This window comes from Leptonychotes weddellii, chromosome 14 (assembly GCF_054177405.1).
Source record: "Leptonychotes weddellii isolate Sample4059 chromosome 14, ASM5417740v2, whole genome shotgun sequence".
Classification (NCBI taxonomy): Eukaryota; Metazoa; Chordata; class Mammalia; order Carnivora; family Phocidae; genus Leptonychotes; species Leptonychotes weddellii.
The window spans coordinates 47438325-47503569 of NC_138382.1; the positions used below are offsets into that span (position 1 = coordinate 47438325).

At 52.1% G+C, this 65245-nt stretch overlaps 8 protein-coding genes across 23 annotated transcripts; 2 read left to right on the forward strand and 6 right to left on the reverse strand.

Annotated features, from left to right (window-relative positions):
* Positions 1 to 4616: 4616 nt before the first annotated feature.
* RPP25L (ribonuclease P/MRP subunit p25 like) lies at positions 4617 to 8120 on the reverse strand. Of its 4 annotated transcripts, none has more exons than XM_081803107.1 (2): positions 7098 to 8120; positions 4617 to 5523 (listed from the first exon to the last, which is right to left on the reverse strand). In XM_081803107.1, the coding sequence occupies exon 2, from the start codon at positions 5487 to 5489 to the stop codon at positions 4998 to 5000; it is 492 nt and encodes a 163-aa protein (XP_081659233.1). In that variant the 5' UTR covers positions 5490 to 5523; positions 7098 to 8120; the 3' UTR covers positions 4617 to 4997. The 4 variants fall into 4 exon arrangements, with proteins under 4 accessions (XP_081659233.1, XP_030879251.1, XP_006752233.1 ...); XM_031023391.2 differs by lacking the exon at positions 7098 to 8120 and adding an exon at positions 6867 to 7048; XM_006752170.3 differs by lacking the exon at positions 7098 to 8120 and adding an exon at positions 6896 to 7038.
* A 141-nt stretch (positions 8121 to 8261) lies between these two features.
* Positions 8262 to 15271, reverse strand: DCTN3 (dynactin subunit 3). 3 transcript variants are annotated; one of them, XM_081803104.1, is made up of 7 exons: positions 15119 to 15271; positions 13763 to 13847; positions 12980 to 13066; positions 10878 to 10961; positions 9861 to 9919; positions 8776 to 8835; positions 8262 to 8579 (listed from the first exon to the last, which is right to left on the reverse strand). In XM_081803104.1, the coding sequence occupies exons 1-7, from the start codon at positions 15212 to 15214 to the stop codon at positions 8490 to 8492; spliced, it is 561 nt and encodes a 186-aa protein (XP_081659230.1). In that variant the 5' UTR covers positions 15215 to 15271; the 3' UTR covers positions 8262 to 8489. The 3 variants fall into 3 exon arrangements, with proteins under 3 accessions (XP_081659230.1, XP_081659231.1, XP_081659232.1); XM_081803105.1 differs by lacking the exon at positions 8776 to 8835 and having other exon boundaries at positions 8262 to 8609; XM_081803106.1 differs by lacking the exon at positions 8776 to 8835 and having other exon boundaries at positions 8502 to 8638.
* Positions 15272 to 15866: 595 nt separating this feature from the next.
* Positions 15867 to 22910, reverse strand: ARID3C (AT-rich interaction domain 3C). Of its 2 annotated transcripts, XM_006739134.3 has the most exons (7): positions 22255 to 22910; positions 20336 to 20408; positions 18338 to 18521; positions 17898 to 18193; positions 17140 to 17322; positions 16834 to 16923; positions 15867 to 16373 (listed from the first exon to the last, which is right to left on the reverse strand). In XM_006739134.3, the coding sequence occupies exons 1-7, from the start codon at positions 22567 to 22569 to the stop codon at positions 16273 to 16275; spliced, it is 1242 nt and encodes a 413-aa protein (XP_006739197.1). In that variant the 5' UTR covers positions 22570 to 22910; the 3' UTR covers positions 15867 to 16272. The 2 variants fall into 2 exon arrangements, with proteins under 2 accessions (XP_006739197.1, XP_030890221.1); XM_031034361.2 differs by lacking the exon at positions 16834 to 16923.
* Positions 22911 to 26111: 3201 nt separating this feature from the next.
* Positions 26112 to 34062, reverse strand: SIGMAR1 (sigma non-opioid intracellular receptor 1). 4 transcript variants are annotated; one of them, XM_081803108.1, is made up of 5 exons: positions 33791 to 34062; positions 33446 to 33646; positions 33220 to 33312; positions 30958 to 31077; positions 26112 to 27042 (listed from the first exon to the last, which is right to left on the reverse strand). In XM_081803108.1, the coding sequence occupies exons 1-4, from the start codon at positions 33939 to 33941 to the stop codon at positions 30959 to 30961; spliced, it is 564 nt and encodes a 187-aa protein (XP_081659234.1). In that variant the 5' UTR covers positions 33942 to 34062; the 3' UTR covers positions 26112 to 27042; position 30958. The 4 variants fall into 4 exon arrangements, with proteins under 4 accessions (XP_081659234.1, XP_030885337.2, XP_006734649.2 ...); XM_031029477.2 differs by lacking the exons at positions 26112 to 27042; positions 30958 to 31077 and adding an exon at positions 31288 to 32362 and having other exon boundaries at positions 33238 to 33312; positions 33791 to 34060; XM_006734586.3 differs by lacking the exons at positions 26112 to 27042; positions 30958 to 31077 and adding an exon at positions 31288 to 32362 and having other exon boundaries at positions 33791 to 34058.
* Positions 34063 to 39230: 5168 nt separating this feature from the next.
* Positions 39231 to 42555, forward strand: GALT (galactose-1-phosphate uridylyltransferase). Of its 3 annotated transcripts, XM_006734584.3 has the most exons (11): positions 39231 to 39390; positions 39677 to 39846; positions 40074 to 40149; positions 40240 to 40288; positions 40405 to 40534; positions 40689 to 40745; positions 40888 to 41010; positions 41295 to 41427; positions 41528 to 41611; positions 41929 to 42083; positions 42378 to 42555. In XM_006734584.3, the coding sequence occupies exons 1-11, from the start codon at positions 39309 to 39311 to the stop codon at positions 42456 to 42458; spliced, it is 1140 nt and encodes a 379-aa protein (XP_006734647.1). In that variant the 5' UTR covers positions 39231 to 39308; the 3' UTR covers positions 42459 to 42555. The 3 variants fall into 3 exon arrangements, with proteins under 3 accessions (XP_006734647.1, XP_081659235.1, XP_006734648.1); XM_081803109.1 differs by lacking the exon at positions 41929 to 42083; XM_006734585.3 differs by lacking the exons at positions 40074 to 40149; positions 40240 to 40288 and having other exon boundaries at positions 39249 to 39390.
* A 1817-nt stretch (positions 42556 to 44372) lies between these two features.
* Positions 44373 to 60461, forward strand: IL11RA (interleukin 11 receptor subunit alpha). 5 transcript variants are annotated; one of them, XR_014140033.1, is made up of 15 exons: positions 44373 to 44455; positions 47415 to 47514; positions 47802 to 47862; positions 48629 to 48798; positions 48933 to 49047; positions 49200 to 49232; positions 49318 to 49484; positions 50255 to 50418; positions 51227 to 51368; positions 51703 to 51822; positions 51932 to 52028; positions 52282 to 52364; positions 54653 to 54748; positions 55271 to 57644; positions 60110 to 60461. XR_014140033.1 is itself a non-coding variant. In XM_031034337.2 (13 exons), exons 2-13 carry the CDS (start codon positions 47415 to 47417, stop codon positions 60133 to 60135), a joined length of 1278 nt encoding a protein of 425 aa, XP_030890197.1. In that variant the 5' UTR covers positions 44373 to 44455; the 3' UTR covers positions 60136 to 60461. The 5 variants fall into 5 exon arrangements, 2 of the variants coding, with proteins under 2 accessions (XP_030890197.1, XP_006739200.1); XR_014140031.1 differs by lacking the exon at positions 55271 to 57644 and having other exon boundaries at positions 54653 to 54790; XR_014140032.1 differs by lacking the exon at positions 55271 to 57644.
* CCL27 (C-C motif chemokine ligand 27) lies at positions 53380 to 54653 on the reverse strand. The gene is made up of 3 exons (XM_031034341.2): positions 54027 to 54653; positions 53751 to 53883; positions 53380 to 53556 (listed from the first exon to the last, which is right to left on the reverse strand). Exons 1-3 carry the CDS (start codon positions 54094 to 54096, stop codon positions 53409 to 53411), a joined length of 351 nt encoding a protein of 116 aa, XP_030890201.1. The 5' UTR covers positions 54097 to 54653; the 3' UTR covers positions 53380 to 53408.
* LOC115942904 (uncharacterized) lies at positions 56915 to 57904 on the reverse strand. Its single transcript, XM_031034342.2, has 4 exons — positions 57854 to 57904; positions 57490 to 57557; positions 57199 to 57258; positions 56915 to 57077 (listed from the first exon to the last, which is right to left on the reverse strand). Exons 2-4 carry the CDS (start codon positions 57534 to 57536, stop codon positions 56921 to 56923), a joined length of 264 nt encoding a protein of 87 aa, XP_030890202.1. The 5' UTR covers positions 57537 to 57557; positions 57854 to 57904; the 3' UTR covers positions 56915 to 56920.
* Positions 60462 to 65245: the final 4784 nt, after the last annotated feature.

The following is a 65245-nucleotide window of genomic DNA, read 5'->3' on the forward strand; positions in this document are numbered from 1 at the left end:
GCGAGAAAGGGAACACAAGCAGGGGGAGTGGGAGAGGGAGAGACAGGCTTCCCGCCGAGCAGAGAGCCCGATGTGGGTGGGGCTCGATCCCAGGACCCTGGGATCATGACCTGAGCCAAAGGCAGAGGCTTAACGACTGAGCCACCCAGGTGCCCCCATATTGTGTTCTTAAGTCCCCATTTCAAGGCTAACAAAATCACCCTACATGCCACCTCTAAAACAGGCAGTAAGAATGCTCAGCACATTCCATCCTGGATGACTCCATTACCCACCTTGATGCCCAACTCCTGCCCCCAACACACACACTGTCACCCTCCCCAGCCTCTTAATTCTTCAACCTCGTCTTCAGTGACTTTCCCTCCAGGCCACCCAGCTATCCACTCTCATGCCCATAACCAAGTCCAGTCAGCTCCTAAAACTCTCAAACCCACCCTCCTCCATCTCATCCTTTAGCTACTGTTGAATTATGTCCCTCCATAAAGGATATGTTTAAGTCCTAACCCCAGTCCTGGAAAAAGTGACTTTATTTGTAAATAAGATCTTTACAGAGGTAATCAAGATTAAAATGAGGCTATTAGGGTGGGCCTTAATCCAATATGACCGGTTTCCTTATAAAAAGGAGAAAATTGGACATAGAAACAGACACAAGGGAAGAAAATGTGAAGATGAATGACTGGAGTGATACATCTAAAAGCCAAGAAGGCCAAAGACTGATGGCAAAACAGCCATTAGGATGAGTCTGGGGCGCCTGGGTGGCTCAGTTGGTTAAGCATCTGTCTTCAGCTCAGGTCGTGATCCCAGGGTCCTAGGATTGAGCCCCGAGTCATCGGGCTCCTTGCTCAGGGAGACTGCTTCTCCCTTTGCCTGCCGCTCCCCCTGCCTGTGCTCTCTGTCAAATAAAATCTTAAAAAAAAAATTAGGACGAGTCAAGGAAGGACTCTCCTATAGGTTTCAGAGGGAAAATGGCCCTGCTGACACCTTGACTTCGGACTTCTAGTCTCCAACACTGTCAGGCAGCAAATTTCTGTTGTTCTAGGCCACTCAGTCTGTGATACTTTGGTATGACAGCCCTAGATATTGGTATAGTGACAGTGCCCTGTTCTAGTTCTCTCAACTACTCCATTTCATCCCACCCCACCCCAGACATCTTCATGTGGATCTCCAGGACACTGACCTCTACGCCTTTCTATTTTCACTTGTCTCCTGGCCCACTTTGGATTCCTTGACCCTTCACTACATCTTGCTAATCTCCTCACTATTCTTCCATCATTTCTACCTGTCTGGAAGAATGCAACAGTGATTTCTCTGAGTCCTCACCTATCCTATGGATGCTGCTGAAGCTCACACTCTCTGACTGATAACATTACAAGTTCATGGTCACCAGCCTCAGCTGGGCTTTTAGCCCTGCCTGGTCATCCTCCTGTACTTCTCGGGTTCTCTCTCCTGCATCTATCTCATACTTCCTTCCCGCCAGCCTCCTCATTCCACTCTCAGCAGCAGAGCTGGATTCCAGCTTCAAGAGGAGATAGAAACCTTCTGAACTCCCTCATGTCCCACCTTCACCTCCACACCCATCCTCATGAACACCACCTACAACTCCTTCCCTGGAAACTTACAGGGAGTCCTCTCTCCTGTCCCCTTTGGGAGGCCCATACCTCCATGCCTCTGGATCCCATTCCCTTTTACCCCTTACAGAGTCTCATTCTGAGTTATCCACAGTCTCTTGCATCTTTAATCTCTTTCTCTACTAGCTTCTTCCATTAACCTATAAATATGCTCAAATTTCTAAATCATTAAAATAAAAATTGAAAAACTCTCTGTATCCCACATTCCTCTACATTTATCACCTCTCTCCTCCCATTCACAATCCCACTTTTTTTTTTTTTAAGATTTTATTTATTTATTTGACAGAGAGAGACACAGCGAGAGAGGGAACACAAGCAGGGGTAGTGGGAGAGAGAGAAGCAGGCTTCCCGCCGAGCAGGGAGCCCGACGCGGGGCTCCATCCCAGGTCCCTGAGATCATGACCCGAGCCGAAGGCAGACGCCCAACGACTGAGCCACCCAGGCACCCCAACCCAATCCCACTTCTTGAAAGAGCTGTCTCCACTTCCTTACCTTTCATACCAAGGCATAACCTTTTCTAAGAAATTATGGAGGCAGAAGCCACACTGGAGTGGATTAAGAAGAAAGTGGGAAGAAACTGAATCAACAATTATACACAACTCTTATGCTCCCTCCTAAATTGGGTCAAGCTTTCTGGCTCTAAAGGCCTATCTTCTGTCTCCCTCCCTAAAATTCTTCCTCTAGGGGCACCTGGGTGGCTCAGTTGTTAAGCGTCTGCCTTCGGCTCAGGTCATGATCCCAGGGTCCTGGAATGGAGCCAGCATCGGGCTCCCTGCTCCTCAGGAAGCCTGTCTCTCCCTCTCCCACTCTCCCTGCTTGTGTTCCCTCTCTCACTGTGTCTCTCTCTCTGTCAAATAAATAAATAAAATCTTAAAAAAAAAAAAAATTCTTCCTCTAGGTTCCAACTAGGCCCTGTAGAGACCCAGGAGGGAAAAGGCCCCAGAATCACTAGTCATCCCTCTCTTAGCTTCTGGCCTATTTCCTGATTCTCTGAACTGCAGATCTTGTTCCTCCCAAAAGATTTTGACCCCAGCTCAGTTTCCCTCACACAAACCCCTGCCATCATCCCGGAGTTCCCAGGTGGTGCCTCAATGAGCTGCCCAAATGGAAGCCCCTCCTAGACTCCCAGAGCTTATGATACCACCTTACTGAATCATTCGTTCAGTACCGGTCACCATGCTTATTCCATGTGATCATTCCACCATGGCTAGAGCAGGCTGGATCAGGATAGGATGCTGAGCCACATACCAATAGTCTGCAAGGAGCCTGGCCCCAAAGCTCTGGGGACTAGTGACACTCGGAGAGCTGTTCATGGTAGAAGACACACAAGTGGAGATGCTTAGAGAAAAGGCAATATGCAGAAACTGGGAGGGAGCAAAAACCTGAGTTAGCCACAAAGAGAATGGGGAGAAGTCAGGCAGTTGCTACTAACAAGACACCAGAGTGCCTGCCACAGCCTCTAAGAGTGTGTTAGATGCTCCTTGACCCTATATTTAAGAGGCCTGGCTGGGCAGCTGCTCAGAGGGTTTCCTGTCTCTAATATTCCCCGAATCTGCATCACTTGCCCCTCCCTCAGAGTCTTCCCTATCACTCTGGGCAACCTACCTTGGAAAGTACAGAATGCAGCAAAGCTTGACCACAGCCTTCTGGCCTTATGGTCAATCTCCTAATCCCTGCCCTAAGCCCTTATTGAGGCCTCCAGTCCCCCATTTCTCCCTACATCCTAACCCCTCCCACCTAGACTCAGCCAAACATCATTTCACAACTCTCAAATTGCTGGGCTCCCTGCCACAATGTGAGCCCAGAAGAGCCCCAAGTTTGTGCTTTCCTGGTGACTGGACACTCAGTCTACTGTATACATTCGAGAAGACCTCAAAATCCAGTGGGAGATCCAACTGACTCAACTCTTCACTGAATCTACCACTGCCCACAATCCTGCTCTGGTCCCAGCAGACTCCTGGCTATCACTGCAATCTTCACCTCTCTCCTCATGCCCCTGGCCTTACCATGGTGAATCTGAGAGTCTATGGCCAATTTGAGACAGAAAAGGATAAGCAAAGGGTAAAAAGGAAGGATGAGACCTGGAGAGGAGATACGAGATTGAGCTATGTTTTTTGTTTTTTTTTTAAGATTTTATTTATTTATTTGACAGATAGATAGTGAGAGCAGGAACACAAGCAGGGGGAGTGGGAGAGAGAGAAGCAGGCTTCCCGCCGAGCAGGGAGCCTGATGTGGGGCTCGAGCCCAGGACCCTGGGATCATGACCTGAGACAAAGGCAGACGCTTAATGACTGAGCCACCCAGGAGCCTGGGGTTTTTTTTGTTTTTTTTTAAGTTTATTTATTTAAGTAATCTGTACACCCAACATGGGCCCTGAACTCATGATCCTGAGATCACGAGCCACATGATATTCCAACTGAGCCAGCCAGATGCCCCATGAGCTATGTTTTTAAGATAGGAAAAAATGTTTGTAAATAGTCATTAATAATGATAGCAATTAACATTTATATAGCAATGCCCAGGTGGTATCTAAAAGTCATATGTGTATATTTCTACATTTACTCCTCATTAACAACCCTATGAGGTAAGCACCGCATATATCCTGTTTTATGGATGGAAACACTAAGGCTCAGAGCACTACTTGCCCAGGGTCACAAAGCAGTAACTTACTAGCACATGGCAGAACCAGGATTCAAATCCAGGCAGTAGGTACCTGAGACCATGACCTTAATCACTATACTATAATAAATCCTGCAGAGAAAATGTCCCTAAACCAGGGGTGGGGTGGAGGGGTACAGGGACTCCCCCTCCTTTAATCCCACCTCCACACAGCAGGTCAAGCAGAGGTTCATCAGACAAATGGGCAGAACCTTTATTTCCTAACCCACTCCCTGGATCTGTCAGAAGAAAGGACAGAGGCACAGTAGGTAGAATGCCAAATAAACCCTTCTTAAGCAATCCAGAACCCAGCTGAGACCACACAACTGTAACTTTTTTTTTTTTAAGATTTTATTTATTTATTTATTAGAGAGCGAGCGAGAGAGAAACAGCATGAGAGAGGAGAGGGTCAGAGGGAGAAGCAGGCTCCCCGCTGAGCCGGGAGCCCGATGTGGGACTCGATCCCAGGACCCTGGGATCATGACCTGAGCCAAAGGCAGTCGCTTAACCAACTGAGCCACCCAGGCGCCCCACCTGTAACTCTTCATAGCTGTCCCTTTTCACACACCAGAGAGAAGAGGAAGCAGGACAGGGAGGCCCACTTCTGTGGATTCAAGTCTTGGTGGGGATGTTGAACAGTTACAAGAGGCTTTTCAGAGAAGGCAAAGCCATCCCAGACATTCATGCCTGGAAAATAGCTTGCTTGGCAGATCTTCAAGACCAGGTGTCTCGAACCCTTCTTCGAGGTCGTGGGCCACAGCTGGAGCTTGATGTGGGGCCCAGGCCAGGGGGTGCTCCTGGAGGCTGGTAGCCACACTCATTGGGGTCCAGGGGGTCCCGGCTGAGCAGTACCCACACTGCAGGTACATGGCGGCGCACTGTGAGGGGATCCAGGCCAGTGTCAGGTGAGACTGGCACCCAGCTGTCCTCGGTCTGCAGGAAGCGCAGCTTGGTAAGCTGGTGCAGGCCTGGAACACGCCGCTTGACAATCTCAGCACAGCTGACCGCCTTCCCTGCAGCGCGGCCAGAACCTGCGAACACCACATGCCGTGCACTACCACCCTCCAGTCGACCCAGTGCCAGCCCCAGTAGGTTGCGGATTTTGCTGCCATCTCGGACCCGCATCTCCAGGGTATCAGGAGGTAGCTGGGGCATCGGAGAAGGTGCTGGGAGTTCCACAGAGCCAGCTTTCTGGTAGTGCTCCATTCCACTTGCTGTTGTGTCTGAATTTCACGGTCCACTGCAGGGAAGTGTCAGATGAATGCTGGGCAATACGCCCCAAACCATCCCCCAACCCCAGCTCTCCAGGAAATGGTCCTGCTCTTCATCCCAGACTTCCCAGGAACAGGACTATATCCCCTCACCCTTGGCTTCTCAGCACAGGTGCCATGCCTACTTTACCCTGGGAAAGGGCAGTATCCCAAACACCCCATTCTTCTGGACATGGCCATAACCCTCCCTCCACCCTGGAGTCCCTGACACAGGACCAAATTCATCAAACACTGGGCTCTTTAGGATAGGCCAAGCCCCCTCATCTTGAGCTCCTTGGGACAGGGCTGCGCCCTTGAACGAGAACTTCAAGTACCTCCATTTTTACCTCAACTGTACTTTCTAATAAAGTTCTTTTCAGTTTATCTTTTTTCCAGCCTATCTTTTTTTTTTTTAAAGTAAGCTTTACACCCAACATGGGGCTTGAACTCACAAGCCCTAAGATCAAGAGTTGCATGCTCTACTGACTGAACCAGCTAGGCACCCCTTTAGCTTATCTTTTAATACAGGCAAAAGACCCTGCAGGCAAAGCATCTCTTGATGGGAACCAAAACTACCCCTCAAGCAATAACGACTACCCTAAGGCCAGCAAGACCCCCTCTGATTGGCCCCAAGACAATGATGGACCTGCCCTTTACTGCCCATTGCACCTACAGACCGACCTTTGTCCCACATTCTCCTTATATAAACCTAGAAGCACTGTCAACCCTTTGAAGACAGTCTTTGAGCCTAGTGTGCTGTCTTAGTGTTGGCCCCACTGAAATAAATTCCTTTCTTGTTTCACCACCAGTCTCTGCCTTTGGATTTTGTCAGCCGGGAGTGGCAGAACCTGGTCTGTTTGGGACCCCCAAAGCCAGGTGCTTCTGCATCCCTGTACCCTGGTTACACCCTTGCCCCAGCCTTTTGAAAACAAGACTGAGCGCCCCTCACCCACAGCTCTCTAAGACAGGGACAAGGCCCCCTCACTCCGCTCGCAGAGGTTCCTACACTCCAAGCTCCCTGGCAAGAGCCAAGAGCCCTCCTCCAAATGCTCCTCAAACAGAACTGAACCCCTCCCCTACTCCGGGATCCTAAGAATAGGGCCGAGCACCCCTCACCCTGAGATTCCCAGTGTCGATGCCCCCAACCCAGGTCACTCAGAAACACGGAAGCAGAGGCTTGACGCGGAGGGCTGCGTGGGCTACTCCTGGTGTGGAGTCCACAGCCCGGCCCCCTTCACCGCCACAGGCGGACTCCAAAGCCCAGCAGGCCGCAGAGGTCAAGAAGCCAGCCTCCCCTCTCCTCCCTCTACCTCCAGACAACCGCACCACCGACCCCCAACGCCGCTACGCTCTAGCTCTCACCGCCCCGGCCGCTCACGCCTCTAGTTCGATCTGGAGCCAAGATGGCGCGCACGCCGGGAGCGCGCCGAAGCCGCGGGGCCGCGCACGCCGGCTAGGGGCGGGACCTGCGGGCCGTGGCCCGCGGGGCCTCCGCGGGAAAACTGAGTACAGCCTGGTCGTCTAGGAGTGAGCTGAGCCAGGACACCCTGAGACATGAACATACAGGCAGTCTCCGCTGTTACGCCCTGGGGCACCCCTGCCGGGGCGCAGAAGAGCACTGCGGAGAGGAGCCACCAGAGACTCGCGTCCCAAAGATGGGGAGGATCCGGTCCTGAGACGATGGCAGGGCTGGAGTCACCAGTAGACCGCACTGCAATAGCAAAGGCGACGCAGTGGGTTTCACTTGACGGGGCAAGAGGTTCCGTTTGAAGTGGTTGCTGCTGCGCGGGGGAGAGCCTTGGTCACCGAGTTCTGCGCTTCGACCTCATTCTGTGGGCATGGTGAGCCACCGGAGGCTTTTCATTAGGGGCCAGTCAAACCAGTTTGTGTGCACAGCTCACTCTGGCTGCCGACAAAGGGGGTGGGAGTGGGGAAACTGGGCAGCAACCGCCGGTGAACAGGCCGCGGGGTGCTGGGGGCGTATCCACGGAGACTCGTACGGTGCCTAGCGTGTAATAGGCGCTCAAATATTTGTTAAATGATTTGAGAATGAAACAGAAATAGCAGTCGGAATAGAGAAAAGTAGATTAAGTTGGGAGATATTAGGAGGTAGGTTTGGTGAGTTGGTGACTGTCTGGACTGAGAAGAAGTAAAGAGTCTAGGATGAGTCCCAGGTTTCAGTCTTAGGACGTGCTGAATCTGAGACGCTAGTGAAACCGTGCAGGTTGAGTGGCGGGCTGGCAGGCCGTTGTAAAAGGGGTTTGGGGCAACAGCACTCCCTGAGACCACAAGGGGGCAGCAAACACTTGGTGGAGTGAGGCACCAATCCCTGTCTCAGCTCTATCACCAGGCTCCCTCCTTCTCCAGCGCAGCAACCCTTCCTCTTCTGTGCTCCAAAGGACCCAGTTGGTGGGTGGGCTCTTTTCTTTGACCATCTCCCTAGCTAGTCTGTGCAAGGCAGGGATCACATCCTCCCCACCTAGCATGGTATCTGAAATATAGAGGATACTTGATAAATGTGGGATAAATGGGTGCACAAACAAATGTTCCACCCATATAGATCAAATGAGAGCATTTGTCCTGAGAGCTCTACATCCCCCAGAAAGCCAGACCAGGATAAGTATAGCTCCTGGTCCAACCACTAGAAAGGCTGACAATTCTGCCCTCTACCACCCCCATCCTCACCATCATTCCCATCATAGACCAGGAAGTTGGCACATTCCTCCAGTGATTTCTATAGTTTATTGTCACTGGAATAGGACACTGATGTGGGGAGGGGGTGCAAATAGCAAACCTCAAGTAGCCAGACCTCTGACCTCAGAGCCCCACCTGAACGCAGAGAGGTAGGCTGCGAATCCAATAAATACAGAGCTGCCTCTGCCCTGTTACAAAGGCAGTTTAGCACAGGGCCCTGGAGCCTGGCTGTCCTGGGCCACCCAGGAATGGGAAGCAGCCATCACTCCTCTGCTGGCTTCACTTGCTTGGCGGCCTCTAGCTGGCAAAGTAGCTCATCCCACTGCACAAATTGCTTGGAGAGAAGCATTGTCTGGTGGCAGGTCAAGGTGAGAACAAGAGCCTGAATGAGGTAGTGGAGAGATTTTCCATCTGCCAAAGGGTTGGGGAGGAGGGGAATAGAAAGGTTCATTGGGATGGGATGAAACAGACAGAGCTGCTGGAGATTGAACAAAAGGACAGGGCCTTGGACAGCATTCCTTAGGGGCCTGGCTGAGCAGAAAGGATACAGTCTTGTTGTATTCCTCCAGGAGAGCCTTGGACTCCTCAGTGATCTCCACACACTGGTCCTATGGGGCCAACGTATGGCAGAGAAAGGAGTTGGATAAAGCCCCCACTTCCCACTAACTTTCCTGCCTTATCAGGGACCCTCACTCCCCATAAAGCCTAGAAAAAGTAGTGTTTAACCCCAGAGCTAAAAGGAACAAATTTCGGGCGCCTGGGTGGCTCAGTCGTTAAGCGTCTGCCTTCGGCTCAGGTCATGATCCCAGGGTCCTGGGATCGAGTCCCACATCGGGCTCCCTGCTCGGCAGGGAGCTTCTCCCTGCTTCTCCCTCTCCCACTCCCCCTGCTTGTGTTCCTGCTCTCCCTGTCTCTCTCTCTGTCAAATAAATAAATAAAATCTTTAAAAAAAAAAAAAAAAAAAGGAACAAATTTCTAACGGGACACTTTCAAGCTCCAGAATGGGTACCCTAACAGCAGCCCTAAGGGGAAGTGACCACTCATTTAAGGAAACATTCCTGCTAGTATATGTCTCCTCCTTCCCTGTCCCCTATATCTGAATCCTCTTTTTTTTTTTTTTTTTTAAGATTTTATTTATTTATTTGAGACAGAGAATGAGATAGAGCATGAGAGGGTCAGAGGGAGAAGCAGACTCCCTGCCGAGCAGGGAGCCCGATGTGGGACTCGATCCCGGGACTCCAGGATCATGACCCGAGCCAAAGGCAGTCGCTTAACCAACTGAGCCACCCAGGCGCCCTATCTGAATCCTCTTTGAACTTTAATCTAAGGCCTGGGAATGGTAAAACAAAACAAAACAAACAAACAAAAAAAAACAGCTCCTCCACGCAATGTCAAGGACACACAATCCCCAGAAATTCTTGGGCACCTCCCATCATCAACCTTCTGGTGTCTCAGAACAGTCCTACTCAGAGAGGCAAGAGACCTAAGGCAGATGGAAGATAAAGAATAAACCTTCAAGTTTCCCCTGGAGCTAACATGAGGGTAGCCTGATGCTGCTTCCTCAGGTGGCAGGGGTGGGGACTAGGAGCCTCACCACTTCTACTTTCCCTTCCAGTCCTCACCCCTCCCATACCTGCTGCTGGATGTGGATCTGGGCCAAGCGCTGCAGGCGGGCAGCATGCTCAGGAACAGCTGTAAAACACAACACGCACTGCCCGATGATGCTTGTGCTTTCCCCCGGGACTGCTCAATAGTCTATTAGGTCTTCAGCAGGATTAGAGTATTGAGTGGAGAAGCTAAGCAAACGCCAGGCTGCATCGACCACTGCAGCTAAAGGTGGTGGGGTTCCCTGCCCACCCCAGTCTTACTCTAGGACCCAGAGGCGGCGAAGATACAGGCTCCTAGGAGAAAACAAAACCTTGGGGTCCCCAGAGTTGCCCCATGCCCCCACCCCAGTGTTGTAAGCAGGGTGAAGTAAAGAAAGCTTTGCCTATCATGGGATCTGTCCCTTTGCTCTCAGCCCAGTGGGACCAGGTCTGCCTCGAAGAGAGAGCCTGCAGGTGGGCTGAGGATGAATGCCAAGTTCCTAAGCTAGACACCTGGAATCCAACACCCAGAGCCTTGGCCACCATGCTGGGCCCACAGCTTAAGGCTGTCAGACCCTCAGCAAGGGAGGGGAGGGGGAACTAGGAAAAAATACCTCCAGAGACAGACAAGATGGATATCTGGATTCAATTAAAGTCACTGTCTGCTTGTCAAAAGAGGCCCAGGGACTGCACTGGGAAGTGTGGTGGGAAGAATTTACACACATTCACATGCCTGGCAGAAACTCTTACAGTAATATCTGGGCTACGCAGCACCGTGCAGAACATATGCTGAGGGGGTGAGGAAGAAGGTAGAAGGAATACCCAGAGTTGGGGGCTGCTGGACTTAGACTAGTGTCCTTAGGTCCAAACTGCCTGAGGTTCTGAAACTGAACTCTCTGCTCTGGCCATTTTAATCCCAGTGCAGGTAGCAGGTACCCCCAGAGTGAGGGTAAAGACAAGGAGCAGACTAAGCTTGAACCCAGGGAACCTGAGGCACAGGGAAGTCCTGGCCATCCACCCACCTCCCCAAGCAGAAGAGTAGAGCTACAGCCCCAAAGAGGTACCTTTGATGTGAGCGCTGTCCAGCATGGGCACCAAAGCCTCCACCTGCTCCAGGAGTGCAATCTGGGATAAGATAAACTGCTCCTCTGAGGCAAAAACAGACAAGACAGTGGCAGTGAGGTAAGCCTGGGCACTGCTACTCCTATGCAAGGGGCTGAGGCCCTGGCAGGGGAGATGGCTGAGTCCTGGAGCATGGGCCAGCTACTCTGCCCATTGCCCCCTTCTCTAGGTGCACATTCACCCATTCTGCCCCCACCTCTCCTAGGTGCCTCTGGTATGAGCCATTTGAGCCCAAGGAGCCTCTAAATTTCTTCAAATCCCACCTTTCTTAAAGTTTTAACTCTAAGGCCTCTTCCTCTAGCCTCCTATCAACAAACTCAGTGATGCCACAGGAGACAAAGTACTTCAGACTTGGGTCTCCATGCCCAAGGACTCCTGGGAAGGTATGAAAGAAGAGACATTTGGCAGAATATCAGGCAGGTTCTGCTCAGTGGTCCTGACAGGCAAGCTTCTGGAGAGCTGGGGCAGTAACAGCAGAGCCCAGTGAGAAGAGCCGGATCTGGACTGGACCTGGCATAGGTGATTTCAATGGTTGCAGTGAGTAGGAAGCACATTCAAGAAGGGATGACTGTTGGGGCGCCTGAGTGGCTTAGTCATTAAGTGTCTGCCTTCGGCTCAGGTCATGATCTCAGGGTCCTGGGATCGAGCCCTGCATCGGGCTCCCTGCTCAGCGAGAAGCCTGCTTCTCCCTCTCCCACTCTCCCTGCTTGTGTTCCCTCTCTTGCTGTGTCTCTCTCTGTCAAATAAGTAAATAAAATCTTCAGAAAAAAAAAAAAGAAGAAGGGATGACTGTTATGTCAAATATTTGGAGGCAAGGATGCTTATCAAATAATAGAGAAAAAAGAATTCAATTGGCTGAACTGGTGCAAAGAGAGCACAGGAAACAGAGCTGCATGGGAACGTAGATCCATAGGCTATCGAAGGCTCTGAATGGCAGGCTAAGGAATTAGGATTTTATTCTAGCAAGGAGAGAGACGGAGATGCTGAGGTTCCAAAGTAGACAAAGTAGCATGTTGGAGATGTGTTTGGGGAAGAGGATACTGGATCACATGCAAGAAGGGAAAGACTAGGGTCAGGAAGAGGACTTAGAAGACTGCAACTATTCATGTATGAGGGGACAGACACTGAGGCAGTGGCCAGGGAGGGATGGAGAGGCTGGACTCCATAGTCGGTGTAGGAGAAGATCTCCTGAACGTGGTACCTGAGCCATGGCAATGGTTTAGGGATGTTCTGGTTCACCACCATATATACCTCACACCAAGGATGGTCTGGATCACAGTAGATGATCGATCATTAAACATCTTTTGAATGAATGAACAAACACAGGTACTTTGCAAACCTTACCTGATGGAGTGGCTGACTAAACTGAGTAGCAGACATTGCCAAGTCAATAGTCCCTGCCTAGAACTCCGAAATCCCAGTGCTTTCTCACATGAAAGAAAAATGTTGAAACTCATACCAATATTCTAACCTCTCCCAAATGCAATGCTCTGCTCCCACCCTTTCCTAGAAGCTCCCCCGTCTAGTGAGCAGAAGTGAGGAAGGTTCTACAGGAAAATCCTAGAGACAGACCACTGATAGAACACTGGAGTAGTGGGGCGCCTGGGTGGCTCAGTTGGTTAAGCAACTGCCTTCAGCTCAGGTCATGATCCTGGAGTCCCAGGATCGAGTCCCGCATCGGACTCCCTGCTCAGCGGGGAGTCTGCTTCTCCCTCTGATCCTCCCCCTCTCATGCTCTCTGTCTCCCATTCTCTCTCTCAGATAAATAAATAAAAAATCTTTAAAAAAAAAAAAAAGAACACTGGAGTAGTTCCCACTGTTGTTGGCACCATGGCCTGCAGCTACTCAGAATGATACCACACCCAAGGCCTACTAGAGGACTACAGGATGACCTCAGGTCTCAGCCCAGAGCCAGGCCAGAATTCCAGACAGCAGCTTCCAGAGCTGTATCCATGAGAGGACTGGCAGAGAGGCCATCTCTGTGCCCAACTTCCCCCACAATCCATAATCCCCAGATTCATGTGCACACACTGTCCAGCACTACCTGCTAATATGAATTGCAGCTTAGAGGCATCAGGTATGGAGATGCGGTCAATGTACTCAGGATCCAGATATTTGATCAGGTCTTCAACTAGAAAAGAAGCAAGATGGAAAATGGAATGGGGCTGGGGAGTGGGGAATCTGACTTATGAAGGATATTAGGGGATATTAGAAGGATATTAGTGGTCAACCTTGGGGAGAGTCTTGAGTGAGGAGATGACATCCACAGTGCCCATCAGCAGGCCTCCATCAGGCCCCACCTCCCTGTCTCTCCCCTCTGACCACCTCCTGGCTAACCTCAGCCTTTACAGCTGGGAACACAATTGCCTCCACTATCCTGGGGCCTTTAGCATTCCCACTGACCTATCTTCACCAAAGGTGGAAGGTCCCTTGCCCCTCAGTGCCACCAAGACAAGTCAGAGCTTTTTCAAATTTTTAGGTTGCTTGCTTTGACATAATCAAAAAGGTATGGCTAAAAAAGCCTGGGGTTCTCAGGCCCAATTTCTTTCCTGCCTTTGAACCTTGCCTATGGAAATCCCATACCTCTCCTCCTTACTTTACCAAGAGGGCCTTTGAGGCAGAACTCTTATCCCATAACTTAGGACACTGTCATGGGCTTGGAGTTTAAGCACAACACCCCACTTCACCATTTCAGCAGGGAAAAATCTTCACATTCTATCCCCATAGGGCAATTCCAGTGACCTACTGGGCTGGAGGGCAAGGGCCAGGTCCCAGGAAGCACAGGCATGGGAAGGAGGTCAGGCAGGCACCCTATGGAATCACTTACTCTTTTTGTACAGAATCTTCACCCTCTCCCTCTTGCTGGCAATGTTCCCCAAAGCCACCTGTACCTTGACTAGGCCATCAGCCACCTGTAAGGGGAATGAAAGTTAATTCCAAAATTCACCTCTTGACTCAAGGCTTGAAAGAGGTAAAGAACACTCATTCCCTCAGACTCCCAAGTCTCCTTGACCCAGCAAAGTAGGTTGGCCCCCTTCTCTTTTCTTAAGGGAGATGCAACCCCACCTTCCGGGAATCCTCAATGTGAAGGGGAAGATAATCATGTAGTCCCTGGGAAGTTTCAAGTCTGACTAGGGAGGTAATTAACTATACTAGACTTCATAGGGCATTAGCATATCCTATATATTCTATTCCCTGGTTCCTACCTCTCTAGCTGAACCTACCTAGGCTTCAGGGGTAGAGGGTGAGGAATCCCGATATTAAAGGGTCAAACAAAGGGAGAGACCATGGGAGTGAATGATCTCACCCAGGTTTTAGAATATAGGGTAAGGAATGCCAATATTCAAGGGTCAAATATATGGAGAGGCAAACAGGACTAAGCAGCAACAGCCATAGCGGTAGGAGGAAAACAAGGATTTAGTGTCATAGACGTCAACCGGAGCAAATGTTTTGAGAAATCAGTTCTCAAATGGGGCATAATCTGCTAGTGACAACTAATTCCACAAGAAGTGTACAAAAAGACATCATTACCTCTGATACACTTAACTCCAGGGTATGCCTGACACTCCACCTTCAGTAAAAGGTCTTCCCATAGTAAAAAGGGGGTGAGGGGGTGGGGGTTGGGAGAACTAAGCTTCACAGTTGTCAAAATTCAGTCACTGGTGTGGACTGCCGGTCCATATCTCAACACCCAGTACCCAATCCCTTCCCCTCTTAGTCCTGGCTCTTTCAGACCTCACCTCCCACCCCTGGAGCCTTCCTTATCTACCTTTACTCTGCCTCCTCTGGCGTCCCATGGACCTCTTTCTGTACAGTATTTAGCAATTAGTTACGCAGGGCTCTGTGACGGCCCTTCCATTGCGGACTTCAGCTTACTGAAACTCTTCGTTAGTCAGCTTCTCGAGTGTGTCAGGTCTCCCCAGCTAGGCCGCGAGGACAGAGGCGGAGTCTTAGTCACATTTCACACTGAGCCCATCGCAATCGGTCCTAATAACCCGCAATGCCCTCCATGGAAATGGACCCCGAGGGTCCGATAAGCTCTGCAAGGTTTCGAACCTTTATTATTTCAAAGGCCGGGCTGCGGGAGATGAGACTGGAGCGGTAGCATCCATCCCGACGACCAGGCCAGTAGACCGCTCTTGCTCTGCCCCAGAAAGAGAGCACTGGATCCCAGATCGCTCACCTTCCGAGAGCCGCGCGGCCCGCCCGACCCGTACACCCAGCGCTCCAGTTCCTCCACACGGGCCTGTAGCCGCTGCACATCGGTCACAGCCGCCATAGCTACCGCCGCCCCGCCTCAGCCGGGGAACAGCCAGAGGGCGGGACATCCGGACAAATAGAGAAGGCGGGCTAATCCGAGTGCCTGGGCGGACCTCGATACGGGAAGTTGCGTCACGATTCAGCCCTCCGATGCCGGAAGTGACCGGCAGGGCCCGTGAAAGGTGTCAAAAGCTGTCTGGTTACCTAGGCAACGGTTACCCTAGCCAACCTTCCAGCTGTCGAGCCCTACCCTAGCTTCCAGCTTCTGCTTGTCCAGACAAACTTTTGCCTTTCTTCTAATTCCAGGGTACCAGAGAGGTTTCCCACCCCATTCCCCGAGATTGCCCATATAAATACACCTATTTTTTAAGGATTGGTCCATTCCCTTAGATCAGTAGGAGACTCCGTGAGATGCCATAATCTTCAGGAGTCTTTTAGGGTTCAAGCAATTAAATGTCTTGCCCAAGGCCACTCCGCACTCTACTAGTAGAATCAGGATTTGCACTCAGGCAGTCTGATTCATGAACTCCACCCCCTCTACTTTCATGGACCTTTGCTGTTCTGTCTTCCCCTCTGAGAAACCCTGGCCCAACACACCCTGTGTATACCACATAATCCCTCCCCAACCCCCAGACTCAAACAAAAAGGAGAGGAGGCACTGGAGAGGGAGGGACTGCACCTTTATTATTCAGATGTGACCTGAGGGACGACTCCTTCACAACACCCCAACCTAACCCTTCACATGGCTTCTGAAGGGAAGCAGGTCTGATTTGAAGAGGTGGGGTCCTAAAGATGACACTGACACAGGGAGGCACACGAGGAGATGATGGGGGTTACTGGGGGCAGAACTCTTTGGTAGCTGCTGCTGGGGTTGGCCAGGGAGGAGATGCTCTCCCTTTACAATGAGGTAGATGTAACATAAAAAAAACCCAAAAACAAAAACAAACCTCTTTGGCTTCAAGCCCACATGGCATGGTGGGGGGGTGGAGGTCATCTCCCAGGGCTGGGTCCTAGAGTGAGCACCCTGGAAGAATCAAGATGTGGGGGGCTGGGACTCTTAATTCCAAGTGGGAGTTCTCAGGGTGAGGGGCTGGAAGGGGGCCCTGTAGGGAGTGGAGGTACAGGGTTGGTTGGGCCCTGGGAAGCTGGCACAGGCTGGCGACGGGCAAAGAGGACACCTGACAAAGGGGTGAGGCGATGGTGGAGGGAAAACACAGGCAGGAGGGGGTAGGCACAGAAACAGAAGGGGAAAACAAAAGTCAGTGTCCTGATTGTTAGAACACCACACACATATCCCTGTCACAAACCAATGAGGACAAACCCCTTAGGTCAGTGGAGACTCCTATGCCAATATAGATACCCTCAAACAGGTAAACAAGAAATATTTACACTGATACATAGGCCCATGACAAGGCAGACATCCCATGGTACCCATGCCAGAGAGGTCATGCCTTAGACCCCATGCCATTGTAGACACCCCTTTAACCCATGCCATTGTAGCAATCCCCTGAACCCCACATTACCCATGCAAGTTTGGATATCCCTGAACCTCATGCTAGCTGAAAAAATCTAAAATCCCCATGCCAGAGCAAATACCCCTGACCTCATGCCAGTATAGACAGCCTGCTGTACCCATACCAGTGTAGACCACCCCGTTGATCTCTAGGGCCATGTTGATACTGCTGATACCACTGCCTGCCAGACTGAGAGGCCCATCCAGCCGCTCTTCTGTCCAGGAGGGGCAGGGAGTCACATTTTGGAGAATCAGACTACAGACTTATAAGCTCCCCCCTCCATCCTTATAGACAGCCCCCATTCCACTTCAGCCCGATACCTACAATCACACAGTTGTCTATTGAGGGATCTTTCTGCCCCACCTCCAACATTTATGTCCTCCCTCAGTGCACAGGTCCGAAGCCCTCTCAGCAACAAGCCCCTCCTCACCCCTCAGGGGAACCTTGCCACGGGGCAGGAAACTGGGGGGAGCTCCAGGTTGAGGTGGATCCATGTGCCCCATCAGCACAGCCCTCTTCTCTGGGGGCTCCTCTGGTGCCAACTTCTCCCTTGCAGGTCCCAAAGCCAAGCCCACAGGCAGTGCCAGTCGAGGGGCTGGAATTCCGCTTTCCTCTGGAAGAACAGGTCATTAGGCTCTCCTAGACCAACCAACTCTGCCTCTGCATTTGGTTCTCCCCCCAGGCCTGGGACCAGTGGAGGTCACCCAAGCTGAAGCACCAATTTTGATCCGCCCACCCCCCATCCAAAGTCTCAGCCTCGAGGCTCTGAAGCTGGAGAGCCCAAAGGGCCAATATATATGTCTAGGTTGGTCCAAGATGATGTGGGTCCTTTCCTTGTTCTTAGTTATTAAATAATACAGATCACAGGAGGCAAAAACTACATGCAAACTGGAGCCCTAGGTGGACAGGTGTGGAATGGAGCTCCTCTAGATAAAGGACCTTTTTCTGAGCTTCCGGTCCACACAGCAGGAACCCGTACCCCAGACCTCCCACGGCTTCATTGACCCCAAACCTCAGTACCCCTAAACCTTAGCGGTCAGCAAACCCCAGTGCCCTGTCAGTCCTTGCTGCCCTCAGACCTCAATACTTCCCAGACTTCAGAGTCGCCACATTTTAATGTTCTCTATATCTCAGCGCACCCTCTAAGGTCTCAGAGACGCCCAAACCTCAACCTCTCTCCCCTCACACCTTTTTTAATGGGGCCCGGGCTCAGCTGCGCGCAGGCGTGCGCCGGCAGGCCGCAGGCGGAACCTTGGGCAGGACGGGGGCTGGGCGTGGGCGTGGGCGTGGGCGGGGCGGCGCCAGAACCCGAGATTTGGCCGGGAGTTCCCCGAGGGGTAGGCCCAGCTAAGCCGTAGAGAGGGGCGGCGGTATAAGCCTGACGACGGCCTTCGCGCCGGTTGCTGTCGATGGCTGCCTGGAGCTCCCCCGGGGAGCTGAGAGCCCGCGTCTCGCACTCGTACGGGTACAGATACTTCATGTACCTAGGGGCGGACGAACAAGGAGGGGTGGGTGGGAGGCTGGACCCAACTGATCAAGCCCACAACGGAACGTCCGCCCCTGGGCCCTCCACGCGCTGTGGCCCCCTTCCCAAGCCTTTCCCGCTCCGCTCGCGCGCCTGGCCTCACTGGGTGCGTAGAGTGAAGGCTGCCGACGTGATGGTGGTGGGCAGGCTGAGGCCGCGCGTGACCTCCCGCCACACCTTGCGGTTGATGACTTCCACCAGGCCGCCTTTGGCTGTCACCAGGCGAAAGAGCGCGTACAGGTCCAGCACCTGCTTTGCCATGATGGGCACACGGTTCACTGGCGTCCCTGGTGGGAGGTGGACAGAGAGTCAGGACACTAAGACTAAGACCCTGTCTGCGGACATCCTCAAGGACTGAAGGAGTCGGTTGCCTGGACGAGGCCAGGGTACAGGGCGGGACCTCTGAGAAAAGGGAAGAGGGAGGGATGGGGAGGTGGGATTCCAGGCAGAGCCCACAGAGCCCCCAAGCCCTGCACTGTAGCAGGAAGGACAGGAAGCTAGATCAGGGGTCGGTAAACTTCTGTAAAAGTCCAGACGGTAAATATTAAAGGCTTTGAGGGCCAAACCGCCTCTGTCCGAACTACTCCACTCTGCCGTTGTAGCTTGAAAGCAGGTATGGAGGATATTTAGAGGAATGGGCCTGGCTGTATTACAATAAAAACTTTATTTACAGACCCTGAAATTCGAATTTCACACGTCCTGAAATGTTACTGAAATGTTATTCGTCTTTTAATTTTTTCCACTATTTAAAAATGTAAAAACCATTTTTATCTCGCAGGCAGCTAGATTTGGCCAGCCGGCTTTAGTTTGCCGACCCCTGGGGTAGACCGTAGTAAGGACTTCCGGACAGTGCTGAAGAGCTGGACTCCCCTAAGCAGCGGCCGGGGGATGGCTGCCCGAGACCGGCGGATGGCGGATGGAAGGAGAAGCAGCCCCCGCCTCGGCTCGCCAACTCCGCAGCTCACGCCGCCCCCGCCGGCCAGTCCTGACAAAGGGGCCTGTCTGCTCTGAGCGATGGGCCCCAGTTAATTCCTTACCGATCCCGTCCCCTTCCGCCGCCGCCTTTGGACCCGAACAATTAGCTGCGGCCTGATTAATGGGGGGAAATTATCGGTCCCGCGGGACCTCCTCCCCCAGCACAGGGAGCGGAGGGAGGCAGGGACCAGAGGGAGGCAGAGCTCCCGGCCTGAGGGTGATGGAGGAAACGCTGGGACCTGCTCAGACCACCCTACCCCACTTCCCCAGTGGCGGGGAGACCTTGAGGAAGGGGAGGGAGGGGACATTGGGACCAGAATGACTGGGCCTCCCTGGGAAGCAAAAAAGACCTGGGGCCCCACTGAGGGTCCCTGGCTAGAAAGGATCCCAAAAGGGGTGCTGGTCCTACAGTGGGAGCCTGGGGGACTTTGACCAGCAGCTGCACTAAGGGAGGGGGGTGCAGTGCAGCTAGTTAATTAGTGGCTTATCAGGCCAAGCTCCGAGTGAGTTAATTAGCTTTGTAGAGAGAGATAATGAGTCAGTCTTCGGACCCATGAATCTGGGGAGAAGCCTAAGTGATGGACTGCCGCCCACCCTGATCTCCTCCTGGACCCTTGCATTTTCTTCTAGCTCTGAGATTCCTGGAAAAGAATTCCCCCTCCTCCACAACCCCAACTCACATGGTCCCCAGCCTACCCCTTGAGAAGTCCTTCCTTCAGTCTAATCCCAGTCCTTCCTGCTGTGGAGCACATTGGGTGTCCCCTGCCTAAAGCAAGGGGAAACTGAGGAGACACAAGGCTGGACAAAGGGCCACTGAAAGAGGAACAAGGCATTCCCAGCCCCCCAATCCTGGGGACTCCCCCCAGGCCAACCCCCTACCAGTTCCCCCTCCACCCTCCCAATTGATCCCACACTCATTAACCTGCCAGTGGGCTGGCCACTAATTAATCCCTGGGTGGAGGAGGGGGGCAGGGTCAGAGGTTAAAGACGCTATTGAGGGCCCAAAGGATAGGTGTTGCCAAGCTCAGGCCTCTGCAGAGAGGACCCAACCTAGGGACTAAACCCTGGGATCTCCCTTCCTCAAAACTGGTAGGTGGGGGTCCTTCCCTTACATCATCCCACTCACCCCTCTTCTGCATGAAGCTAAACAGGTCATCCAGAAATTCCTTCCTCTTGGGGTCTCCATCAAGCTCGTACAGCTGGGGAAGGACTGAGGTCATTTTTCAGCTCCACTGACTGCCCCCCTCCCCCTGGGACCCCAACTCAGGTTATACCCTGAATAAGGGTTCTCAGCTGAAAGGGTGGGTTGGGTCTGAAATGTGGACTCCCTGGCATTAGACTCTCTCCCCATGAGGGTAGGTAGGGCACTTTTTTCTGATATACACGCAGACCCTCCACTGGCCAGGGGGTCCCTGGGAAGCTCAAACCATCCCTCTGGGGAATAGGGGATGAGAGGAGGCTTAGGAGGCTCAGCCTGCCCTCCAGGGCATACACAGAGCCCCAGGGAGGAAGTCAGGCTAGGATAGTGCGTCATACTGAGGAAACTGACAGCTGTTTTTGAGGCACTCATTCGCTCTTGTTCATTCCTGCAAAGGCTTCTTGCTTTTCACATCCCCATGTACCAGAGCTGGGGGCGAAGGGCGGAGATACCTCTAACCCATTCTTTGGGCAGAGTGGATACTCAGAAGCTTCTGGATTGAAACCTGGGGCCCCTCAGCCTACCTTCTGGTCTCTTTCCAGGGACAGTGACCTACCCACTACAAAGGCTGCCACAGAGGTAATGGCCCTGCTCCACCCAGGACCTGTGGGGTCAGAACTTGAAAGGCCCAGAGGTCATCCCACGCATTTCCAGTCACCTGGAGCCCCATCTCCAGTATCACCTCCCCAATACCACCCAGGAGAAACAATCCCTAGAGTAACACTCATTTACCCAGAATAACAGTCCCTGAGTAACACCAATAGGTAACACTCCATTCCCCCAATAAGAACTCTCAGAATTAAAAAAAAAAAAAAACACCCATGAGTAACAAACCCCAGAGATCCACTTTAGACCTACACTCCCACAAGAACTGAGCCCAAAGTCTTAGATGGATACCCACAAATAACAAACATGCTCTCCAAGTAATAATCCCCAGAATTATACTCAGGAGAAACAGTCACAGAGCCACAGAGCTCCGAATAACTCTCCCAGTTTGACACTAATGCCACAGAGTACTAGCCACAGATGAACACTTCTGGAAAATACCCAAGACCAACATCCTACAAGTAACATCACCAGAACAGCACACCTAGAGTCAGAGCCCTTCATAATACCTTCCTAGTGACAGCCTGAAGCAGTGCCTTAGAATAACATTCAGATGGGTTCCACGGAGAGGAAGACCCTCAAATTAAGGCTCTATGAGTAAGATCTGGTCATTCCCAGCTGTACAGGAGCCCTTTAGTCACACCACGGCTGTAGTGGCCATCACAGACTAGGAACTGTCACCCACAGAACTCAGGCCAGGGAGAGGATTTGGATGAGGGCAATGCAAGAGGGAAGAGATGAGGGGGGTATCAGCTTGCCAAAGGAGTGGCAACCTCCAGCCTGCTTCCAAAGACAGAAATAGGCAGCCCAGGAAACCCCCACTGGTTGCTGGAATATGACCTTGCGACTTGATGTGTGAGAAGGTAGGGTAAGATGGTTCTGGCACTGGAATCCCCATTCCTCAGATCCCACTCCCTCAAAAGAATTCTTGAAGCTCCTCACCCCTCCCACTTTTCCTTCCAGCCTCACCAAGAGCCTCCAGTCTGTCATGCCTCCTCCATGTTTCTGGGCGTCTCCTGCACCTTTCAGTGTGTGCCTATGCACTTCTTTCCATGTCTCTGGGTGTCCGTTTCTCCCTCCCTGTCACCTTCTATCTTTCAGTCTTCCCCCCTGTCTCTCTCCAGGTCTCTGTGCCTCTGTCTTTCCATCCTGCAGTGGGGGTGGGTGGGCTAAGAATCACCTGGCTTTGCTTTTCCCAGAGAGGAGAAAGGGGAGAGGGCCTGATATGGAGGGGGTCTTACCTGCTTGAACTGTTCCTCGAAGGTCCATTCATGGGGATGAGGTCCAGGGGGTTGGCTGGAAGGTGAGCTGGGGCCCTGTGTCCCTGGACGGCTCTCCTCGGCTGCCTCCTCCTCTGCCCCGGCTTCCTCCCCTTCCTCATCCTCTTCAGCACCCTCCTCTTCTTCAGTCCCAGCCTCCCCCAAAACCCCCTCAGGGGCCTGAAGGGTCCGGGGGCCAGGCAAGGGAGGTAGTGGTGGTGGCAGTGAGTGTGGAGGGGCCAAAGGCCCCACCCCTTGGGCCAGGCGGGCTGCCTGCTGCCTCTGCAGGGCCTCCATTACAGCTTCCAGGCGCAGTCCCCCCGCTGGTGGGGGGGCTGGCACCAGGCGGGGCCCGGAGGAAAGGGCCGCCTGTGGGGGTGGGAATTATGAGTGTTGTGCCCTGCTGCCCCCACAACCCCCAGCACAAGAGGAGGTGGTCATTGATTCAGCGAAGTGTGGGGGGCCATAAGAAAAAAGGAGAAAGATAGCTTTCCCAGAGATCGACAGAGACAGAGGTAGGAAGAGCAGGAGAGACAAGAAACCAGACTCAAAAGGACAGAAATGGACATTGACAGAGGACAGGTAGAGACAGCAGATCAGAGAGGGTGACAAGGACCAAGAAATGGAGAGAAGGGGGGGGGGAGAGAGAGAGCGAGAGCACAAGCGAGAGCCAAGCAAGAGACAATGACAGGAGAGATATGGAAATAGAAATTGAGATGGGACTGAGAGACAACGAGAGACAGAGGTGGGGAGAGACAGAGATATCAGGCAGAGACAAGAACAGAGAGACAGAAGTGGGGAGAGATGAGATTGATAGAGATACTGGGTAGAGAGGGAAGGTAAGAGACATAGAGGAGCAAGAGATAAATAACAAGACCTGAGTGACAGGCAGTCCAGAGAGAGGGACAGAGACAGAGGGGGAGAGAGAGACAAATAGTGAGACAGTGGTTGAGAGAGACAGGGAAAGACCGACGCAGCGGGAGACAGAGACTGAAGAGAGAAAAGATTAGAAAGAAACAGGGCGAGACAGTAAATAGAGGGAAACAGGGACAGAGGCAGAGAAAAACAGACGGAGAGACGGGGCAGAGACGCAGAGGATCAGCACTGAGGAGGCGCGGGAACAGAGGGCGGCGGGGGCAGAGCCCGGGGCCAGGCGGGCTGGGGACCGCGACCGCGGGGTCTCGACGCCCACTCTCTGGCTCCCCACGCCCCGCGGCGCACTCACCAGCCTGGCGCGGCCCGGTGCCCCCGGCGTCTCCACGGCGCTCCCTCTGCTCCGCCCGCCTCTCGGGCAGCCCCTTGCTCGGCTCGCTTCCCTGCGCGGGGTCCCCCGCGGTGCGCTCCTGCCGCCGTGCGCTCTTCTGGCCGCCGTGCGCTCACGCGCCGCTCTGCCTGCGGCGGCCGCGGGGGCGGGACCCGAGAGGGGCCGGGCGGGAGGGTGGGCGGGGGCGCCGGGGGAGAGGCCCCGGGGGGCTCTGCCGCTCCCAGCCCCCCAACAGGTGTTTCCCCCTCCGTACTGCCAGGTTGGGGGGAGGGGGCGCTGGAGAGCCGCCGGGAATCGTTTAAAGGAGAGTGAGGAGTCTAACACCCTTGGACTCTGGACCAGGGCCCCGTCACACCCACAAGGCGTGCCCCCCAAATCCACACTCAGTGCCCGGCATTCACACACAAATAGCCGTGTTCACACCCTGTCACAAGCTCAGGCACACAGCTGCCCTGTTTCACATATTTGGTTACACGGACATTATAGCGCCAATGGCCTGGGCAGGTTGTGATCATGAGGGGAGTCACTCTGCAAGATGCTGAGGTGAATGTGGAGGGCCTGCACAGAGAGAAAGCTTCTCCCCCTGCCCTGCCCAAGTGCTGTCCCCAACAGCACGCACGCTGCAGATTGCGCAGTACGTGCCCATGGTGGTGGACTCACACATCTGCACTCACACACTCAGGTCTCTGAACTGATTCCACAATCACAGCAGCAGGCTACACACACCACAAGCAGATACATAGTCACTCTTTCTTTCCTTCCTTTCTTTCTTTCTTCTTTCTTTCTTTCTTCCTTCCTTCCTCCCTCCCTCCCTCCCTCCCTTCCTTCCTTTTTCTTTTTCTTTTTTTTTTAAGCTCTTATAACCTTCTGTTATGGACATTTTCAAACATATACCCAAGAAGAGTGCATAGTATTATGAGCCTCTGGTATCCATCCCACATTTCAACTGTCATTATTACCATTTTGCCAATCTTCACACACATCCTCAACCCTTTTGTATGAGACTCCACAGTGTGTATCTCCAGACCCCTTCAGCCAACTGTTCCAGGCCCACTCTACCCCCAGTAATCCCCCAGATGCTGAGATGCTGTATCTTATTTGGGGGCCCTGAGTGACAGGCCACAATTTTTCCTCTGAGAAGACTGGACCCCACTTCTCCCAGGCACTCTCATGCCTTCTCCAGTTTCTTCCTGTGCCCAATACGATGGACCTACTAAAAGCATGAGGGCCATCCAGGAGTGATTCCAAGTGTGTGAGTAAACAACCTGTATCTGTTGATTTGACACCTGGCATGAGCGTGAAACTCACTATGTCAGATCCAGCACCAGGGACCATCCCCTGACCTCATACCCAGTGAGGCACACTGTTCCCAGGGCCAAGATTTCTCTAGAAGGCAGAAATTCAGGTGTGACTTTGCCTCCTTCCTCCTCCTCCACCCTCTCCCAATCAGTCCCCTCCTCTCAGACCCAGCTTGCCCTGGCCTGGATCACTAGCTCTTCTCACTTCTCTTCTTGTGCTGGGTGACACCTTGCTGCTCTTCTTGTCCTCTAGCCTCCACCCTTGTCCCCTGTCCAGATTCCACTGCAGCACTAAGTCCTTGTTCTCTTTGGCCCATCTCTGGCCATACTAAAACTCAGTACTGCTCACACCTTTGGCTCACTCCAGTGTCCTCCTGCTCAGATTTCAGACCTGAGAGCCAGCCAAACCCCAACCTCTCAAGGATCCTTGGTGATCCACCTGCCCTCAGTATTGATGCCAGCTCCCCCATAGCTTTGTGTGGTGTGAGTTCTCCTGGGGAGAGTCCTGCTCCCTCCTCTGGGCCCAGAGGGGAGAATCTGACTGTGCAGAAGCAGACATACTCTAGGGGCTCCTGGGGAACTCGGACAGAGGGTGGAGCTCTGCAGAACCCCTGTGCCCAGTTTGCTCCCCTTATACCCCACCCCTCACGCCCTCCAACCACCTGCTCAGAGAAGAGTTAGGTGCCTGGAGAGAAATAGATGGTAAGATTTTTCTTGGAAAGATAGGAACTGGCTTAGGGAAATTCCAGTTCTGAGAGTTTGGAGATTGCTTTGCAGAGGGCGGAGGAGGACAGGGGCAAGGGATTGGGCAACTACTCCCAAAAGAAAGGAAATCAATCATCAATCAAGCATAGTAAACCTGTCTTTGGGGTCTGGGCCAGGAGGGCTACAACTGGGAAGGGCTGAGAGGAAGCAATAAGCTTCACTGGGACCTGGTTTCTCTCTCTCTTCATCTGTGAAGAGGAAAGGCTGTCTCTTACACCCTCACTTAGCTCCCATCTGATCCTAAACCTCAAAGAGACAAAGACAGACAGACAGACGTAGACCTCCATTCATCCAACACATCTACTGAGCACCTACTTTATGCTAGACACTGTTGGAAATGGGAATAAATAAAACAAAGTCCTTATTATAATGGTATAATTCCAGTGGGGGAAATACATAGTATATCAGAAGGCAATAATTAAAATGGGGAAAAACAAAACTGGGTTGAGGGGAATAGAAAGGGAAGGATACATGTTACCTATTACTTTGTAACAAATTACACTTACACTTAGCAAGCTTAAAACAACATTTATTTTCTCACAATTCTGTGGATCAGGAATTCGAGAGTGGCATGGCTGGGTGGTTCTGGCTCACCACTTCTCATGAGGTTGTAGTAAAAATGTTGGCTGTAGCTACAGCTACATGAAGGCTTGACTGGGATTGGAGGATCCCCACTTCCAGGATGGCTCACTCACATGGCTGTTGGTAGGAAGCTGTTCTCCCCAGGTGGACCTCTCCATAGGATAGGACCTGTGCCTGAGTGTCTTCCCAACATGGCAGCTGGTTTCCCCCAGAGTGACCCAAGAGAGACTAAAGAGGCAGCAATGCTTTTTACGGTCTAGTCTTGGAAATCACACGGTCACTTCTGCCATGTATTTGTTAAAATTACATAACTAAGTCCAGCCCATATTCAAGAGGAAGGGAATTAGTCTTCACCTCTTAAAGGGAGGAGTATCAAAAATTTTATGGAGGCATTTTAAAACCACCACAGAGGGGTGCCTGGGTGGCTCAGATGGTTAAGCATCTGCCCTGCATTGGGCTCCCAGCTCAGCGGGAAGTCTGCTTCTCCCCCTGCTTGCTCTTTCAAATGAATAAATAAGAAATCTTAAAAAAATAGGGCGCCTGGGTGGCTCAGATGGTTAAGCGTCTGCCTTTGGCTCAGGTCATGATCTCAGGGTCCTGGGATCGAGTCCCGCATCGGGGTCCCTGCTCCTTGGGAGCCTGCTTCTCGCTCTGCCTCTCTCTCTCATGAATAAATAAATAAAATCTTAAAAAAAAAAAAAAAGAAATCTTAAAAAAATAAAATAAAATAGGGGCGCCTGGGTGGCTCAGTTGTTGAGTGTCTGCCTTCGGCTCAGGTCATGATCCCAGGGTCCTGGAATCCAGTCCTACATCGGGCTCCCTGCTTGGCGAGCCTGCTGCTCCCCCTGCTGTGCTCTTTCTCTGTCAAATAAGTAAAATCTTTAATAAATAAATAATAAGATAAAATAAAATAAAGTAAAATAAAACCACCACAGAACAGGGAAGGGGACGGTGCCTGGCTGGCTCAGTTGGCAGAGCATGTGACTCTTTTTTTTTTTTTTAAGATTTATTTTATTTATTTTAGAGAGAGTGAGTGAACAGGGGGAGGGACAGAGAGAGACAGAGATTCTCAAGCTGACTCCCCGCTGAGCATAGGGCCCAATACAGGGCTCAATCTCATGACCATGAGATCATGGCCCAAGCCAAAATAAAGAGTCGGAAGCTTAACCGACTGAACCACCTAGGCACCCCAGAGCATGCAACTCATGATCTCAGGATTGTGAGTTTGATCCCCATGTTGAGTGTGGGGCCTACTTAAATAAATAAATGATAAATTAAAACAAACAAACAAACACCCTTGAAAATGTTAAGGGAAGAACCAAGTATTGAAAGAGTGGAGGAAGAGAGCCATAGGCATATCTAGGGAAGAGCACTGCAGCTAGAATAGCAGGTACAAATATCCTGCGGTGGAAGTTTGCTTGGTGTGTCAGAGGAAAGCAAGTAAGCCACTGTGCTAAAGTAAGGTAGCCAGGGTAAACGGTCAGACATTTGGTCATAGCTAACATGGGCCTTGGAGTAGGTCCTGGAGGCAGTGAAAGGAGTAAATGAGATGGAAGCCATTAGAAATGTCTGAGCAGAAGAAAAAAACAAAGAAATGTCTGAGCAGAGAGTAGAAGTCTGACTGTGGTTATTGTGTGGAGAATCGTCCACACAGGATACAAACATGAGGATTAATTAAGAGTCTGTTGCAGTAATCCAGGCAAGAATACTCCAGGTCCAAGATGGCTTGGACCAGGTAGTAACAGTGAAAGTGGCAAGATGTGGGGAGATTCTCGATATGTTTTAAAGATAAAACTGACAGGATCTGTTGATGGCTTCGATATCAGATGTGAGAATGAAAGGTATCCAAGATGGGGTGCCTGGCTGGCTCAATCAGTACAGTATGTGACTCGTCATCTTGGCGTTGTGAGTTCAAGCCCCACGTTGTGTGTAGAGATTACATAAAAATAGAATCTTTTTTTTTTGAAAGATTTTATTCATTTATTCATTAGAGAGAGAAGGCGCGCACGAGTATGGGGAAGAGCAGAGGGAGAGGGACAAGCAGACTCTGTGCTGGGCAGAGTCTGGCATGGGGCTTGATCCAACAACCCTGATATCACCACCCAAGCCGAAACCAAGGGCCAGCCACTCAACCCACTGAGCCATCCAGGTGCCCCTAAAAGTAAAATCTTTTTTTTTTTTTTTTAGATTTTATTTATTTGTCAGAGAGAGAGAGAGCACAAGTGCGGTGGGAGAGGCAGGCAGAGGTAGAAGCAGGCTCCTTGCTCTGTGTGGGAATCAATCCCAGGACCCTGGGATCATGACCTGAGCCAAAGGCAGACGCTTAACCAACTGAGCCACCTAGGCATCCAAAAATAAAATCTTTAAAAAAAATAGGTATCCAAGATGACTCCAAGGTTCTTGGCAGCTGGGTAAATGTAGGTACCCTGAACTCAGACAGACAGTTAAGACTGTAAGAGGTGCTGGGTTGGGAGAGAAATCAGTTTGCGCTGCCATTTTATTTTGTTTTATTTTTTAAACTTTTATTTTTTTGAGAGAGAGAGCACAAGTAGGCAGAGCGGCAGGCAGAGGGAGTGGGAGAAGCAGACTCCCCACTGAGCAGGGAGCCCAATGAGGGGCTCAGTCCCAGGACCCTGAGATCATGACCTGAGCCAAAAGCAGATGCTTAACTGACTGAACTACCCGGGCGCCCCTGCGCTGCCATTTTAAGTTTGAGATGCAATGAGACAATCAAGTAGAGATGGAGGCAGTCAGATATCTGAACCTAGAGCTCAGAAGTTTAGGTTAAGACAAAAAAAAAAAAATAGGAGTCAAGACATAGACGGTCCTTAAGATCCATCCATGTTGTTATAAATGGCAGGGTTTCCTTTTTATGGCTGAATAATATTCCATTGTATGTATATATGGACGTTCATACATATATACCATTTTCTTTATCCATTCAGCCTTGCAGGCATTATGCTAAGTGAAGTAAGTCAGATGAAGACAAATACCGTACATTCTCACTTCTATGTGAACTCTACAAAAATCCAAACTCAGAAACAGAGAACAGATTGATAGCTGCCAGGAGCAGGGGGTGGGTGGGCATGGGGGCAGGGTGGGGGGGTAGTGGAGAAATGAGGAAAGGTGGTCAAAAGGCACAAACTTCCAGTTATAAGATAAATAAGTCCTGCGGAGATAATGTGGAGCTTAGAGCTCTAATACATTATTTAATAGTACATTAGTGTATTAAATACTATATATAGAATTGGAAAGTTACTGAGAGTAGATACTTAAAGTTCTCACCTCAAGAAAAAAAGAACTTGTAACTATGTGAGGTGACGGATGTTAACTTACTGTAGTTATCATTCCACCATACATATGGGCGTGAATCATTATATTGCACACCTTACACTAACAGAATGTTATGTCAATTATATTTTGATGAAACTGTAAAAAAAAAAAGACATAGATGCTTGAGAACACCTGGGAGAGGTGTAGATAGAGAAGTTTGAGGATTAAGTCTTGGGGAGTCAAAGGAGCCAATTTAGGAGTTAAGGAGATAAGAAAGATAGAGCGAAGGAGCCAGTTTAGGAAGAGTAGTGTACTGGAAGCTGAGTGTTTTAAGAGTGATTAACTGGGGGTGCCTGGGTGGCTCAGTCGTTAAGCGCCTGCCTTCGGCTCAGGTCATGATCCCAGGGTGCTGGGATCGAGCCCCGCATCGGGCTCCCTGCTCCACGGGAGGCCTGCTTCTCCCTCTCCCACTCCCCCTGCTTGTGTTCCCTCTCTCACTATCTCTCTCTCTGTCAAATAAATAAATAAAATCTTTAAAAAAAAAAAAAAAAAGAGTGATTAACTGTGTCAAATGAAAGTTAAGACATAACCATTGGACCTAGCAACTGAGATAGGGAGGAGTCAGGAGCCTACTCCTATGAGGAATTAAGAGAGGACAAGGGGAGCTAGGGCATTCCTAATAGATGTAGTCTCTGAGCCTAGAAGCAGAGCTGGGTTACAGGGTGGGAGAAATCCCTAGAGGCTTGGCTTTGCAACCCAGTGGAGAAGCCCCAGCCAGGACCTGTCATGGCCAACATGGTGGTAGTAGTGAAATGTCGGAACGGCCATCTTGCCTGGCCTCACATTCACTCAGAGCCACAAATTGAAACTTTTGATGTTGTTTCCAAATGGTTATACATGTAGTCTTTTGTGTTGTTGTTCATTAGAATGTTGAGTTTGGGGATGCCTGGGTGGCTCAGTCAGTTGGGCATCTGCCTTCAGCTTGGGTCATAATCCCAGGGTCCTGGGATCTAGTTCCACATTGGGTTCCTTGCTCAGCGGGGACCCTGCTTCTCTCCCTGCTTGTGCTCTTCTAATAAATAAATAACTTTAGAGAATGTTGAGTTTGTATATAAAAATTGTGTATTTTTGGTGTGCCTGGGTGGCTTAGTTGGTTAAGCGTCTGCCTTGGGCTCAGGTCATGATCTCAGCGTCCTGGGATCAAGCCCCATGTTGGGCTCCTTGCTCAGCAGGGAGTCTGCTTTTCCCTCTCCCTCAAAGAAATAAAATCTTAAAAAATAAATTGTATATTTTCATAACCAATTTCGTTCTGTTCTTAATACACCAGGAAGCCTAAGAAGTGACAGTGGCCTGGGTCTTACTCAACCTCAGAACAGGGCCAGGAGGAAGGTGAGGCAAGTGAGGTGCCAGGGTGCAAAATTTAAGAAGGCAAATGCAGTGTCCCTGGGAGTGAGTGCACCTTAGGCACCTCTTTTCCTTCATTCTAGTGCCAACCCCACCTACCTCAGACACCACCAGGTAGTGTCCCTGCTCTCCACCCCTGGGGGCTCCTACAAGTCAGGTGTCCTGGAGAAGGAAAACTGGAGAGGAAGAACTTCTCTGGGTAGGGGTGGGCACGATATCCTGGAAACAGACAAAATGATTATTGTGCCTCCTTCAGCTCAAAAGTGAGTATATACTGCCACCCCGTGGCCATCCAGGATCGGATTCCCAGGACTACTTCCAGAATGGCACTGGCAAGAGTAGGCAAGATCACAACACACACCATCTCCCAGCCCTTAAATTTCTTCACATTAGCAGGTTTTCCTACTGTTCAGACACATGAAGAAATGAAACTGTTCAAAAGGTCTTTATTAACAGAGACAGATGGACAGACAGTGCATCAAAGGCAGTGTCTGAAAGCTTTGATGGGGGTGTACGTGTGCAGAAAAGGCCTTCTGTAGGCCAGGGATGGCTCCCTGGACCTAGGCTAACCCCTCTAGGTCCCCTGCCCAGCAGTGGGCCCTGAGCTGAGGCCAGCCTCCCCACCATACTCCTGAGGGATGAATGGGGTTGGGGGCAGGGGTCTTTCAGGATAGGACCCTGACCTCAGCATTCTCCATTCTTATGGTTCCCCAGTTGACTAAGTTGCTGAGCGGGTGGGGGACAGGCCTTGAGAGCACTTGCATAGCAGGGGAAGAGAATGGGGGTAAGGCATATGGTGAGGACAGGGAGATGAAGGGGGCCTCCACAGGCAACCCTTCATCTTCCTCCCCCCTCAACTGCTGCTGGATCGAGGGGTCAGGCCCAGACAGAGGATAATACCCACACCCATCCTTAACTCCAGAGCCCTGACTGGTGGAGGGAAGCTCTGGAAAGGCCTGAGTTAGTGAGTCAAGCCTGTAGTATGTGTGTCTGAATGTGACTGGCTCCCTTGGTGTATGTGGGGCTCCCTCTCTGGATGGGTGTGAATGCATGATGCTGCTGTACACATGGGATTCTATCTGCATGTATGTCCCATATGTTCCCATGAGTCTCTATGTTTGGTTGTATAAATATGTATGTCCCTGCTCGTACACCAGGAACTTAGTAGTTGCATGTTGTGAATATGTCCCTGTCTTTTCATGTGGGCTCCAGAAAGTGGATGTATGCGGGCCTGCCCGCTCCTGTCTATCCACAGGTCCTCCTTCAGGCCTGGCTGGTCAGGGGTCCTGGCCGAAGAGGTAGGTGGTGAACTCAAGCCTGAGGCCCCGGGCATAGGCGCGAAGGGTATAGAAAAGTGTGAGGAAGTCCTGGGTGCTGAAGATTGTGTCAGCCAGCGCGAAGGCCAGGGTAGATGGGATGACACCCCGGCCATACTCCACCATCCATGTGTTTGGCCCCCATTCCACAGCTGTTGCCTCACCAGGTCCATGCACCACGGTCTCTCCTGGGGAACAGGGAGCAGCCACATAAGAAGTCTAGCCCTGCCCTTCCATTGCTGCCACCTCCCTAACCCATGGGTTATCTAGGGGTAGGGAACAGAGCAGGAGCTTCAGGAAAGGAAAAAGCCTTACCTTACTGGCCTCATCGCCCATCTGGAAGAGTAAGGAGCCAAGTAAGGAGCCACTCCTAAGTTTTCTTCTGTGGCATCACCTGGCTCACATCCTCTTTGGGGGGGAGGGGGAGGGGGGAGCCAGGGAGGGCCACCTCACCTGGCCATGGGCCACTGTATGGGAGTCCTGGAAGTCTGCATTCCCAAGCCTCACTCATATTAGGCAGAAATTTAGCTAAACTTGGGCTGGGCCTGTTAGATAGGGAGGGGTGATAATAAGACTTGTTTGGTTCTCTGAGAAATGTAGCTGTTCAATTATAATGCCTGTCATGCCTGTAACACTCAACCTCAAACTTATGTGGAAGTCCAAAGCTCTACTTTTTATGTAAAATGTTTCACCATAGAAACAAGGAAGACGATGGTCTGTCTTGTCTTTGGGGATAGGACAACCTATCTGATTACCCAACTGTCTCCCCAACAACTGCTGGAATGTTGGATGAATAAAACAGTGTCTTGGTAGATAAAAATTAGACAGGGTTAACAGGAAGCTGTTATGTTTTGTTTCCTTTTGACAGTAGAAAGCAACTGGGGTCCTTGGACCTGCTCCAATCAACGACCCGTGGCTTATCTGCGGGGATAAGGGAACCAGGGAAGAGCCCCCAACGACCTCCATTCCATGCTATGGCTCTCCTCCAACTATGGGCACCCCAGAACGAAGCGACCCACCTCTCTGACTGAGCCCCCCTACCCACCTGGGTAGAAGACCTCACTTTTGGTAGTGCCCTCTCTCCACTGGTGGAAAGTGCCAGAGATGATGGTGTCCGAGATCTCAGCCCAATAGCGCCCTGAGGGACAATCAGATGGACACCGAGTATCAGGGTATCAGCGCCAATACATGGCTTGGCCAAACATCAGAAAGGAGGGCATAAGCCCTTGTAGAGCCCCAGCCCCCCAGTTCGGCCCGCCGCCAGCACTGACCCGAGTGGCCGCGGGAGCCCAGGGCGGTGCCGAAGAGCAGCACGTACTCGGACAGTGAGGCGTGCAGAAGGCACATGGCGCCCATCCAGCCGCCCGCGTTCACGAACACCCACTGCAGCTCCTCGTCGGGCAACACGTGGCCTGGGTGCAGCCGCCGTAGTTCCACGATCAGCCGAGAGAAGGCCAGCTCGTGGTCCAGCCCTGGCGGGGGCAGAAAAACAACATAATCAGAGCCATCACCACTCCGAACTCAGGAAAGGCGCCTCTGAAACTCCCAGCTCGGCTCGGGCCTCCCCAGGTCCCTGCCCTTCACCCATTCACTCGCCCGGTCATCCGTCGGCTCACCCGCATACTGCCGGGCCAGCTGCGCGATCTCTTCGTGCTGGAAGACGAAGCTTTGCGTGCCCAGCCAGAGCCAGACCACTTGGGCCAGCACAGCTGCAACAGCCAGGAGCAACGCGGCCCACACCCACCGCCGGCCCACTGCCCACTGCATCCCGGCGGGCGGCCTGGCAGAGAAGCGAAGGAACAACCCGGGGCCTGGACCTGTGACTCCCACTGCCTCCAAACCTGCGGCGCGCAGTCCACTACCGTTCCCCCGCCACAGCCGTGGTACGGCTCGCCTTGACCAATCAGAACAGTCCGGGCACCCGGGCACCGCCCCTCGGGTTGAACCATTTCCTCTCGGGGAGCGGGGAGCGCCAAGGGGTGGGGCGGAGCCTCGCGCGTGATACGAGGGGGCGGGGCTAAGCCATCCAAGCTCTTCCCTTTAGGGCCTACAGGCGGGGTCTCTCCGAGTGCCATACCACGTGCGGGTGCGGGTGTGAGTGTGGGTGGGGCTAGGTGGCCGTGACACTCAGAATGGACTGGCCCGCTTGGGCTCACAGGTGAAGCAGGCGAGCCCGGAAGCAACCTTTCGGGACTTGTGATCGTCTCCTTTGCTAGCACAGAAAGTGGGAGGAGGCGCTTCTGCCTAGGAACTTTACGGAAGGCTTTCTGGAGGCGGTGACGCCTGAGCAACGTGTTTAAGGGAACTGCGGAGGGCATTCTAGCAAATGAGGCCTCTTCCAAGAGCAAAGGCACCGTGAAGAGACAACATGGGGTCTTTTTGGAGCCTACGATTCATTCTTTGTTTTGAAGCACAAAATGTTGGGCGCCTGGGTGGCTCAGTCCTTAAGCGGCTGTCTTCGGCTCAGGTTATGATCCCAGAGTCCTGGAATTGAGTCCCACATCGGGCTCCCTGCTCAGCGGGAAGCTTGCTTCTCCCTCTCCCACTTGCCCTGCTTGTGTTCCTGCTCTCGCTGTCTCTGTCTCTGTCAAATAAATAAATAAAATCTTCAAAAAAAAAAAAAATCTTTGAAGCACGAAATGTGAGAGGAGGGCATTGTAAGCCAACAGGGTTATGGGGAGGGAAATGATAAAGGAAGAGAAGCAAAGGAGAAAAGAGGCAGCAAAGTGCAGGGATTAAGAAAGAAATTCTGGAGCTGGACTGGATTAAAAGCCTGGCTCCTGCCACCTACTAGTTGTGTGATCTTGGGTAAGTTAGTTAAACCCTGTGACTCAGTTTTCTCATCTGTGAAATGGGATGAATAAAAGTACCTACCTCATAGTACATACCTTCATTGTGATGAAGATTAAATGAGTTAATATTTATACAGCAATTAGTAACTCACAAATGGTGACATGTGTTTGCTATATAAATAAAACACAAAGGAGAAGAGAACAGGAAGAGCATAGCATCACACATGATAGTGATGGAATGAAGGGTCAACACAGTCAAATGTAATTGAGAGTTCCGATAAAATGATGGGAAATGGTCATTAGGTTTCTCAGTAGGGGCATATAGCAGAGATGATGCTATACATTCACAAATCTATTTCCTTTTGCTCTTGGGCAGCCAGATTACATTCCACAGTATACTCTGTAGTTAGATGAGGCCTTATGATTGTGTTCTGGCCAATGAAGTATAGCCAGAAATTATGTATGCCACTTCCAGGCAGGTCTGGCTCCTAAAACCTGTGAAATTCTTTACATTCTCACTCTTCCCTCATCTATTATCTTAGTTACAGAGAATTAAGTAATGGAGAATTCTGAATGCTGCTTCCCGCCCCCCCCCAATGGACTGTGTTGCTAAGCCACTGAGTTTGGGGGGTGGGGTGTCATTTGCTACAGCAACTAAGATACTTAACCTAATACAGGCCACTAGACACGTTACAGTGTATTGTGCCGGTAAGAGTAGAGGCTGGGAAGATGGACTATTTTTTGAGAAACTTGGCCAAGAAAGGAACGATAAAGAAGGGATTATCTAGAGGAGACTGCATGACGGAGGGAACGTTTTTGTATTGGCTCTGGCTCCTGCGACAGTCCTGAGCTGACCATTCTCTTAACCCTGAGGACCAGGGACTAACCCCAAAATCTGGCCTCTATGCCCCTGTTTAGGCAGAACTCTCTGGGACTGTCTAGGTCTGCAGTTCCCCTGGTCTTTCAGAAGGCTTCTCTAGCACACACTGTTTCTTAAAAAAAATTGATCACAGCCATATTCTCTAGATGTTAAGAAACAAAATTGAACCAAGTAAATTTGAAGATCTAATTGGCTTTATTAAACAATTCATGAATCAGGCAGCACACCGTCTAGTGAGTAGAGGGGAGCTCCAAGGAGGAGGTATGCAAAATGAAAGGTTTTTATTTTTATTTTTTTAAAGATTCATTTATTTATTTAGAGTGCCCACGCATGGGAGGGGGAGGGGCAGAGGAAGAGGGAGAGACTCTCCAGCAGACTCCTCGCTGAGTGTGGAGCTGACTTGGGGCTCCATCTCAAGACCCTGAGATTGTGACCTGAGCCAAAATCAAGAGTCAGACGCTTAAGGTGCCCCCGAAGTGGAAGGTTTTTATAGAAGAAGTCTGGGATAAGAAAGTTACTAGAAAAGGATTGATCCAGGCAAGTTCCTTTTTTTTTTTTTTTAAAGATTTATTTATTTATTTGAGAGAGCGAGAATGAGAGAGAGAGAGTACATGAGAGGGGGTAGGGTTAGAGGGAGAAGCAGGCTCCTTGCTGAACAGGGAGCCCGATGCCGGACTCGATCCAGGGACTCCAGGATCATGACCTGAGCCGAAGGCAGTCGCTTAACCAACTGAGCCACCCAGGCGCCCCAGGCAAGTTCCTTTTGCCTTAGGGGGGAAAGCACGGGATCTTATTATGCAGATTCCCTCTTCTTCCTTTGGGGAAGAAGGCCCAGGAAGGGACTCATTGGTGCTAATCGGAAAATTCCTGACTAACCAGACTACATTTCTGGGGAAGTTGAAACCACAGATTAGGCATTAAGCCCCGGTTTGAAAACTTGACATATATGACACCAGTTTGGGCCTATAGTTTTCTTTTTAACAAGGTTGTAGAAGAGATCTTGGAGGGGAAGGCTCGGTAGGCCCCATCTCAGTCATTGTACTTTTCCCCGAAAAAGTGATCTTGGGAGACAGAGGAGAGGTTTGGAAATGTTCCTGAAGAGATGTTTCTGAAGGGCGTGAGGAGTTAGCTAGCACTGATGAGGGAGCAGAAGACAAGCTGAGGACAAAGCACAAGCTGACACCCTGCAAGCCCCCCCCCCCCAGGGGAACGTGTAGGACATTCCTCAGACACTGTTGGCTGCCCTAAAGCTAAGGGAAGGAAAAACAAATGGTTAACTTATAGAGATCACAATCCTGCAAGACATGAGTCTCCCTCAATTTACAAATATTTTAGTGACATTTGTAAGAAAAAACATTCTTATCAATAACCTATTTTCCAGAAGGAAGCTCCCAACTGTCTTAATGTTAATGCTTTACTAGAGGAAAAAAACAATCTTAACTTGACAATGGCAAGGCGTCCGGTATCTTGCAGGTCCTCTTTAGCATATGAAAAATTTTTTTAAAAACCTCCCTTTTTCCTTACCCCCAACTCCCAAGTATATAATCAGCCACCCCTCACGACCCCGGTGCAGCAGCTCTTTCTGCCCAGGGTCCTGTCCCCCTGCTTTAATAAAATCACCTTTTTGCACCAAAGATGTCTCAAGCATTCTTGGCGGTCGGCTCTGGACCTCACCTACATTCAAAACTACATCAGCATGATCCAAGGAGTGGCACTGAAGCACTGGGAGAATGGGGCTGCCTCCCAAATCCAGTCTCTCCAACAACAAAAATGGCTGAGAGAGGAGGAAAACAAATCTGCCATCCCAGCGCCCCTCATCCCCACTCCAAAGAATGAAAAGCCAGTGGTATAGGTAAAATCCTCATTTCTCAGTTCCCTGCCCCCTGCCCCCTACCTAGTAGCCCCTTCAGATTCCAGTCTGAGGACCTAGGGCAGAGATTAGGTAAATGACCAATGACCCAGTTTTTGCATCTGAGCTGCAAACACCTGGGTTGGCCTGGCCTGGGTTGGGGGAAGGGGCTTTCCTGCTACTGTGGAGCTCCTCGCTCACTAGGTTTCTGTCTTGAGTCTCTAAAATGAGCAGCGAGAAGAGCCTGGAAACTTGGGTTCAAACCTTAGCTAGGCCACTACTCCTCTGGGTGACCTTAGGCTTCTGTTCTTCACTGTGGAATGAGGAGGAGGTTCAAACAATATTTAGATGTCTTTTTTAAAGTGCCAGGGGAGGAATTAATTTGAATTTTATCCTAGTGTAAAGGAAACACCCCTGAACCCACCTAGATGGTGGCTGGAGCTACCTGCAGTTGGGTCCTGTCCACACTTTCAGATTTCTTCTTCTTTTAATAAGAAGGCGTGCTTTCTTTTCTTTCCCTCTTTTTTTTAAAAGATTTTATTTACTGGGCGCCTGGGTGGCTCAGTCGGTTATGATCCCAGGGTCATGATCCCAGGGTCCTGGGATCGAGCCCCATGTCAGGCTCCCTGCCTGCTTCTCTCTCTGCCTGCCACTCTCCCTGCTTGTGCTCTCTCTCTCACTTTCTCTCTCTCTCTCAAATAAATAAAATCTTTATTTAAAAAAAATTTTTTTTTTAATTTTATTTACTTATTTGACAGGGAGTGCAAGCAAGGGGAGCCAGAGGGAGAGGGAGAAGCAGACTCTGCTGAGCAAGGAGCCCAATGCAGGGCTTGATCCCAGGACCCTGGGATCATGATCTGAGCTTAACAGACTGAGCCACCCAGGCGCCCCATACACTTTCAGATTTCTTATAGCCCTCTTACACTGCTCACTTCTTGTGCTTTCAGTTTGAGCATATAAGAGAGAGAATATGGTTACTCAGCCTTTTTTTCCTAAACCTGTTTCTCCTGCCTGGAGGGGACGGGGTATGATTTTAGTGAACTATCCACTCCTCCAGGTAATAACTGGAGGCCAGGGTTCAGCTGAAGCAGATCACTCCCACCCTCACCCCCATGCCATTTTGCTTTTCCTCCACTATAGCCATTGAGGAAGTAAGTGAGGTAATTGTGGATCCAGGGTTATACCCCTACTTGGCCCTAGAGTGTAAGCTGCGGGAGCAGAGACCATGCCTGACTTGTGCAGGGGCATCCATTTGCCCCATATGGAGACTAGGTGCCTGGCACACAGATATTCAGTAAATATTTGCTGAATGAATGACAGAATGAACTACTGAATACAGCAAAGAAATCTTGTAAGCGTCATGGAGCTGAAGGATCTGCAATAAGCGGCTTTTACAGAGATTCTTTTAGGCCCAGGGGTGTACTGGGATGACCAAAGTCGCCCCCCGAATTGGTAGGCTTTCCTGAGCCCCGCCCGCGATTGGGCGGGCGGGCCCTTAGGCAGTCACGTGCGGCGGCTGACCAATCATCGGGGGTGGGCGGGGGCAGACCCGGAGATGGGTGAGAGTCCGCTTTGTCGCGTTCCAGAAGATCCCCACCCACGCAAGTGGCCTAATGTCGCGCAGCGGATCAACCCCTGAGCAGCGCCAGCAGGCGCCAGAGGCAGACGCCACGGCCACAACCTTCCGGGCGAGCGGTAACTGCAGGGCGTCTGGGACTTGCTAGAACGCGGAGCCGAGCCCTCCCTTTGCTTAGAAAGTTATCGTCCCTTCCCCGAGTTCGGCGCGCCCACCCCGCCAAGCTGGCGCGCCTGAGTTGGGACCCCAGGCTAATACGAGCTGGGAAAGCTCAAGCCTGGGCCTTTGGCTCCTGAGCAGGCAGGGCTGAGAGGGTGCTTCAGAGCTTGGGCCTGCTGGTGGGTGAGACCCAGGGCAGAGAGGGTCAGAGAGTTTTGCTGACTGATCTTGCCTCTCTGTCCCCAGAACATCAGCATATCCGCTACAACCCACTACAAGATGAGTGGGTGCTCGTGTCAGCTCACCGCATGAAGCGGCCCTGGCAGGGGCAAGTAGAGCCCCCGCTCCTGAAGACAGTTCCCCGCCATGACCCCCACAACCCTCTGTGTCCCGGGGCCACACGGGCCAATGGAGAGGTAAGCCTTTAGAACCTACATCTGCAACTAGGCCAGGAGTACTACTCCCTCTTAGAGCTGCCCCTCACCCACAAGGGGGTGGGCCTCCTTTGTTATGTCCCACCAAGTCTTTCTGACCCCACAGCGGGTCTTCCACACCCCCTTTGTAGCCTGTCCAGCCCCTGAAGCCCGCCACATGACTGGTGGGTAGGGAGCAGCAAATGCTTCTAGCCAATCCTTGTCAGTAGGTGAATCCCTACTATGATGGCACCTTCCTGTTTGACAACGACTTCCCAGCTCTGCAGCCTGATGCCCCCAATCCAGGTAACCTGGCTCTAGCTGTTGTTGGGGGGGACGAGAGGCTGGACCTCTTGGAGGACTTCTGTTACAGAGAGTGACACTCCTTTATCTCAGGACCCAGTGATCATCCCCTTTTCCAAATAGAGGCTGCTCGAGGAGTTTGGTAACTATGGAATTCCTCTCTTCAGCCCTGGGTTGGACTGAGCACTAGGGTTGAGCCCTGCCCCTAGCACAGCCAAGCCCTATATCTCTGTCATTTCTCCCTTCCCCACCACCCAGTAAGGTCATGTGCTTCCACCCCTGGTCGGATGTAACGCTGCCACTCATGTCAGTCCCTGAGATCCGAACTGTCATCGATGCATGGGCCGCAGTGACAGAGGAGCTGGGAGCCCGGTACCCTTGGGTGCAGGTCTGTGAGGTTGCCCCCCTACCCTGGATGGGCAGGGAGCGGGTACTGCAGCTTTGGTGCTGGGAAGTGGTATTCCTGTTTTCACAGGGTGTGGTCGGGAGAGGCTGATGTGGTGTCTCTCTGGCTACTAAAACTCTGTACCTCTACTTGATAGATCTTTGAAAACAAAGGAGCCATGATGGGCTGTTCCAACCCCCATCCCCACTGCCAGGTAAGTGTGTCAGGGGCTCCAGTGGATATCTGGGGTGAGTCCAAGGCAGTACTGTGGGGAAGGGAAGTGGAGGGACAGAATAAGTAATGTGGAGGCTTGGGGGTGAAGGATCTGCCAGTTTTCTGCTCCTGCCCCTTGACAGGTGTGGGCCAGTAGTTTTCTGCCAGATATTGCCCAGCGTGAGGAGCGATCTCAGAAGGCCTATCAGAGTCAACATGGAGAACCCCTGCTAATGGAATATGGCCACCAGGAGCTGCTCAGAAAGGTGGGAAAAAGCCAGACCCTGCTTTCCCAAGGAACTCCTAACCTCACCCCAGAAGAGAAAGGTGTGTGAAGCAGAAGGGTAGAAGGGAAATAGCAGAGAGACTTGATGGGAAGCCATAGCAATAATCTAAAGGAAAGACGATGGTGGCTTACATTAGGGTGGTAGTGGTGGAGGTGATGAGAAGCCATCAGATTCTGGGTACATTTTTTCTCCTTCTCCTGCCTATTTGCTGACAACAACCCCCTCCCCCCCTTGATGACTTCATCTCCACTCGGTCTGCCCAGGAACGTCTGGTCTTAACCAGTGAGCACTGGTTAGTACTGGTCCCCTTTTGGGCAGTGTGGCCCTTCCAGACACTGCTGCTGCCCCGGAGGCATGTGCGACGCCTTCCTGAGCTGACCCCTGCTGAGCGTGATGGTGAGTCTCCCAGCTGGGACCCAGGGGCCATGTATAGGATGGGGATGGCTCTGGTAGGGCCACCATCTTGGCCCCAGGCTGAGTCAGGCTCTGGTTCCAGATCTAGCCTCTATCATGAAGAAGCTCTTGACCAAGTATGACAACCTATTTGAGACATCCTTTCCCTACTCCATGGGCTGGCACGGTAAGGCTTTTTGAGCATCCATACCTAGCCCCAACACCATTTCTGAGGTCCTGAGGCTGAGCTCAGTGGACTGCAACCCCAGCAGGCTTTGAAATACTTGTTGGGGGCGGGGGGAGTGTCCCGAGTAGGGATGCTGGGACTGAAGGTGGAACAACAAACTTGGTGAAACTATGTCTCCCAGTGTTTTCATGCCTGGTCTACTCACTGGCAAGGAATGCTGGGAGATGTAGTTTCAGATACCTAGCCTGGTTTGGGGGTAGGGGCTAAGCTGAAGAGCTAAAAAATGGCCCTCCCCAGTTATGTCTTCTTCCTGTCAGGGGCTCCCACGGGATCAGAGGCTGGCGCCAACTGGGATCACTGGCAGCTGCATGCTCATTACTACCCTCCACTCCTGCGCTCTGCCACCGTCCGGAAATTCATGGTTGGCTATGAAATGCTTGCCCAGGCTCAGAGGGACCTCACCCCTGAGCAGGTCAGATTTCAGAGCACCCTGGGTCCTTGGGTTCCTTTTGTCTCCCATTTCCCCAAGGAAGCCCAATAATCATGACCTGGAAAACCTCTATAACCTAGGCATTCCTAAGGACTCAGAAGCTGCTCAGCTCTATCCTCTGGTTATTCTGGCGGTCCTTATTGCCGGCCTCCTGGTCCGACAGGCCTTCCCCCAAGTGTCTCCTAGGCACTTGTTACTACTGTTCCACTCATACCGCTCCATACCACCATTCTGGGCAGCCCTTATTCTCCCTGATTGCTCCCTGTTCCCTTGCAGGCTGCGGAGAGACTAAGGACCGTTCCTGAGGTTCATTACCGCCTGGGGCAGAAGGATAGGGAGACAGCAACCATCGCCTGACCACATTGACCACAGGGCCTTCTGCTTGAGGGAACCAGGGCCTAGGGTTGGGAAGATGTGGGATCAATAAAACTAAACTGTGTTTCTCAAACTTTAATCACATATTCTAATGACAGAGAAGTATGAATTATAATCCTCAGGGATCTCGGTTAAAGGCTGATGGCACAGCACCAGCCACAACTTTTCTTTGCCTGCAGATGTGCAAAAACTTAAGAGTACAAAAATTACACCCCAAATCTCTGAACAAAATGAATACTCAATGTTGTGTCTGGCCTATAGATTCTCTTATTCCTGGAGTAACAAAGGCATCACAGTTAAAGAAATTTTTTAAAATCCTGAGTTCTTGTCTGTGGCTAAGACTTTGGGAAGGCCAGAGCCCTCTTCACCACCACCCCTAGGATGATATGTCAGCTCAACAAGCCTAGGCCTGAGGGTTTGGTGGGGAGCGGGTGAGCAGGATCCTGGTCCCAGTGGTCAGTGGCCAGACATTGGGCTGCTGGCCAGAACCCTGGCTTTGTGAGTGGCTGCAGCTTGGCTCTGCTCCAGCCCACGGGCTGAAGGGGTGGGTAGGGAACATGTACATGGCTTTGTGTCCTTGACTTCTCTAGACTCTCACATGCAGCATATATGGGCAGGCTCTGCATGCCTGTGTTGCCCATGTGCCCCAATCATTGCAGGGGAAGAAAGGAAGAAAACAGCTCTGGCAGGGAAGGGCCTATCAGAGTTAGGAGCACCAGCCCTTTTAGGAGGGCAGCTTGAGTCTGCCCTCTCCCCTCTGGACCTGTTTCCTTTGAAAGATCGTATGACTGTGTGGCAATAATAGGGCATGCAACCCAGGAGACCTGATGCCGCCTAGGGCCTTCCAAACTTTTAGGTGAGGATAGGGCTTGTGGGCAAAGCATGGATGGCCTGAGGCTTTTTATCTTACATTCTTCTCTCAAGGCAACTGAGTTTGGGAGGGGCTATCATGCCAAGACTAGACAGTGATGACTTGGCCCAGGAGAAGCTTGGCTGCTTCTAGTCAAGGGTTTTTTCTTCCTTGAGACTCTGAAGGGGTAGGGTCTAGGACTTGGGAGTGTCTGGAAGGAACTCAGACAGACATGGTACACATCTCCCTTGAGACCCCACTGACTGGGGAGTAGATGTGAACCCTGAATGGGGGTGGGGCTGGTTTCTTAAGGCATACACCTACACAAACGCCTGACCATACAGTCTTGATTTGGCTGCATTTTGGAATCATTTGGGAGTTTTTTGTTTTTGTTTTAATTTATTTATTTGAGACAGAGAGAACGAGAGAGAGCACATGAGAGGGGGGAGGGTCAGAGGGAGAAACAGGTTCCTTGCTGAGCAGGGAGCCTGATGCGGGACTCGATCCAGGGACTCCAGGATCATGACCTGAGCCGAAGGCAGTCGCTTAACCAACTGAGCCACCCAGGCGCCCCTCATTTGGGAGTTTTAAACACTGATGCCAAGGCCAGCTTCCAGAGATTCGGATGTAATTGGTTTGGAGTATGGCTTGGCAGTTTTATAACCAGAATGTCCAGCAAAGTTTGAGAACTGCTGCCCCACACAAGTCCTCCTTATCTGAAGTCAGGGGCACCTTCAGCTTCTCCAGTCACCTGCCCAATGGCTCCTGAGCCACTGAACTTGAGGCTTTGTTTTTGGACAAAGCTGGAAGGAGGAGGGGCCTGAAAACTTCCAGTCCTGCTGTCCCAGGAGGGCAGGGCTGTAGGGAGGACCCAGGAATCCAGCTCCAGACTCTGTCCCCCAGCAGTCTCCTCAGTCCCGGACGGGACAGGAAGTGTCCGGCAGAGGTGGGGTGGAGGTGATTGGCAGTTGGAGGCTCCAATGGGCCCAGACCCCCTCCCTTTTCACCCCAGTCCTTCCATTGGTGCCTGGGCGGAGCCGCCCCTCTGCGGGGGGCCCCAGGGCGGGAGGGAGTAGAGGCCGGGGCGGAGGGCGAGGGCGGAGGGCGCAGGCGGCGGAGGCCGCAGAAGGTGAGGCCTGATGGGGCCGGCGGGAGTCCCCGAGAAGGCTTGCCAGGAGAGGGCAGGGCAGGGTGGTGTACGATCTGAAGGGCCTGGACTGGCGCACGGACTGTCAGTGTGTGCGTGTGACTGGTAGGCTGTGGGTGACGGCGTCGGTGTGTGGACCTGAAACTGAGGATCACTTGGGGCAGCTGTCAGTTAATATGACTGCGTGTGTCGGCGCGCATGTGGTTGAGTCTGCGTGTGGCTGTGCGAGTGTGGGATTCTGAGTTTCCGTCAATGTGCAATTTTTGGTGAGAGACTGGGTTGCATGCTTGTGTGTGAGAGGGCCTGTGACCATATGGGGACTGGGTTTGGGGAAGGTGTCTGTGGGGTTTAAGACTGTGTGTGCCTGTGTGAGAGTGGGTGCCTGGGTTTGCGTGTGCCATTGTGTGACTTCAGCGTGGCAGGGCGAGAGTGAGAGACTTATGTGCGTGTCCTGTGTCCTGTGTCAGACTGTGTGAGAGTGGAGCTGTGTTGTATCTCGGGGACCAACTTCAGTAGTCAGTGGGACTGACCTTTCTACTTAATGTCCAGCAAAGACAGACCCACCGCAACACACTTGTCTTCCCTTCCTTTCTGTGCTCTAGCATCCCTGTCATTGGTCTACTGCTTATTTTCTGTTTCCCTGTCTCAGTTTCCTTTTATTTCTTTTTCTCTCCCTACTACTGTCTTCCTAGAGCTGTCAGTCATCTGTGTCTCCCACAGTTTTGTCTCCCCAGGTATCTCTGTGTATCTGCCTCTCACATCCTCTACATCTCTGTCTCTCTCTGTACCCCTGTGCCTAGCTCCCCTGTTCACCTTTGTCTCTTTGGCTACATGGGGGCCTGGAGCAGTGACGAGATGTGGGATCTGCCATTCTAAGAGCACCCTGGAAGAGGTGACTTAAACCATTATGAGGATTTGCTTCTGGGGAATGCTGCGACCCCATCCCAGGGGCAGAGTGCTAAGTGTCTGTGTGTCTGTGTGTGGTGTGAGGGTATGGGTATGAGTCTGAGTGAGGATGTCTGAGTGTATCCGTGTGACTGTGAGTGGCTATATCTGAGAGTGTGTGTCTGAGGGTAAGTGTGGGTCTTGTATATCTGGCACCAAGGGACCAAAGGCATTTCCTGATGCTGGGGCCCAAAGAGTGGAGGGGGAGGTGAGAAATGGCTGGAACGTCCAGGGGTGGAGGGACTGGACTCTGGATTTTCTTTATACCCCCCAACCTGGGGCCTCCCTTCCCCTCAAAAAACGGCTAGCTATGCCCTAAGGAAATATTTGCTGGGGAGTGAAAAAAGTGGGGGCGGCATGAGTCTGTGTCTGATTTTTCATTTGGTTATGTCCACGTGTGTTCAAGGGAGTGTCTTTTTGTTGACTGTGCTTGGTGAGTCCAGGCATGAATGTGGCTGGGTGAAAACAGGGAATCTCTCCCTGACAGGGACATGAGCAGCCCTCCTTTCCCTCTTGCTGGCCGTGGCTGTGCCTGTGGCTTCCTTTCCAGACTGGGGGGAGGCCTCTTCCCTTCCCAGGGCCTCGGGTGGGAGGGGGGCGAAAGGGGAGGAAGGAGGAGGAAAGAGGGAGGTGGGGGCCTAGCTCAGGGCGGCTGAGCTCTAGGGCCCAGAGGGGCGGAGGAGGGAAGGGGAAGGAGGGGATGATTCTGGGGTCCCAGAACTGAGTGGAGCTGAGACGGGTGCTGTAGCTGGTGGAAGTCCTGGAGGCCATGGACACTCAGCCACTGGGATCACCGAGGTAGGGCGGGGCTGAGCAGGGTAAATGTGGCTGGGGTGGGGGTTGGGGGGTGTGTGAGCCACTAGACACATTCAGAGAGATACACAGACACATGGAGGCCCTTGTTCTGCTCTACTTGGGAGGGGTCTGTGCTCTTCCTCTTTTGGAGCCCTTGCCTGCCTGGGCCCTCTCCCTATCTGCTCCTTTTCCTATCCCCATGGCCACTTCCCCACTGCCTTTCTTATCCTGCTCTTCTCCTATCCAGAATCCCTCTCTCCCAGCACTCCCACAAGCGGTGGTTACCTCCTTTGCCTTTCTGGTTCCTGCTGCCATAGCCCAGCCCTTGCCTCCCTGAACTCCCACTACCTCCCAGTCTTGATCTCGGAGCATCTCTTGATCCTGTGGCCTCTACCCCAGGCCCCTTTCCCTGTAGGCTCCTTGCTCCTCTCAGCTTTCTCTCCACTCCCCGACACCCTGTCTCCATCCCCTGGCTCCTTGCCCACCCCCAGCCTCTGGCAGCAGCCAAGGCATCTGGATCTGCTTAACTCTGCAGCCTCAGCCTGCACCCTAGCCCCATCCAGCCTCACAGGCTCGAGACCAGCAAGATTCCAGAGTCAGGCCCAGATGAGTGGCCCAAGGAGCCAGGCCCAGGAGAGAAGAGGCCTGGTAGCCAGAGCAGGGCTAGGCCTCATGGTAGGAAAACAGCGTGGGCTCCGACCCACCTTGACAGCCCCCCACCCAAGGTTGATGAAGGCTGTCTCAGGTTAACCAGAGGCAATGACTAGCCCTGGGCCAGGTGGAGTGGACGCTGGAATTCCCAACAGCTGGGTTGGAGGAGTTAATGGGAATGACTGGGCTGGTGCCAGCACTTGGTGCCAGGGGTGGGTGCCAAGGGTGGTGTGTGTGTGTGTGTGGAGCGGGGGGGACTGCTGGCGCAGTCTGTCGCCTCCGGCTTTTGTTCTGGGCCCTAGGCCCAGGACTTTGATGGAGGGTGTGTGTGTGTGTGTGTGTGTGTGTGTGTTTGCATGTATGCCCATGCAGCACTGAGTGTATGGTGGAAAAGGGAACCTTAGATCAGATCCCCAGATATTTTCTGATATCCTTACCCCATTTGGTACCAGTTTTCTTCCTAGAAAGTCGCAGTTTAGAAGAGGAGGAGGCAGGCTTTAGCCTCCCATCTGGGAATGGGGGATTGCTGACCCTGCCTCTCTCCCCACAGATGAGCAGCAGCTGCTCAGGGTTGAGCAGGGTCCTGCTGGCTGTGGCTATAGCCCTAGTGTCCACCGCCTCTCCCTGTCCCCAGGCCTGGGGCCCCCCAGGTGAGAAGAATCCTGCTATATGACTCTAACTCTGACTTGTGACTTGCCACCCTCACTGTGGACCCTTTCCATGCCTAATCTGTGACCCCCAACCCCTGACATCCAACCTGGCAAGATTCCTTCTCTACCCTGTCTTTTGACCTCTGTCTCTAGATTATAACATGATGCTTTGACCCAATGACCCCACCCAGGGCTTAAAAGTTTGCCACTTACCCTGTTGTGCTGAGTGGGGGCTGGGATGGGAGAAAAGGAAAGGGAGAGCCTTTCCTCAGAAGTGCCCTCCACAGGGTTCCAGTATGGGCAGCCTGGCAGGTCCATGACACTGTGTTGCCCTGGAGTGACTGCTGGGTAAGTGCCCCACCTGCCCATTGGGCTGACACTCATGACCCTTTCTTGACTCGGTCCAGTCCTCGTGCCCCTCCCATCCTTGCCCCCTGTGTCTATAATCCTCATCTCTCTAGCTATCCTAACCCTCAAACCATCCTTATTCAACAGAAAATTTTAACCAACGTGTATTGAGCACCAGCTAAGTCCCTGGTCTATCCTAGGCTTTGGGATCTAGCAGGGCATAAGCCTGGCAAGATGCCTGCCCTTGCAGAGGTTACATTCTAATAGGGCAGACAGATAGTGAGCAAATATGAATCTTGCCAGGGAGTGGTACCTGCAGGGCAGAAAATCAAAAGGAAGTGATGTGGAAGAGGATAACTGATTGGTTACTTTTTCTTGGTAATCAGGGAAGGCTTCTCTGAGGAGGTGACATTGAAGCTAATTTCTAAAGGTCAGGAAAGAGGCAGCCATGCACAGGTTGGGGTACAGGCATTCCTGACAGAGGGAACAGCTAGTGCAAATGCCCTGAGGTGTGAATGAGCTCAGTACTCTTGAACAGAAAGAAGATCAATGTGACTGGAGTGTAGTGGGTGAGGGGGAGAGAGGGAGGAGCTGAAGAAGGAAAGGAAGGCAAGGGCTAGATCACCAGGGGCTTTGTAAGCCCCTGGACTTAAAGGACTTAAAGGACTCTGGGTTTTATTGCAAGCACAGTGAGAAGCCAGTGGAGAGCTGTGGCATGGCTTACACTTTAAATCTTCCCTCTATCATCACCTCATCTCACCCCCAGGGCCCCGGTGTCCTGGTTTCGGGACGGGGAGACAAGGCTGCTCCAGGGACCTGACTCTGGGCTAGGACATGAGCTGGTCTTGGCCCGGGCAGACAGCACTGACGAAGGCACCTACATCTGCCGGACCCTGGATGGTGTACTCGGGGGCATTGTGACCCTACAGCTGGGCTGTAAGTTGGGGAGGGAGTATTGGGTGGCAGTGATGAGGCAAGGGGCTCCTGAGGAAATCCAGGCCCTGAGTAAGCTCTCTAGGATGGGAAGGACCTGGGACTTCTCAGACTCCAGTTGCACCTTCTTCCTCTAGACCCCCCAGCCCGCCCTGTTGTCTCCTGCCAAGCAGCTGACTATGAGAACTTTTCCTGCACTTGGAGTCCCAGTCAGGTCAGCGGTTTACCCACCCGCTACCTCACCTCCTACAGGTGTGTGCATAATTGGGTGTGTATGCCTATACATTTGGGTGTGTAGGCACAATGTGGGTGTGGGAGGCAGTGAAGGAGGTCCTGAGGAAGGCCTCAGAGAGAGGGAGGATCCTCTTTTCCTTCCTGACCTCAGATGGCCCCCTCCCTGCCAGGAAGAAGACTGTACCAGGAGCTGATGGCCTGAGGTAGGACATAAGGGAGAGGCTGGGGGCTCCAGCTAGATCCCGCAATGAGCATTTCCAGAGCCCAAGACCACATCCTCCCTCCTAGGATGAGTCCATCCACAGGATCCTGGCCATGCCCCCAGGATCCCCCAGGGGCTGCCCGCTGTGTAGTCCATGGGGCCGAGTTCTGGAGCCAGTACCGAATAAATGTGACTGAGGTGAACCCCCTGGGGGCCAGCACACGCTTGCTGGACGTGAGCTTGCAGAGCATCTGTGAGTAACTGTTCCTACTGCTCCCTCAGATCCCCACCTCAGAGACCCCGAATGGACTCCAGGGTACAGATATCCCAACATGGAACCTCCACCTGCCAAACAGTTCCCTTCTGACAGACACCTCATTTTAGCACACAGATAGCTACCGTGGAGACTAAGAAGCCAAAGAGATCAGAGCCTAGGAGGCAGGGTTACCTCAGCCTCTGGAGGCTGCTGCCACTACCCCTTCCTGGGTGCCTAGCCCACAAGTCCTTCCTGGGTGCCTAGCCCACAAGTCCTTCCTGGGTGCCTAGCCCCAGAGCTGCCCCTGCTTCTAGGGCCTGTGCTGAAGGCAGCCGTGTCTCATGTCCTTCCTGCCCAGTGTAAGCCCTTGCTGGCCCCTCTTTCCTTTTGATCCGTATGTGGGAGGGGGGAACTAAAGCTCTAGCTAAGGGCTAGAGAGGGACAAGCAGACTCCATGCTGAGCACAGAGCCCAACGTGGGCCCAATCCCACGACCCTGAGATCATGACCCGAGCCGAAACCAAGAGTGGGACGCCCAACCGGCTGAGCCACCCAGGCGCCCTAGCTCATTTTATTATAAGGTTGACAGACAAGTCCTGAGGATCCAAAGGATGATCCAAAGGATGATCAAGCTTAAGATTTCCCCAAACCCCTTGGAAGTGCCTCCCTCAGGTACCTTTAGGCATATACCCACCTTCCCTTGGGAGGTGGTGGGGAAGAGATGGGTACCTGTCGCCTGTCCTGACTTTGTGTCTCCACCACCCTCAGTGCGCCCTGACCCTCCCCAAGGGCTTCGCGTCGAGTCGGTTCCTGGCTATCCCCGCCGCCTGCATGCCAGCTGGATGTACCCTGCTTCCTGGCCCCGCCAGCCCCACTTTCTGCTCAAGTTCCGACTGCAGTACCGTCCAGCGCAGCATCCAGCCTGGTCCACGGTGAGGCCTGGAATGTGTCCCAATCTGGGGCTATGGCTTCTGCCTCTGGTTTCATGTTCCTGGTTATTCTGCCTGGCTTTCTGGCACACTGGCAGGTCACCAAAGCCCTGTCACCTCCTCCAGTAGAGTGCTCTCCATGGGCGAGTCTTTGTGCTGGGTGCTGGGGTTGCAGCAGGGCCTGGTGGGCCTAGCCTCTGCCCTGTGGGGCTGTAACTCTGATGTCTGCCCATCTGTGGGAAGACAGGAGTGGCTTTTTACAAATGACTTTTCTAGGAAAAGGAGTACCTTTCACCCAGAGGCACATTCTCCTGTAAACATTCATATACCCAGATGAGGACAGTAGTGAATTTCTACCTCTGAAGATGTTAAAGATTAGCTAGCATCAAGTCCGGGGAGCAGCAGCCTCAGATAATGCCCGATATTTATTGAGCACCACCTGCCTGCCAGGCACCGTCCTACACATTTTACCTGCATTATCTTATTCAGGTATCATCACCTCTATTTTACAAATGAAGAGACCAAGGCACAGAGTGGCCCAAGGTCACTCAGTAAGTGTTACAGCAAAGATGTGAACCCAGGCAGTCTGATGGCACAGCCTGTCTGTGTAACCGTCATGCACTTTTGTCTTCCAAACACTAGGTGTACACCTGAAACCACCAGCCTCCCGACGTGAGGCCCAGACAGCTCCACCAGTCTGACAGGGACGGGACTGGGAGGAAGGGATGCTCTTTGCTAACGAAGGTTGGGGGCAGGTAGGCTTGGCATTTACAACCTGGATAACGGGCCAAGGAACCATCTTCATTCCCAGGTGGAGCCGGCTGGATTGGAGGAGGTGATCACGGATGCTGTGGCTGGGCTGCCCCACGCTGTACGGGTCAGTGCCCGGGACTTTCTGGACGCTGGCACCTGGAGTGCCTGGAGTCCTGAGGCCTGGGGGACTCCGAGCACCGGTGAGAGACTGAGCCCAGGGCACGGGCAGTGGGCCTGCCCACCGCATCTGTTGGCCGGATGGGTGTGCGAGTGGGCTGCATGCACATGTCCTGCCACACAGGCGTGGCCGTTGAGGTCTCAGTCTTCAGCCTTGGTTGTCCGCAGCCCCGCCCCAGCTTAAGCCCTGCCCCTCGGCCTCCACCTCCATTAGGCCCCCAGAAGCTGGCTCTACCCTTTCAGCTTCCACCTCCTGGGCACCCCGTGTCCAAGCCAGGCCCTGGCGTCCCCTGGCAGGCCCCGTCTTCCACCCCCACCCCGTGTGGACAGGTCTCCTCAGGTCTCGCCTCCCTTCAGGGCTCCTACCGGAGGAGATACCGGCTGGCGGACAGCCACAGAAGCAGCTGGAGGAGGAGCCTCAGGCAGACAGCCCTGCTCCCCCCAGGCCCTCCCTCCTGCCAGACTCACGGCCACTTGGTAAGCTTGGGCAGGTGAACAAAGGTTGTATAGGACGGGAAAGCCCCGGAGAGAAAGGGTTTGGTCAGGCAGCCTCGCTCTCACAGTGGCATGCGACCCTTCCCCTCAGACCACAGAGACCCCCTGGAGCAGGTAGCAGTGCTGGCATCTTTGGGGATCTTCTCTTTCCTGGGACTGGCAGCTGGGGCCCTGGCACTGGGGCTCTGGTAAGTAACTGCCAACGGCCCCTCAAATTCTGATCCCACGCAGATGCTCTGATACCCACAGACCACACCCATTCCCACCCTTCATGATTTCCCAGTGAAACTTTCTGATTCTGGAACAACTCCCCCCTTCTCCCTCCAATCCCCACTTCATTATTTTCACTGATTTCTCTCCTGACCGTTTACTAATACACTGTTTTGGAGGAGACAGAGATGTACAAATTGTCAGGGAGACAGCTACCTTTTTGTGCTCCAGGCTGAGACTGAGACCAGCTGGGAAGGATGGACCCCAAAAGCCTGGGTTCTTGGCTCCAGTGATTCCAGTGGACAAGCTTCCAGGTGAGTAGGACATCTAGGAGGTTTGGACTCAGGATGTGTACCCTCGTTTTGAGTGTCTGGATTAAGAGCCAGATGCTCTAGTCATTGTAAGGGTGTTGGGAATCAGAGTTGGGTCACCTCATTCATATGATGTCTGAGCTCAGGGATGGACCTTTCATTCTTGAGTCCTTGGGCTCAGAGTTGGGTCTCTTTTCCTTCTCTCACGTGATATTGGGGTTCCTAGATGGGCCCCCCTCATTTTCAGGGTGTTAAGCTCAGAGCTGGATGTCTATCCTGATTCTGGGGCTGTCTTGGATCAGAGTTGGGTCCCCTCTCTTACTCTTGATGTATCTGGGCCCAGAACTAGGAATACTTCATCTTCAGGGTGTTGGGGTTCAATCAGAGCTGGGCTCCTCTATTCATGCCTGGTGTTGGGCTCAGAGCTGGGTCCCCTCACTCATTCTCAGGGTGTCTGGGCCAAAATCTGGTCCTATTATCTCCCTTGATTTGCCTCCTGCTTCTTCTAGGAGCCCCAAACCTGTAGATGACCCAGGAGGGCTTCAGCTGATTCACCTATAATTCTGTCTTGCTGGTATGGATGGACAGACAGATAGAACCCAGGCAGGCTAGTAGATCCCCATGGAGGCAGGAGGGCGGGGAGTGGTCTCAGCTGGAGGTTCTGTTTGGAGCCCAGTTCTGTCAGACTCTGTTCCAAACTTGCCAGCTGAAAGGTGCTGGACCTCTCATTTCATCTCAGAATTGGAGGTCCACCTGAGGAATGTGTGTAGATATGTATGTTTGTGTCCATGTGTGCCCATGTGTATGTGAGGTAGGGAACATGTGTTCTCTAAATGTATGCATGTAGGTGCCTGGGGAGTATTTGTGGCTCCTTGGCGCTTGGCCTTGGCCCTGGAGGGGTTTGTGAAGATGTGAATAAAGAGAATGAGGAGGTTCTTCTGTTTATTGACATGTCTCCCCGCTTCAGATTCAGGGCTCACAGGAGAATGCATAGAACTTGGAAACCACAGTCAGAGACTGTTGTCCAATGCTGCTTTATTGTTTCGGCTACTGGGGGCCCTGGTCCATTTCCCCTATCAGCCCCAAATTCAGGTTAGGCAGAGTCCCCTGGAGCCTCCTCCCTTGGCGCTCAAACCACCGAGCCAGGCTGCGGTTCTGAGGGTGGATGCAGACACTGCGTCGAGACAGGTGAAGCCTGGGAAAGGAAAGGTCCAAAGCCATAGTCATAGCTTGGGGATGAGGTTAGGGTCCAGGGGTTAGGGCAGAGGCTAGATGAAAACCTGAGTCAGCCTCAGAATTAGCAACTGGGGTTGGGGTTGGGATCAGCATCAGGGGTTAAGACTGAGGTCAGACTCAGGGGTCAGTGTGAGGGGGAGGGCCAGAGCTCACACGAAGGCCTGGAGGTGACAGTCTCCATCAGCTTCCTGCACCTCCACCCGGATGACCCTCCTCAGGAGCTTGTTCGAGAGCGGCTGGCGGTAGAGCTGAGTACAGCAGGTAATGCTGGTTGGCAGTGGCAGTGCTAGGGGACAGTGGGGCCATGTGTTCAGAGGGCTCCTGACCCAAAACCCTTCCATCAGACAGCTGGAGGATGGACTTCCTGGGTCCCTTTCCCTCCCTCCCATTCACCCAAATCCCTCACCCTCTAGACCCCCAAGCACTCACCTGCTCCAGGGTCTGGGCTCAGCAGCAACAGTAGCAGCAGGAGGCTGCTTGTGGATGAGGGCCCCTTCATGCTGCTCAGCCTGGATACTTCTCTCTCCTCCTCCTCCCCTACCTTTTATCTGGGTGCCTTTTACCTGGGGCACCAGGTGAGTCAGAGGCAGGTGAAGACGAATTGCTCATCCTGTGACATTCCTGGGCCCTAATTGCCACAGACCCCTTCCTCTTCTAGGGCTGCCATTTCCCATGGCTTCTAAGCCCTGGACAGAGAAGCTGGAGAGAGGGGTAGTGCATGATGTGAAGACTGATGGTACAGTGACTGAGTAAGGGCACCTAAGTATCCACAGTGGCATCCAGTGATGGACATTCACACTCACATACCCACAGTCACATTCAGTCACACCTCAATCACTCAGTCAACCTTACACAGTCAGACAACCAAAGTCAGAATCACATAGCGCCAGTTGTACTCAAAGTCCCATTCCCACATAGTTGTGTCTTCACAATCATTCAATCACAATCATATGAGCACACACAAATTCTGATAGGGGAATTGTGGGCGGGGTGGGAGCAGAGGGAAGGCCAGCACCAACTTGCCTTCATCTTTCCCTCTCTACTTCCTGCCCTAGCCTGCCTGTCTTACCAGGAAAAACTGATGAGTATGGATCCCTAAAGCAAGCTCTTCGGGCTGAGGATGAGTCTTGGCTGGGACAGTAACAACCAGAGTGAGAAGCTCGGTGCTACTGGGGTACCTCTGGGATGCTGAGGTGGGGGCTGCTTTCCCCAGGGAGATGAGGCAGGGAGGAAGGATGGGGTGGATAAGGTGGGAAGATGAAAGAAGATAAAGTTCTTTGGTGCCAGGTTGCTGCTGTCAAACAGGAAAAAGACCCAAGAAATCTTACCTTCCTGTTTTTGCCTGGTCCTGTCCCAGAAATGCCAGCCTCTTGCCAGCAGGGGCCTGGGGCTTCCAGAATCAATCCTGGCTTATTGAGACATCAGACTCAAGAGCTCAATTACCTCTCTTTTGTTCAAATTCCAGCCTTTCCCTGCTGCCCACCCAGGGCCGGTAATACACCCCCCCACCCCCCACCCAACCCTTATACATTCTGCATCCCATCCTCTTGCTAAAGCCCCAACCTCTCCTCTCCTTCCTGTCTCTTATCTCCTAATCCCATTCCCAGCCCCCACTCCCTTCTTCCCCTTACCCCCTAAAGCAAAAATCCTCCTCCTCCTCTTGTCCTTTCCAGGAAGCTGGGGACTGCCTATGGTGGGGGCAAGCCGCTAAGTTTACTGCCTCTGGCACCTTGAAGAATTTCCCACTCCTGGTCTGGGGATTTCAATCCTCAAGTCTTGCTCTGTATTTGAAACATAAACTGAGTCATAACCCAGTAATCCAGACCTCATCTGGTTGTTGTAAGGGTGCCTTCTGCAGCCTTCTGCTCTGTGGCCAGCTATTCTCTAAGGGGCAGGCCTTCTCTTGGGATAGGGACTCAAACCTGTCCTGGACATCTTTCTGCTGCAGGGCTGCTGAAACAATCAGACGGACCATCACTTCCAAGAGTAAGAACTCCTCCCCCTCCCATGCTGAACAACTCAAGCTTCTCCTCCTTCCTGTCCAGGGTGAGGCTTGAAGGCCCTTTCCTGGAGTTTGTCTTGTGGATACTCAGGAATTCTGACAGTGTTCTGCTGAGGTGTAGGCCCAGGGCTGGACAGGGCACTCCACTTTTGACAGGGTTCTTGATGTAGACATTCTGAGGAAATGGCTCAGGAGCCTGGGTCTGTTCTTGAAGGTGGCCACAACCCAGAGGTCACCCATCTTGACTGCTAGTACCAGAGGCCTTGGGTCTCTCTCCCACCCTCCAGTTGGGACTTGTGCCCCAGAGCTTGGGTGCAGCTCTTGGCGTGCCATTTACTTATCACAGATCTCCATCAGCTGGTTGTCTGCCACATACTTTGTGGTCTTTCCTGGACCAATTGGTCTAGCTACCTGGAAAGGCAAGAAATGACTTCTCCCAGGTATGCACCCATCTCTCCCCTTTGGCTATTCCAAAGATAGGGCCAAGTCTTCTCCCCAGCCACAATCTGCTGTGGCGGGGGCAGCCCCAGGCTGAAAGTTAGCTTTGCCCCAACCCATAAATTGGGTTGTCTCTTTAACTTAATCTTCGGGTAACTTTTCTGGTGCTGGGCCTAGTCCTTTACTGAAAGCAGGCCCACCAGGAGTCCCTCACCCTCAGTACTTCAGGATCTAGAGGGTTTCAGGTCAACTAGGGGAACAAGACAGGGGTGGCAGGGAGCCGTGGCCTTTGGGTTCTCCTAGGGACAGAGCAAGAACTGCTAGGTAAGCTGATGCCAAGTATCTTTAAACCTGAGAAAAGACTGGGGGAGCCAGAAGTTGTGGTATTAATTGTAGGAAAGATCTCCAACAGTCCCAAGTCACTCCCCTCTGGCAGGCTGTGGGAGTCAGCGTCTAGGAATCTTCCCCTCCTCTCACAGCCTACTTCCTACAACTCTGGGCTTACAATAGTTTAGATTCACTCTCAGAAGAAGAGGATTCTCCAGATACCTGGCAGTCCTGTCTAGGAGGAAGGTGGAACACATCAATGTGGAGATAAGCTGGGAGGAAGACCCGGACAGGGCTACTTAGTTCCCGGCATATAGGCTATTTACAGCGAAGTGGGGGCGGGGGGGGGGTTAGGTGGCGGAGGGCAGTCAATGACAGTAATGGGAGGCCTGACACTGAGGAGGGATCCTTAGTAATAACGGGGGCCTGGATATGGAAGGGCACCCTATCAGGGAGGGAGGCCCTGTCAGTAACGAAAAGCAGGCGTGTAGAGGGGCTCCCAGCCCGAATGGCGGCAGCGGCGGCAGAGTCAGGAGGGCAGCACGGTGGCTTCGGTTTAAATCTTTAATGCACCGGCTGGCTGGGCAGTGGCGGTGGGGGTGCGGCGGGGGAGGCCGCGACCCGAGCGCTGGGGGGCAGGGCCCAGGCCGCTTGACAGACAGCTCATCAGGCCTCGTAGAGGCTCCAGCTTCTGCTCCCGGGGATGCGCCGAGCTGTGGGGCAACCCGACAGTGGCATGAGGCAGGGAGGGGACTCCCGGATTCCCCCCATCCATCCTCCTGAGGCTGAGCCTCGTGTGCCCCGGGCGGGTCCGCGGTGTCGCAGCCCCCTCACCTCCTGTCCCTCCGCCACATGCGCAGCCAGGGGAAAAAGTAGAAGCAACCCCAGTAGATCCTGCGGAGAGAAGGCCGAGCCGGGCCGGGCGGGGCGGGGCTGACCCCACAGTCTCCGCCGCTCAGACGCCTCGCCCCTCTCTTGAAGGCTCCGCCCCGCCCTTTAGAGGCGGTTCCCTCCGCAGCCCACGCCCCCTGAGGGGCCCCACGCCTCCCGCCCGCAGAGAACTCGCGCCCTCCCCCCACCCCCGAGCGGCTAGGTTCCTCCTCCGCAGAACCCGCCTCCACTCACTCCTCCTCCGCCTCCAGCGCCACCTCGTATCTCCTCAATCCCGACATGTCCTGGGCTCCGAACGTCTCCTGGGGAGCGGCATGATTGGATCAAGGATACCCCAACCCTAGGTCCCCTTCTTTGTCATTCTCGGGGCCAGTCTGGCCTGTTCTCAGGTAATCTGAGGCAGGTGCCCCCGGGAAGCCTCAATTGCCACATTGGGACAGGGTAGGATTGCAGAATTGGGAGGCACCAGACGTTAAGGATATAGGAGGTCGGTCACCTCGGGGGCCTGGGGCATTCAGGGGGTCAAGGCGAAAGGCTTTGCGGTCATGGACCTGGGATATTTGGGGCCCTGGGTGAGGATTTCGGGGGTTGGGATCACCTGGAGGGGGGCTGAGGGGTCGGTGCAGCCTAAACTCCCGCCCTCTCTGGCTCCACCCCGGAAACAGACCGTTACCGTTACGTCATAGGGACTCCGTCGCGCTCCAGGGGTGGGGCTTGCCTATTACCCGGAAGAGGCGAAGTCTGAGCGTTTCTTCAGAGGAGGAGGAGTCAAAGTGTCACGCTGGAGGTGGAGCCAGGGTCCATCTATCACTAAAGGGGCGGAGTCAGGCCCTATTAACTAGGATGCGGACGGAGCACGGGACCCTCTTTTGTGGGGGTAGAGTCAGATTTTGGAGCTCTCTCCCTGGAGACCTCAGCCCCAGGCAGCAAGATAGGAGCTTTGGGACGCTATCCAGCACTGTTTTCCCAGTCTACTTTTCTTTGCCCTCTGCCCTGCTGCCACTTGTATAACTCTGGTCTGGGGAGGAATAGGTCTCCAGAGCGGTCCTAGCCTAGATGGAGCAGCCTACAGAAGTACTTGATGTGTGAGTGGCTTTGGCCAAGTCACTTAATGGCCAGAGGGTCACAGCCCTTCCTCTCTGAGCTGAAATTTATTTTCCTGTGATTTTTGTTCCCACAGTCATTCAATCAGCAAATATATCAGGCTAGGAATAGGTATACAGCAGTAGAGAAGCCAGATTATTACAGTAAACATAGCACACTGGTTGGAGGCAGTAGAGGGTGCTGCAGTAGAGCCTAGAAAGCGCAATTAACCCAGTGTTGGAGGTTGGAAATAGCTGCCCCAGTTAGTCTGGGGAGGGAGGAAGAGAGCCTTCTGGCTGGATTGTAGGGGAGTGACCAGAAATAAGTGAAGTGAAAGTTCCCTCAGGCTGAAGTGTGGCAAATGGGTACACTACTCTTGCCCCCCATCCCACCTTCTTTCTCCCTCTCATACCTCTCTTCCCCTGCCTGGGCCACAAACAAGATTGCAGACAGATCTGTGGGTACCAGTTGAGCTTTATTGGAAGCATTGTGGTCTGGATGTGGAGGAGAAGCTGCACTCCTGCTACGCCACACTCACCCCTGCTCACACTCACACTCACACTGACACTCCAGGCCCTGTCCCGGCTGGGTCAGGTCTGGTGCAGAGTCACTGGAGGCCTGGTCCTCCCTTCTGATCCTTGGTTCCCCAGGGCTACAGTGACTCATATCCCTTCACTCAGACACAGGGCTCCCTCCGGGGCTGTCAGGGGCTAACTACTGTGGCGTTTGTTCTAGGGGAGAAAGGAGAGGCAGGGTCATGGGTTAGGGTCTGGGGCAGGGGCTCTGAGGGAGGAGGCAGGGCTGGGGAGGGCCGAGCTTGCCTTTGCAGAGTTCTTCAGCAGTCTCCGGATGATGCGGTCCACCCAGGGCTGGTCTGGAGGTGCATAGAACTGGTTACCTCTCAGCACAGTGAACCTGGAATCAGAAGGAATGGAACAGTCCTGGAACCCAGCTTCCTGGCAGGCCTTGGTGTGAGGAGCAGAAACTGAGGACCACATCTGGAAACCTGTTTCAGGGGCTTCCTTGTGGGGAGGAGCTTGGCAAGGAAAAGGGAAGTAAGATGATGAAGCCCAGGTGACAGAGGAGGTGATTGGGAGAGGAAGAGTCTGGTTACTCTTCACCCTCCCCCACAAGACAACAGTACCCTACAGCCATCAATGAGAAGGAGATAGGAACAAAAAGGCACCAAAAATGTTCCTGGGAATTGGGTGTTGGTTCACCAAGAGACAAAGTCCTCAGAGTTGTTGGCATCACTCAGAGGTGGGGATGGGGTGGGTATAAGGGTTAGGGCTTGAGGGACTTTTAGGTGGGAAGACCACAGCCCTGACTAGAATTCAGGATGCCTATCCCCAGTGTCATAGCTCTAGTGTTCCTTTCTTTTCCATCCACGTGCACTGTCCTCTTCTTCCTCTGGAAACCCAGGCTAAAGGAGATAGGGGCTCTAGAGAGAAGGGCAGCCAGAGGCCCCAGGACCCATCTGGGTACTGGCACATTCAGGAATAGCAGGGGCACAGGCACATCTATATCACACGGGTCACACCTGGGACGTGGCCACACCCACAGCACACAAGGCCATGTATAGATTGCACAGGAATGTGCACGATGCACGGGTATACCGACGGTACACAGGAACACAATCACAAGGGCACACCCATTTGGCACGTGTACACTCTCGGACCTGGGTGTTGACCTGAACTCACAGTCTCCTTCCCAGACTCCCTGATCCCTCCTCTGCCCCTCATCTTACCATTTTACCCCTTCCCCTTTCCAGGGGAGACCACGAAATCAGTATGCTGAGAAGAGGAGTGGTGCTGTGCAGGAGGCCATGGAAGACGGAGGGAGATGGACAAATGGGTAGAATCTTTGGAAGCAGCAAGTGTGTGGGTTGCAGAAGTCCTGCTTGTGTGGAGTCTGCATGAGACTGTGTGCTGGATGGCAGAGACTGAGCGGAAGAGTGATGGTGAGGGGGAGGGAGTCCATGGTGGTTCTGTGATGTGTATGTGAGCCTGTGTGAGGCTGTAGCTGTCTCTTGTTTATGGCCACCTGAAGCCTTCATTTTTTATATCCAGAAATTTCTTCCTTTCTGTTGTGTAATAAAGAATTTGACTGGTTTTTGTCCCTGATTTCTGAAAAGGAGACTTTAAATCTTTGAATTTCCCAAGTAATAGGAATGTCTTTGTTATTTATGAGCCCCTTGGATGGTCACACCTGAGTTTATGCTAAGAGATGAGATGACTTAGGATCATCTCGGGGATGGTCACAAGAAAAACCAACCATGTCACTGAATTGTCAGGGCTTTGAGCCTGCCCATCCTCTGGGAGTGGGAGGGGCACTGGAGATTGAGTTCAGCCAATTCAGTCATGCCTACATAATGAAATTTCAATAAAAACCCTGGACACCAGAGCTTGTAGAACTTCCTGGTTGGTGAACACATTGATGTGCCAGGAGGGTGATGTGTCCAATGGGGTTTAGAGCATGAAGCTCTGCATTTGAGACCTTCCCAGACTTTGCCCTCTGTGTCTTCATTAGGCTGTTCCTGATTTATATCCTTTATAAAAAAAAAAACTGTAGGTATAGCACTCCTGACTCTCATGAGTCTTTCTAGTGAAATATTGAAGCTGAAGGGTCTTGGGAACTCCCTGGGCTTGTAGCCAGTTGGTCAGAAATGCACATGGCCTGGGAACCCCACAAATGGGGGGCAGACATGTTGGGGACTGTGCCCTTAAACTTGTGGAGTCTGATGCTGAATGGTTAGTGTCTGAATTGAATTGGAGTACATGAGTTGGTAGGATACCTTTCCAATGAATTTTTTTTTTTTAGATTTTATTTATTTGACAGAGACAGAGCTAGAGAGCACATTAAGCGGGCGAGGCGGGGGCAGAATGGCAGAGAGGGAGAAGCAGACTCCTCGCTGAGCAGGGAGCCCGACGTGGGGCTCAATCCCAAGACCCTGGAATCATGACCTGAGCCAAAGGCAGTTGCCCACTGAGCCACCCAGGCGTCCCTCCATTGAATATTTTACCCACTGTCTCTAGAAGAAACTTCTATCCCTTTCATAACTCCTTAGTAGCCTTCCCACCCCCATTTCCCATTCTTTATCTCTTAGCTCTGAGAATCTTAGTAAATCAGCAGTTTGGACAAGGCAAGGTGTGTGTGTAGGGGGGCGTCAGCACTGTCACCCTTAGGGGAACGTTTACAGTGTCCTCTCCTGGAGGAATTTGAACAATCAGTCTCAAGGCTCGGGGTCAAGTCTTGGTTCCAGATTAGAGGTCAGAGTAAAGAGTACCTCTCCGAGGCTTCTCCTCACCTCAACTCTTCTTTGTGGTTCTAAGATACCTGGGAATGGGGTGGGGGGCTGGGTTCTAAGATACCTGGGTGGCTCAGTCAGTTAAGCATTTGCCTTCGGCTTAGGTCATGGTCCCAGAGTCCTGGGATCGAGTCCCACGTCAGGCTCCCTGCTCAGTGGGAAGCCTGCTTCTCCCTCTGCCTATTGCTCCCCCTGCTTGTGCTCTCTCTGTCAAATAAATAAATAAAATCTTTTTTTTTTTAAAGATTTTATTTATTTATTTTTTTGACAGAGAGATAGCTAGAGCAGGAACACAAGCATGGGGAGTGGGAGAGGGAGAAGCAGGTTTCCTGCCGAGCAGGGAGCCCGATGCGGGACTCGATCCCAGGACCCTGGGATCATGACCTGAGCCGAAGGCAGATGCTTAACGACTGAGCCACCCCGGCGCCCTAAATAAATAAAATCTTAAAAAAAAAAAAAAAGATACCCGGGGATGGGAGGAGTGGGAAAAGTGGAAGCCAGCTGGTTCCCCAGATTCCCTAGAACAATGACAAGTAGCAAGAAAACTGGAGAAGGTGGAGGCACCTGGGTGGCTCAGTTAAGCATGTGCCTTAGGCTCAGGTCATGATCCCGGGGTCCTGGAATTGAGCCCGGATGGGTCGGGCTCCCTGCTTGTTGGGGAGTCTGTTCCCTCTGCCTCTGCTTCTACTCCTGCTCGTGTGCATGCTCTCTCTTTCTCACTCACTCAAGAAAAAGTCTTTAAAAAACAAAAAACTGGAGAAGTTCCCTTCTCAGGTTCACCAAGTCTCCCTAGGCCCATGACAGTGCCTATGTATCTGTCATTTGAGACCTGGTCTTCCCTCAGACAAGTATCGCTAAAGGGAAATTTTGGAAGCAGATCCAATTCCTGTATCTCACATCTGAGGATCTAGGGCTTCACTCTCCTGACCCAGCCAGCACTGACCTTTTCCCCTGTTGACCCATTTTCCTATGCCCCAAGCTGAGTCAGAGGAATAGCTTGAGGGGAACCTGGCCTAGAATACCCCTTCTACCATGCTTTCCCTATCGTGGTGATGGAGAGAGAATTTCTGAGCAGAGGGGCTGGTCAGCTTACAGAGACAAGGAAACTAGGTAGGAGGGAGGGGAGCAAGTGCTTTCCTCACCCGATAAGAGGCCCAAGAGACAGACCAGAGGAGGAGACCTCTCCTAAGAGACTAATTGTAGAGTGCTCCTCTGTTTCCTTTTCCAGCCCTAGAGCATATGATGTGACAAACTTAACTGTGGACCCAGTTTTTTCTGCCTTCTCTATCAGCCATCCATGTGTCCATGTCCACCCATCTTTGTCTATGGGTCAAAGCTTATATAAATAAGCTGTCCCTTATTTATATATATTTTTAAGACTTTTTGGGGTGCCTGGGTGGCTCAGTCGTTAAGTGTCTGCCTTCGGCCCAGATCATGATCCCAGGGTCCTGGGATCGAGTTCCATGTCGGGCTCCCTGCTCCGCGGGAAGTGTGCTTCTCCCTCTCCCACTCCCCCTGCTTATGTTCCTTCTCTCGCTGTGTCTCTCTCTGTCAAATAAATAAAATCTTAAAAAAAAAAAAAGACTTTTTAAAAACTATTTATTTATTTGAGAGAGCATGAGAGAGAGAGAGATCACAAGCAGGGGGAAGGGTTAGAGGGAGAAGCAGACTCCCCATTGAGCAAGGAGCCCGACTCGGGACTCAATCCCAGGACCCTGGGATCATGACTTGAGCCAAAGGCAGACACTTAACCTAGGTGCCCCTATTTTTAAAAATATTTTATTCTTAAGTAATCTCTACACCCAACAAAAGGCTCAAACTCCAACTCTGAGATCAAGAGTCACCTGCTCTACCACCTGAGCCAGCCAGGCACCCCAGAGGGCCTCTGTTTTAGATCGCTTACTATAAAAATGTAGACTTGAGGGCGCCTGGGTGGCTCAGTTGGTTGGGCGACTGCCTTCGGCTCAGGTCATGATCCTGGAGTCCCGGGATCGGGTCCCGCATCGGGCTCCCTGCTGTCAGCAGGGAGTCTGCTTCTCCCTCTGACCCTCCCCCCTCATGCTCTCTCTATCTCATTCTCTCTCTCAAATAAATAAATAAAATCTTTAAAAAAAAAAAATGTAGACTTGAGGCTTCCAGGGTCCATATTTCCTGCTATCTACAAGAGGAATGAAACTCCCTAAAAAGAATTATAAGTTAAAAGATGGAGTTAACATCATTTGGACACCTAGGGCAGAAGTAGACTAAAATCTATTTAAAAATTTTTTTTTGAGAGAGAGGGAGAGAGAACGTGGCTGGGGGGATGGGCAGAGGGAACGGGAGAGAGAGACTCCTAAGCAGGCTCCATGCCCAGCTGTGGAGTCCAATGTGGGGCTCGATCTCACAATCCTGAGATCGTGACCTGAGCCAAAATCAGGAGTCAGATGCTTACCCGACTGAGTCATGCAGGTGCCCCTAAAATCTATTTTTAATGGACCTATTTATGTGATACAATTTTAACTTTTTGCTTAAGCTACTTTAAGTTGGGTTTTTGTCATTTGCAATGGGAAAGCTCTGAATAATAATTACTATTATTCCCATTTTACAGATGAGGAACCTAAGACCCAGAAATTTTTCCAAAGTTTCCCAGCTTATAAATGGCAGAACATTGGTATTTGGAGCAAACTCTGATAAACTACCTATAAAATCCATCCACCTGTTCATTCATCTGTGCTCTATCCCATTCATTTATTTACTTGACTACCCTTCAGGGCTAAGACTCTGAAGGCAATAAGCCTTGTCTCACTTGCTAACTCCAGTTCTGAGGCCGAGTTTGAATCAGGGGTTGGCAAACTTTTTCTGTAAGGGGCCAGATAGTAAATATTTAGGGTTTTACTGGCTATACTGTCTATAGTGACTACTGATCTTTGCTGTTGTAGCCCCAAAGCAACCACAGACAACATATAAATGAACAGGCATGGCTGCCTTCCAATAAAACTTTATTTACAAAAACAGGTGGCAGGCTGGATCTCTCCCATGGGCCATAGTTTGCCAATCCTTGGTCCGGATCAATATTTTTGGGAACATGAGCTGGGAGTGGGAGCATGTATGCCTTGCATTTGTCATTACCAATGAAGGAAAACAACAAGATTTTAATATTCAAACTCTTGTGTTTGAATCTGGCTTTGTGACCTTGGCCAAATGAGGGAAGAGATGAGAGTTTCTTCACCTGTAAAATAGAAATAATGTATATCCTGTGAGTAGTACATGTGCCTCACTGACAGTGGGAACTCAGTGAAGGTTAGGTCCAGCCCTGTTCTCATTTATCACCCACCTTGTATTGCCAGTATTAGGAGACTTCTCTTTATGGTATCCTGGATGCAGCGAGGACAGTTCAACCTAGCTTGCTGAGTTCAAGAGTCCAGCTTCTAAGAATGAGCTTTCATACAAATTATATAGATTAAGCTCTTGCAAAGTCCAAATTTCTCTTTTTAATAGCTATACCCCAACTCTTATCTGCGCTGTTCCAAACCTAAAACCATTCTAGTACCCGGCAAAACAAGGGCTCTCCAGTCAACAAGCACTATTAGACCTAGAAGCAGTTCAGCCTCCTTTTATATC

Excerpts from the sequence above, each read along its gene's own strand:
- RPP25L (XM_081803107.1), bottom strand. The coding sequence starts at position 5,489 with ATGGAGCACTACCAGAAAGCTGGCTCTGTGGAACTCCCAGCACCTTCT.
- IL11RA (XM_031034337.2), top strand. The coding sequence starts at position 47,415 with ATGAGCAGCAGCTGCTCAGGGTTGAGCAGGGTCCTGCTGGCTGTGGCT. Across the intron at positions 47,515-47,801 it reads CCAGGCCTGGGGCCCCCCAG|GGTTCCAGTATGGGCAGCCT; the intron begins GTGAGAAGAATC and ends TGCCCTCCACAG. Across the intron at positions 48,799-48,932 it reads TGTGACCCTACAGCTGGGCT|ACCCCCCAGCCCGCCCTGTT; the intron begins GTAAGTTGGGGA and ends TTCTTCCTCTAG.
- LOC115942904 (XM_031034342.2), bottom strand. The coding sequence starts at position 57,536 with ATGTCGGGATTGAGGAGATACGAGGTGGCGCTGGAGGCGGAGGAGGA. Across the intron at positions 57,259-57,489 it reads GCGCTGGAGGCGGAGGAGGA|GATCTACTGGGGTTGCTTCT; the intron begins GTGAGTGGAGGC and ends TTCTCTCCGCAG. Across the intron at positions 57,078-57,198 it reads ATGTGGCGGAGGGACAGGAG|CTCGGCGCATCCCCGGGAGC; the intron begins GTGAGGGGGCTG and ends GTTGCCCCACAG.
- CCL27 (XM_031034341.2), bottom strand. The coding sequence starts at position 54,096 with ATGAAGGGGCCCTCATCCACAAGCAGCCTCCTGCTGCTACTGTTGCTG. Across the intron at positions 53,884-54,026 it reads GAGCCCAGACCCTGGAGCAG|CACTGCCACTGCCAACCAGC; the intron begins GTGAGTGCTTGG and ends ACTGTCCCCTAG. Across the intron at positions 53,557-53,750 it reads TGTCACCTCCAGGCCTTCGT|GCTTCACCTGTCTCGACGCA; the intron begins GTGAGCTCTGGC and ends TTCCTTTCCCAG.
- ARID3C (XM_006739134.3), bottom strand. The coding sequence starts at position 22,569 with ATGGAGGCCCTGCAGAGGCAGCAGGCAGCCCGCCTGGCCCAAGGGGTG. Across the intron at positions 16,924-17,139 it reads TGGCAAGGTTCCCCTGAGGG|AAGAGCGGCTGGATGGGCCT; the intron begins GTGAGGAGGGGC and ends CCTCCTGGACAG. Across the intron at positions 16,374-16,833 it reads CAACGGGGTGGTCTACACTG|GTGTCCTCTTTGCCCGTCGC; the intron begins GTATGGGTACAG and ends CCCCTTTGTCAG.
- DCTN3 (XM_081803104.1), bottom strand. The coding sequence starts at position 15,214 with ATGGCGGCTGTGACCGATGTGCAGCGGCTACAGGCCCGTGTGGAGGAA. Across the intron at positions 13,067-13,762 it reads GAAGATTCTGTACAAAAAGA|TTGAAGACCTGATCAAATAT; the intron begins GTAAGTGATTCC and ends CTTCTTTTCTAG. Across the intron at positions 9,920-10,877 it reads GGACAGCGCTCACATCAAAG|CTGTTCCTGAGCATGCTGCC; the intron begins GTACCTCTTTGG and ends TGTGTTTTACAG.
- GALT (XM_006734584.3), top strand. The coding sequence starts at position 39,309 with ATGTCGCGCAGCGGATCAACCCCTGAGCAGCGCCAGCAGGCGCCAGAG. Across the intron at positions 40,150-40,239 it reads GCCTGATGCCCCCAATCCAG|GACCCAGTGATCATCCCCTT; the intron begins GTAACCTGGCTC and ends CCTTTATCTCAG. Across the intron at positions 41,612-41,928 it reads CTACTCCATGGGCTGGCACG|GGGCTCCCACGGGATCAGAG; the intron begins GTAAGGCTTTTT and ends TCTTCCTGTCAG.
- SIGMAR1 (XM_006734586.3), bottom strand. The coding sequence starts at position 33,941 with ATGCAGTGGGCAGTGGGCCGGCGGTGGGTGTGGGCCGCGTTGCTCCTG. Across the intron at positions 33,647-33,790 it reads GCTGGCCCGGCAGTATGCGG|GGCTGGACCACGAGCTGGCC; the intron begins GTGAGCCGACGG and ends TGCCCCCGCCAG. Across the intron at positions 33,313-33,445 it reads GGGCTCCCGCGGCCACTCGG|GGCGCTATTGGGCTGAGATC; the intron begins GTCAGTGCTGGC and ends ATTGTCCCTCAG.